General features: G+C 42.4%; 3 protein-coding genes across 4 annotated transcripts; 1 reads left to right on the top strand and 2 right to left on the bottom strand.

The window, feature by feature from the left end:
• Window positions 1-18,574: 18,574 nt before the first annotated feature.
• Window positions 18,575-23,281, bottom strand: LOC132883112 (aquaporin-1-like). The gene is made up of 4 exons (XM_060916323.1): window positions 22,916-23,281; window positions 21,721-21,882; window positions 21,542-21,622; window positions 18,575-18,763 (listed from the first exon to the last, which is right to left on the bottom strand). Exons 1-4 carry the CDS (start codon window positions 23,279-23,281, stop codon window positions 18,575-18,577), a joined length of 798 nt encoding a protein of 265 aa, XP_060772306.1.
• An 8,603-nt stretch (window positions 23,282-31,884) lies between these two features.
• LOC132883106 (zinc finger protein 239-like) lies at window positions 31,885-46,488 on the top strand. Its single transcript, XM_060916310.1, has 2 exons — window positions 31,885-31,954; window positions 44,679-46,488. The coding sequence occupies exon 2, from the start codon at window positions 44,697-44,699 to the stop codon at window positions 45,702-45,704; it is 1,008 nt and encodes a 335-aa protein (XP_060772293.1). The 5' UTR covers window positions 31,885-31,954; window positions 44,679-44,696; the 3' UTR covers window positions 45,705-46,488.
• A 12,700-nt stretch (window positions 46,489-59,188) lies between these two features.
• On the bottom strand, window positions 59,189-68,598 carry LOC132883029 (zinc finger protein 239-like). Of its 2 annotated transcripts, XM_060916163.1 has the most exons (3): window positions 68,515-68,598; window positions 67,602-67,717; window positions 59,189-63,394 (listed from the first exon to the last, which is right to left on the bottom strand). In XM_060916163.1, exon 3 carries the CDS (start codon window positions 63,380-63,382, stop codon window positions 62,462-62,464), a length of 921 nt encoding a protein of 306 aa, XP_060772146.1. In that variant the 5' UTR covers window positions 63,383-63,394; window positions 67,602-67,717; window positions 68,515-68,598; the 3' UTR covers window positions 59,189-62,461. The 2 variants fall into 2 exon arrangements, with proteins under 2 accessions (XP_060772146.1, XP_060772138.1); XM_060916155.1 differs by lacking the exon at window positions 67,602-67,717.
• Between the last annotated feature and the right edge of the window lie 3,491 nt (window positions 68,599-72,089).

Here is a 72,089-nt window from a genome sequence, read left to right as displayed (position 1 = left end):
TGGTGGTGGTTAGCACTGTCGCTTCACAGCAAGAAGGTTCTGGGTTTGAACCCAGTGGCCAATGGGGGCCTTTCTGTGTGGAGTTTGCATGTTCTCCCTGTGTCCATGTGGGTTTCTTCTGGGTGCACAGTCCAAAGACATGCAGTTAGGTTAAATAGCTACTCTAAATTGCCCATTGGTGTGTGTGTGTAGGAGTGTGCAGAAATTGTTGCAATTCTGACCAAATCAACCAAACATGGTTTACCTCAAGCCTTCACTGGATTCAGCAGCGACAGTGATGATCACCTGCATGGTTTTGTTTCGACAGTGTCTGCAGGCCAGTCAGACAGCAGAAGACTGAGAAGACCTCACTCTCTTTTTGGATCAAAACAACCATGTCGTGAGTAAACCAGGGATTGTAGTGGTCTGGAATTTTTCAACACAATGTGTTGATCAATGATCAAGGTAAAGGTGTTCTTGAAATAAGACCAAATCATCATGCCTTGAGGGAATAAGGTTGATTCTTTCCCTGTTCAGGTCAGCAACATTGTGTAAGAAGGCCTAAACCTCAAAATATTTCAGTGACTGCTTGGTCACAATTGTTGGTGGACATTTAACAGAGAGGCATGAGCAAACAAGCAATGGCACAGTGGTCCTGACTGAAAACTCCAAGAAAGAAGAAGACTGACCATTTGAGGGCGTATTAGTGAGAAAGTGAGAATAATATCAATAAGTGTAGCAGAAGAATGTGATTTCAAATTGGATCTGTTTGCCTCAGATACACTTTAAAAGAGGTTGAAAGCATCAAAATGCTTTATGACTCAATCTGGGGGGGGGGGGGGGGGGGGGGGGTTAATCATATCCAAATTTAGATCATCCAGCAAGACAAACTCAGAGGCTATATGAGGGGCCAGTTGTTCACTGAGAGCTGTTAATCTGCATAGTGGAGCAGAATGTGATGTATAATGTACAACAGAAAGAGTGACTTTTTTTTTGCCAGTTTAAGTTTGAACAACAACAATTCAAACTCATTGTGGACTGAACTAGACTGAATTCCAGAACACTGCAAATGGCCTTTTACAAAGATGGCAGGGACGCAGGAACTAGGGGTGCTGAGGGTGCTGCAGCACCCCCCTCCTGGACAACAGATGCAACTACAACATTGGCGTTGTAAATTCAGGCATACGTTTTTCTTTTATTCTAAAATAAAAACAAAATGAAAAAACATTTTTTTTTCTAATTTTTACATGCTTATAAGTAGTTTTAAATGTAATTTAAAAATTTGGTTTGAGGTGAGTGATAAACGTTTAGACCTCAACCAGACCGGAAAGAACAGTGGCGTAGAACAGTGCACTGGTGGCGGGAGAGTTCGTTTAGCTAGTGGTGTGTGTCAATGTAGCAGCAATGAGCCAGAAAAGGATTTCTGATTTCTTTAAAGATGGAGGGGGCCAAAAAGCCAAAGAGAAAAAGTCTTATGACGGAGGGCCCTACTCCACTTGCACCAAGATATCTTGGATACAGTGGACATCCACGCCCTTATGAGGGAGTTCATCAGCGCCACGCCAGAGCGCAAGACAACCTTTGGAATTATTCCATCTGGTAAGCAATGCTTTTAATTAAGGTTGCTTTGGTTAAATTGTTCTCAGCTGGTTGGGTGGTTTTGCTGCTTGATTAATTATTTTTCTAGTTTCCTCTATGTTATCAGGCTATTCTATTTCAGAATAGTAGACCTAATTGGTTCTGTGTATTTCTTTTTTTCATTATTACTTTGCTGTAGTTCATTGAATGGACGCAAGAGGAGAATCAGTGCGGCTGCCTCCGCTGCGTGTGTGAGAGCGGGAGAACACGAACGTGAGTGTGGACTATGAACGATGTCAAAATGCTGCCGTAAATAATTGAATAGGCCCTCTCTTCTTTTAGTATGGTTAATCTTATTAAGATTATGGTTATCTTGTTTTTGTCACCTAAAAATGTATGCCTACGAGTACGACCTATCATAGTTTGGATGTTTGATACCATGGACAGCTACGCGGCGCGCTCTGACTGAGAATGCACTTTGTATTTTTCATCTTTTGTCTAAAAAAATAAATGCACTTATTATTGAATACATGTGAGTGTCTCAGTAAATGTAAGATTATAGCTCTGGCCTGGCTTTTAGTAGCCTACTGTAAGAAATAATACTGAGAATATAGCCTTTGGGCTATATTTGGTGCATCATCCAATGACATAGCCTACAGCACCCTGCACTTCAGATGAGTTCCTGCGTCCCTGAAAGATGGATACGCCCCCTCACAGTCGCTACATGCCCCAATACACAATCCTCCTCAGTCTTCTTTTCCTACAAGTTATGACACAGAAAAATCCCAAAGCTGAGGGTTCCTGGGTTAGAAGCCATGTACAGTGCTCAGTGTAAATGAGTACACCCCCTTTGAAAAGTAATTTCCAAAATGTTGACAAGACAAAGTTTAATATAACATCTGTTTAACTTATAACAGGAAAAAGTAAGGTTAATATAACTTGGATTACACATTTTTCAGTTTTACTCAAATTAGGGTGGTGCAAAAATGAGTACACCCCACAACAAAAACTACTACATCTAGTACTTTGTATGGCCTCCATGATTTTTAATGACAGCACCAAGTCTTCTAGGCATGGAATGAACAAGTTGGTGACATTTTGCAACATCAATCTTTTTCCATTCTTCAACAATGACCTCTGTTAGTAACTGGATGCTGGATGGAGAGTGATCATCCTGGAGGAGCTGCTCAGCACATCAGTGCCTACCTGGATTAACACCCCGACAAAGAGGCAGCAGAGGTGGAGACGGAACAGGAAGCAGAAGTGGGGCAAGAGAGCCGGCATTCATGTTTAGCTAAAGAACGCCCTGAATAAATCTTCTCTACCCAGCCTGTTTATTGCAAACACCCAGTCCATAGTGTACAAGATAGAGGAGCTGAGGATTGCATTGCAAAAGATGAACACCTGTGCTTCACTTTTCACAGAAACTTGGCTAGATGCTAACATCCCCGACTTGACTATTGAGCTACCTGGTTGGATTGTTTACTGGGTGGATGGGACTGCCAAACTCAGAAAGGATAAAAGTGGCGGCATGTGCATTTATGGTGCACTTCCAGTCATTACTGAACAATACCGCTCACCGGACCTGGAATTTATCACACTGAAGTGCAGACCTTTCCATCTACCAAGGGAATTCACTGCAGTGTTTCTCACTGCTGTTTACATACCCCCTCATGCTAATGTTAAGTTAGCACTTGCTAAGTTGCATGATGCTACAACTGGACTGCAAAACACCTAATCAGATGCCGGGTTCATTATTGCTGGAGACTTTAAATCATGCCAACCTTAAAACTGTGCTCCCCAAATTCTATCAGTTTTTTGATTTTCCAACCAGAGGAGATAACATGCTGGACCACATATATTGTAATGTAACAAATGTACAAAGTGTCCCGCTTCCCCCACCTCGGAGCCTCAGCGGTAGCTTTGGCTTTATGCTCATGCCGCAGAGCAGTCACCCATTCGCCCCGCTGTAAGGGCTCTAATGCCGGAGTTGGGGGAATACTAACTCCACCTAGGGCATCCAGACTTTCCCCTACAGAAACTATACTGTTCTCATTCTCACTGGCCTTCTCTAAAGCCTGGATATGCACTTCTAACACTGTAATCTTCTCCGTCAGAGAGCTAACTAATCTGCACTTATCACAAGTAAAGCTATCGCTAGTGACGGAGGAAGAATGACTAAACATCCTGCACTCAGCAACTGAACAGGCTGAAGGTGTGCCATGATGAAAGGATTCATGTACCTTAATCGAAGATCTGTTGATATTAAAGCAGATCCGATGTGGTCAGCCTCCACTCGTGGTCTTTATGCAGGAGGAGAAAAAAAAAGAAAGCTTCCAGTCTTAGCGTTCTTCCAAAAAAAAGAGAAAAAAATGGGAAAGTGAAAAGTACAAAAACAAAAGTACAATAAGAAAATTAAGAGGATACTGGAAAATTAATTGTAGAAAAAAAAAGTGATTAACACCAATACCCGCGGAAAAAAGACTCGTCGCAAACAACTTGGGAACCAGGGAGTGCGTAGCACAGAATGCATGTAAAGTCAAACTGGTTTTTAATGGTGTTTGTTTACATTTGGGAAACACAGGGGAAAAATGTGTTTAGAAAACTGGAAAAAAAGTGTGTGTTTGAAAGTGAGATCACTGCAACTCAGCTGATTGACTGGAACGAGCATTACTAGTTAGCTGATTATCAATTGCAGCTGGGCTCGTTGCAGCTGTGTGAGAGCTGCAAACTGAAGGCTCGTAGGGGTGTTAATCAGCTGATTAGTTGTGGGGTGGTGGGAGACTAGTAAGAATTGCTTTAAAACTGTTGTGCTTCTGACCTACTTGAGCCAACACTGTGCAAATGTGGCATTTGGGAAACTGGAGAGGCAGCCGGTAAGCATTTGCATTTTGTTCTGCTTTACTTAATGTTGAAATTGTTTATTGTGCTGCATCTGTGTTTGGTTGGTATTTGCTTTGACAATGCGTGGCCATGCAACAATTAGGCTTTCTACTTGAATACACGCAGTGTAGTGTTTGTACTCTATTGTTGGCATCTTTTTGTTTGTGTGGTTGTGTGTAATATATATATATATATATAAAAAAATAAATATAAAAAGTGTTATTTGGTTTGTAGTTTAAAATATTTCTCATGTCTATTTTGCATAAGTATTTAAGGCATATTTGCACATTTGCATTTCTACGTGTATTTTACACAAACATTGCATTTTAACTGTTAATAATTGTGTTTTTTCTATCTTTATATTTTCAAAGGTTTTTCCACCTAAAGAGAATTAAAGACAAAGCTAAAGGAAAAGTGCTGAGCTAAAGAGAGAACTAAAGACTTAAAGTGCTAAAGACCTGTTAACTGTTTCTACCATCTATCTGCCATTGCAACTTTTTATGGCTGTGCCTTGAACTTTAAAAAGGAAAAAAGAAAAAGAGGAAATGGAAACAGTTGTCTTGTTGAATCCTTTTGAGTGAAGTCCAGTTACCCTAAACCTCCACCAGATGCCACAATCCTTTATTCAAGTTGGGGAAATTGCACAGAAATAACCAAACAAAACTGACACAACTTGACAGTGAAAAATTGGGAGTCCAGGAACTGGATCCAGAAAGAAGTCCAGATGACATCGCTCAGAGCCCTGACGACTAGAGACCAGCCAATCAAGGGACGTGGAAGACCACTGGACCAGGAGCTGGGAGGAAAGTCGGGAGCCTGACTGCTGGAGCCTGGAAAAAGAAACATGAGTTAAAATCCAACAAGAGAAAAGCAAAAAGAAAGCACTTATCTTGTCACCTGCACGACCTGCAGAGGGGAAGATGTCACAGACCGCTGACGATCTGAAGAAGGACCGGACAGTGGTGAAGAGGGCATTCACCCGCATGGCCAACTCCTTGCTGAGGACCTATCAGGACAAGTCGGTGTCAGACGTGGAAGATGCATTCAACGCCATCACAAAAGCAGCAGAAAGAGTATGGGAGGCCAACAATGATCTGGAAGCCAAACTCCTTGCAGACAAAGAGGAGGAGCTGGGTACTGAAGAGGATGCAGTGTTATCTAAACATCAAAAAGCTGACCTAGAAAAGACTGCTGGTGAGTGCGAAGAAAAAGTGAATGAAATCAAAGGTCTACTCCAAGACGTGCTGTGGTCCAATGCTGCAGAATCTGAGGTGCTCACTGCGCTCCAAGTGGCTGAAGCAGAGAGCAAGCAGGCCGCTGCAGTGGACCTCAATGGTAGGCTGGAGGGCTAAGAGTTCCTGCTTGGTCACCTTCAAGACCTCACAAAAGTGGCGAAAGAGTCCTTTGAGCGGTGGAAGCGGTGGACTCCATCTGAACAGAAGCAAGACATCCAGCACCGATTGAAGGATCTCAATGAGAAAATTCCTGCACTTATATCCAGGAAAGCTGACTTCATTTGTGTGACGCTGAAAGAGGAGCAGCGTCAAGTCGGCACCCCTGTCTCCCAAAATGCATTTGTGCCTGTCATCAGACTGAAGCCAACTGCTCTCCCCAAATTCTCTGGCAACAAGCGTGACTTCCACAGGTGGAGGAAGGACTGGGAAGCCCTGCAAAAGCCCCTCAGGCTCCAAAGAAGTGAAGAAATTCAAACTGCTGGATAGCCTAGAGGAAAGAAATCACCAGGGACCTGAGGCTCATAAGCTACCAGGAAGCAGATGACATCTTCCACATTCTGGACAGCTGCTTCGGGAATCATACTGCCATTGAGATTGTGGAGGAAGTACAGAGAATGCCAGCTGTTAAGAACCACCAACCACGGAAAATAGTGGAGCTGATTCAAACAGTTGAGAAGGCACTGCAGGATTTAAGTGAACTTGGAGACACAGGAGCAATCAAAAATCCACTAGTCACCAAGTCCATTGAAAGTAAGCTCCCTGAAATCCTGAAGGAGTGGCTTGTGCATGCAGCAGAATGCCGTGGAGAATGCCATGGTCTCAAGCAACAGATTTGATAGTCTGTTGGCCTTCATCAAGGAGCAAGAAGCCATCTACGAGCAGCTTGAACACTTGGAGGAGGAGGAGCCAAAGAGGGAAGGGAGACCTGAACCAAGGCATGCAAGGACCAGGGCCACCAAGTCCAATGATGCGCCTGCTGGATGCATCGACGAAAGCTGTACTTCTGCAAACAGTTCTGGGCCCTGAAGCCAGCAGAAAAGAACACCGCTGTCAAGAAGCTAGGGGCATGTGAGAGATGTCTCAAACTTCATGATGGCCAAGCATTCTGTAAACCAACTTACCTGTGCAAGCACCCTGACTGCAAGGATGGATGCCGCCCTGAGCACCACTACTACCTGTGCTTCAATGCCACCATGAGGAATACTGCTGCCCTGAAGAGGAGTGATCACCCCAAAGCAGAAAGGAAGGGATATACTGCTGACCAAGAGGACTTCATCAGCAAGCTCCCTGTAGAACTGGCAAAGCAGTGTTGAGATGTCTTCTCCAATTCTGCCTCAAGGACACTCAATGCAGCCACTGAGCATTCAAGCCTCCTCACACAACATGGCCTGCAAGAGCTTCTGGTCATCATGATGCTTCTTGAAGTGACTGCAAATGCTGGACAAAAGATTGGCACTCTGATTGACCTAGCATCGGATATGAACTATATCACTCACAAGGCAGCAGGGAGACTGAACCTTCGGAGTGAGGAGATGACCATTGTCATTCACGGTGTTGGGAGCATGAAGTTCCATGTGGAGACAAGGAGGTATCTGCTGAAGATCAGAGTGAAGCCCCAAATGGCACCTGCAAATCATACCAGTTGGTCTGCTATGGACTTGACCACATAGCAGACGTCCACAAGGGTGTAACAGCACAGCAACTGCAACACTTCTTCCCTGATGTACCAATAAGAGAACTTGCAAGACCCAAAGAGATTGACCTTCTGATAAGCCACAGAGAGAGCAATCTGGCACCACAGCAGATCAGAGTCATTGGAGATCTTGTGCTCTGGGATGGACCATTGGGGAAGACTGTTGGAGGGACCCACCCTGACCTGTTCGAAGATGTTGCCATGTTAGCCCACACATCAGGCACACACTTTGCCAGGTCAATGAGGACAGCCACCATCAAGTATGAAGAACTCCCTTTCAAGCTTCCTGAGCAGCAGCCACCAGTCACCCAGTCTCACCACGAAGTCCAGGAGTCCACAACTTTGACCACCTGCTGAGACTTCCTGGAGTGGTGGAGGTGGGATAGTATCGGCGCTGTCTGCGAGCCAAGATGTGGAGGCTGCCGCTGTGGAAACTGTCAGCCAGGCGGCAAAGAAATGACCCTTGCAGAGGAGCGGGAGATAGAAGTAGTGAGAGGGGGGCTCACATACGTCACAAGTGACCACCACAGCAAGGACCCACACTGGCATGCCAAATACCCCTGGCTAGAAGACCCAGCTTCACTCCCAAACAGGGCAGCTGTGGAGGCCACATTCCTCAGAACAGAAGGCCATCTTGCCAAGGAGCCCAAATGAAAAACAGCCTATGCCTCTCAGGTGCATGACATGGTCTCCCGAGGAGCTGCAGTCAAGTTGTCTGACATCTCCAGCTGGACTGGGCCAGTGTGGTATGTGGGTCACCTTATAGCACCAAATCCCCACTCCATCACAACCCCAGTAAGGCTCGTCTGGAACAGCAGTCAAAAGTTCAGAGGTGTGAGCCTGAATGATATGCTGATGAAGGGTCCAGATGTCCTCAACCCCATTCGTGCTGTTCTACTGAGATTCAGAAGTGGAGTGTTTGCTGCTTTAGGTGACATCAAAAATATGTACAACTCTGTTTGGCTTGAACGTGAAGTACATCTACACAGGTTCCTTTGGCGAGACTCTGAAGACAAGGAGCTAGGAGTGTACGCCATCACAAGGGTGAACATTGGGGACAAGCCGGCAGGATGCATTGCACAGCTTGCTATGCGGGAGACAACCAACCTTCCTCAGTTCATGCACCTCGAACAAGAGCGATGTGTACTCCAGCAAGACCGCTATGTCAATGACCTGCTTACCTCGGATAATGACCTCAATCGCCTAAAAGCCACTGCCACCAATGTGGAGCACATCCTTAAGGCTGGAGGATTTCAGCTAAAACCATGGGTGTTCTCTGGGCAAAGTAGGAGGCAAGAGTCTCAGGTAGAACAGGATGACCAAGCAAGAGCCAAAGCTGGAATCAAAGTCCTCCCCAATCAGATGGGCGATGATGACAAAGCACTCAGCCTCTGTTACATCGTTGAGGAAGACAAGCTTCATGTCCTCAATCAACTTCTCCAAAAGAAAGATGTGACTTGGTCAGAATCTGCTCCAAGAGGAAATGCGATCTCAGACTCCAAATCCCCTAACAAGAAGGGAACTGCTCAGTCAAGTGGCTGGACTGTATGATCCTGGTGGCCTTGTCACTCCTGCAAAGCAGAAAGGAGCCATCCTGGTATGTAGAGCATTCCAGGAAGCCAAAAGTAACAGTCCTTCCACCAAAGACACATGGGATGCAGCCCTGTCGGATGGCCTGAGGGAAGATGCAATTAAGCTCTTTGAGGAGTATGTCCAGCTCAGCAGTGTCAAGTTCTCCAGAGCCCTAACTCCACCATCTTGTGCAGATCAGCCACTTGCAGTCACATTCTCAGATGGAAGTGAGCATGCGTACGGTGCAGTGATGTACCGGAGGTGGAGTTCTGGCCAAGGTCCCATTGTGAGGCTGGTGGAATCAAAAGCAAAGATGACCCCCTTAGACCAGAAGGGTGACCTGGTGAAGGCAGAAGTCTGTGGAGCCATCTTTGCCTCCCATCTGAGAAGGTACTTTGAGATACACTGCAGGATCAAGGTCAAGAAATGGTTCCATTTCGCTGACAGCCAGACCGTCCTGGGTGCAATCCAGAGGGAGAGCTACGGCTATCAAACCTTCTTTGCGAATCTGATTGGGGAGATCCAAAGCAACTCAAGTCCAGGACTGGCAGTGGGTCCCTGGGCCTCAGAATATTGCAGACCTGATCATGAGAGGTGGAGGCCCAAAAGACCTGGATGAGGACTCAGAGTGGCAGACTGGTCCAAAGTTCCTGAGCCTACCTGTGAGTGAGTGGCCAATAAAATCTGCAAAGGAAATTGTTGCTGCTGCCAGAGAGATCATCAACAGGCTGCAGAAGAAAGCTTTTGTGGCTGCACTAACAAGGGCCCAGGCTATGGAGCAAGCTCCAGATCAAGACCATGACCATACTCCAGCTGGTCGTGGGCCATCAGGGTCTGCAATTCAGAGCCTTGTTGATGTAAGGCGATTCAGTGACCTGTCTAAACTTGTGAAAACCATCGCCTGGGTCTGGAGGGCAGTGAAAAGGTTCCTTGGACCAAGCCGAGCCCTCAAAAGGCCAAAGTGGGAGGAGGTCCCATCAAGCAGCATCATTTCTGTCAGGGAAAGAAAAGAAGCAATGACTGACCTTTTCCTTGCTGCACAAGGGGGCGCCAACTTCCCCAGCACCATGATAGAACGGCTTGTGGTCTTCAAAGATCAGAGCACTGGACTCCTTGTCTGTGGAGGAAGAGTGCAGAGCTCAAAGAAGATCATGCTGCTGTCCCCCTCTTGCCTTGTGACTTGTGGGTGTCTACATTGCTTGCTCGGGAGTCTCATGGTGAGGGACATGATGGAGTGGCTGGGACCCTACTCAAGATGAGAAAGGCCTGGGTCATTAAAGGGAGAAGGGTCGCACAAAGTTGTTGATGCTTGCCTCATCTGTAAAAAAGCAAGATGGTCACTGATTGTGTTTATCTTTGGTTTGACTTCGAAGTAGCGACTTTACCAGTATGTTTACACCTCCCACTCGACCTTGGCAGTAAAGTCAAACTGGTTTTTAATGGTGTTTGTTTACATTTGGGAAACACAGGGAAAATGTGTTTAGAAAACTGGAAAAAAAGTGTGTTTGAAAGTGAGATCACTGCAACTCAGCTGATTGACTGGACCGAGCATTGCTAGTTAGCTGATTATCAATTGCAGCTGGGCTCGTTGCAGCTGAGTGTGAGCTGCAAACTGAAGGCTTGTAGGTGTGTTAATCAGCTGATTAGTTGTGGGGTGGTGGGAGACTAGTAAGAATTGCTTTAAAACTGTTGTGCTTCTGACCTACTTGAGCCAACACTGTGCAAATGTGGCATTTGGGAAACTGGAGAGGCAGCCAGTAAGCATTTGTATTTTGTTCTGCTTTACTTAATGTTGAAGTTGTTTATTGTACTGCATCTGTGTTTTTGGTTGGTATTTGCTTTGACAACGCGTGGCCGTGCAACAGTGTTGGGCTTTCTACTTGAATACACGCAGTGTGTTTGTTTGTGTGGTTAAGTATAAACCTGGGCACAGATTCCTTCATTGCAATATTTATCTGCATTATATGGTATTGGTAGTTGCAGTGGATTTGTGGGCTACTTAAAGCAGCTGTGAATGGCCAAATTGAGCATACTGCTATGGCTTGTGTAGTTGTATTGGCTCATCTGGTAGTTTATTTCCTTGTAATTTTAATGTGTATACTAAGTAGTTGAATCCTATTTTTCTACAGTCATTTGTGTTATTTGGTTTGTAGTTTAAAATATTTCTCATGTCCTATTTTGCATAAGTATCTCATCTCATCTCATTATCTCTAGCTGCTTTATCCTGTTCTACAGGGTCACAGGCAAGCTGGAGCCTATCCCAGCTGACTACGGGCGAAAGGCGGGGTACACCCTGGACAAGTCGCCAGGTCATCACAGGGCTGACACATAGACACAGACAACCATTCACACTCACATTCACACCTACGGTCAATTTAGAGTCGCCAGTTAACCTAACCTGCATGTCTTTGGACTGTGGGGGAAACCGGAGCACCCGGAGGAAACCCACGCGGACACGGGGAGAACATGCAAACTCCACACAGAAAGGCCCTCGCCGGCCCCGGGGCTCGAACCCAGGACCTTCTTGCTGTGAGGCGACAGCGCTAACCACTACACCACCGTGCCGCCCTTGCATAAGTATTTAAGGCATATTTGCATAGTGCATTTCTACATGCGTATTTTGCACAGAAGCACTGCATTTTTGAATTTTAACTGTAATTTTTTCTATTTATATTTTCAAAGGTTTTCCACCTAAAGAGAATTAAAGACAAAGCTAAAGGAAAAGTGCTAAGCTAAAGAGAGAACTAAAGACTTAAAGCACTAAAGACCTGTTAACTGTTTCTACCATCTATCTGCCACTGCAACTTTTTATGGCTGTGCCTTGAACTTTAATAAAAAGGAAAAAAGAGAGGAAATGGAAACAGTTGTCTTGTTGAATCCTTTGAGTGAAGTCCAGTTACCCTAAACCTCCACCAGATGCCACAATCCTTTATTCAAGTTGGGGAAATTGCACAGAAATAACCAAACAAAACTGACACAACTTGACAATGCATCAAAGACAAAGCTCACATGAGGCAAAACTCAGGCCCTGTCCACACAGCAATGGATTCAGGTGAATCTGATAAAATCATTTTGGCCTGGCATCCACATGGCACCGGCGTTTTGGGTGCCCTAAAATGAAATCTTTTGAGAACGGGTTCCAGAGTGGAAAAATCTGGCAACTGTGCCATTGCGAAGTCGTCTGGATGAGTAGAACGGATTTGTTTATGATGACATCACAACCACATGACTGAGTGCTTCACACCAGGTAGAAGTGTAACGAACTCGATGCGAGTTGTCAACAAATCCTATAACTTGATTCATGAAACGCGCTTACAAAATATTCACTGTGAATATTTGTGTAATGGTGCAAAGTGAGAGAATAGCCCTTAGGGCAGAGTCTTTAGTCCAAACACTGCGGAAGCAGTATAACCAAAACCGCGCACCGCCCGTGCACTTTCCAAAAACAAACAATCCCGCCAGCAAAAATAGGGGGGAAAAAAAAAAGCGATCTCACCTCTTCAGATGTTGGTTTAAGTCCAACAATACATTCCTCAAAAAGGGCGTAGAAGAACAAAGTAATCCATCAACGTGTAGCATTCAATTTATTCCGGACCATTAAAGAATTCTGGAGGATATCAGAATGTTGGCGTACCGGCTTCCATCTACCCCCATTCATTCCTCTTTCCGTGTCTCCATTCAAAAGACGAGCATGTGATTTTAAAGGGACTACTGTATATCCATAGGATAGGGAGTGTGTGTGAGAGAGAGAGAGACAGTGACAGGGTGAGTGACGGGGTAGAACCTTATAGAATTCCTAGGCTCATGCTCGCCCTGAATTTCTCTTAAAGTGAAGGCAGAAGAACATTCAGCGCCTGGCCAGGCTTTCTATGTATTAATTTGCATAGACATTTTAATATGAAATATAAGTGTCTTAGACAATAGATACCATTTTATGCTACTGATTAATAATCAAAACTTTGTGGCTGATGCTACAGAAGAAGGGGTTTATGCGCATGCGTCCTACTTCTATTGTTCTGGTGTCTCCGATGGGACCGTCTTACAGCGCACGTAGAGGTGTGGCATGTGTATTGCATCATTTTCAGCAAGCGTTGCCATATGTACCTGATATTTTACTGATCCGTTGCCCATGTGGACGCAATTTTTTTTTTTTTTTTACCGGCTTAAAAAAAAAAAAAAAGTCATGTGGATGTAGCCTCAGAAGATGCAAAAGGAAGTATGCTAGCAGACAAGGCTGCAAAATTAGCTACCAAGGAAGGGGCTAACAAAGCAGACAATCAAACCTGAAGATTCTACAAGCACATACTCTGACAGAGTTACAAGATAATTGTAGCCAAGAGGAAAATAGACCTGGATGGAAAATGGCCACTCGTATTGCAAAAAAAAAAAAGTCAAAGACCTGTATTTTGTTTTCAAAATACAGGTAATAGGCCACAAGTGGGTCACAGTTATTATTCTTACTGTTTGGGTAATGGTATTAATGTGTTTAAAATTCTTACAGAGGGACACATAGATACCTTTACATTAAGTGCATCTAAAGCCACAATCGTGTGGGGCAAGACCAACCAGCCTATAATGGTACTCCGTTTGTGGTAGACGTGGTTATCATGTGCCATTCCAATAAGGAAATGGAGAAAACTGGAATTCATTCAACAGTCCGTGAATGGGGTGGAAAAATTATCCAGTGTCTTATCACCTCTGGTAGGAAAAGTAATGTGCTCGTTATTTTGGGAGGAACTTCTTCATATTGACTTTGTTAAAGTCTCTCAACACAGTAAATACTGCTTCTAGGTATGTGCTCTCTAGTCTGTTAATAATGCCATACAGTTTGTCCAGAGCCAAAGATTTTTCAGCTTGGGGGGGGGGGTATCAACAGGTGAGAGGAGCATGGAGCTGAACTCACTAGGGAGGGAAGAGGGTCTAAATTTAACGGGCTGCAGCTCCACTGCCAGAGAGCAGTGCTTTGCTCAGATGCAAACACCCATGGCCCATGAAGCGTTAACCATAAAGTGTGTGCACACTTAACTTGCCAGAGTCCTTCATTCTATCTTGCTGGTAAACAACGGAACCCTCTGGCATGCAGGGCTCTAGTTACATCACTGTAAATGCCAAAACACAGCAGCTTTTGATGTCCCTCTTGTATTTAATCCATGTGTGCAGCTAATCCATGTCATGAGCGGCACAGAACTCCGGCATGCTTTCTTCTGTTTTTCCTGTGGCAACATGGAAATAAACAAAAGAGCCAAGTGCGGTATCCATGATATCAAAAGTCAGTTTAAAGTCTGAACTGTCTGACGCTTGCAACTCTAGAAGAGTTTGTCGGTCATACAGAATGTATGATAATGCTGTATGTGGAAAAAAGAGCCAGTAATAAAAAGTAAATAAATGCTAATTTGCTGAGATGACTTGGCGCGCTTGTTGGTGTGGCCATCTTACAGCGCAACCAGATATAGAAACCCCCAGGGGCTCAACCATTGAATGGCATGTTGAAAGGAAAAAAAAGGACTCCAAGGGGGGAAAAAAAAAGTGCAGCTGAACAGTGAGCAGATGGAAGCATTCAAGAACCTCAAACAAGCTTTGTGCCAAGCACCAGTTCTCAGAATCCCTGACACCAATCAATCCTTCATTCTGTATGTTAATGAACATGATGGGTACATAACAGCAGTCCTGACCCAAGAACATGGAGGAACAAGCAGACAAGTCTCATATTACTCAGCAAGAATGGATGAAGTGTCACAGGAATGGAGCCCATATCTGAGAACGATTCAAGTCACATGTCTGGCCATGGAGTCTGCTTTGACCATCGTGCAAGACAAGAAGCCTTTATTTGTCACATGTACACTCAAGCACAGAGTTAAGCACAGTGAAATGTCTCCTCTACATTTAACCTATCTAAAAACAGTGAAAAACACAGAGCAGCAGGTGGCTATACTACAGCACCTGGGGAGTAGGTGGGGGTTAGGTGCCTTGTTCAACAGCACTTCAGCCAAACCTTCAGACCATGGCTGCCCAGGGCACCCAGAGGAAACCCATGCAGACATGGGAAGAACATGCAAACTCCACACAGAAAGGCCACTGGGCTTGAACCCAGAATCTTCTTGCTGTGAGGCAACAGTGCTAACCACTACACCACCATGCCACCCACACAATCAACATCATGAGTCACGTCACAAATTGCTGCAGCATGATGGACACAATGGACAGCCATTCTAGAACTGCCCAATGTCATCATTGGGGGGGGGGGGGGAAGGAAAAAAAAAGCATCCCCTGTGAACCTAGCAACACTCTTACCAGAGCTACAAGTCAGTGAAGACCACTCGTCCTGAGTGTGGCACAGGCATGAAGCTCTGAGCACATGTCTACGGTGCTAGAAGTGTACTTCCATGAGACTTTGTTTATAGATTTTGCCATGTGTGTTTGTTTATTTCAGGTCTCTGCCCGTGTTTCCTCATTGGTTATGCTCATCCAATGTCTTTACCCATCTCACCTGTTGCCTGTTACTCCTCTGATTAGTTTGTATTTTTAAGACCCATTTTCCTTTGCTCTATGTGAAGCATTGTTGTCTTTAATTTGATGTTAGTTTGTCCCCCCCCAGTGTTTATTGTAGGTGCTTGTTTCATGCCTAGCCTTGATTCCTTGTGTTTAATCCTTGTTTCATACCTAACTTTAGTTTCCTCATGAATTCTAAGTTATGCTTGTTGACGTAGAGGTGTTTTTCGATGTGTAATAAACCCCATTTTACTGCACTTGAATCTTGCCTCAACCAACTCTTTTTGACAGAATGCTTTGCCTCTAATATGGATGCAGCAGGTGAATAGGGACAGTGCAACATCAGGGTCACCATGCTTAAGCCGAGTTCAATATGGTTTGTTCATCATACATTGATGGATATCCTAGCACCCTATGATGGTATAGACTACACCAAAAATGTGTTCCTCTTTTACGGTGACCTGGTGGAGCCTAAGCCCACAGAAAATCTCAGAGGCATACATGATCAATTGGCTTATTGGACCAGGATGCTATTGGGCCGAGTACCTGATTCTGTTCAAAAAACCCTGTCTCAAGGACTCTTTCATTAGCAATATGCTGAAACAACTTTTTGAAACTGGAGGGAGGGGAAAAACCTCAGAATTTTTTGGGAGGGAGCTTCTGCTTTTGTTGACTTTCCAGTAGCTAGGGCAGAACTTCTTCCAGAGGCAGACAGGACAGCCTGAATGCCAAGTCAGGTCAATTTATTTGGGTGGTGCAATGGTTAGCATGGTCACCTTACAGCAAGAAGGTTCTGGGTTCAAGCCCAGCGTCCGCCAGGGGCCTTTCTGTTTGGAGTTTGCATGTTCTCCCCATGCATGTGTGGGTTCCTCCAGGTGCTCTGGTTTCCCCCATAGTTCAAAAGATATGCGGTTAGGTTAACATAAAGGTAGCCTTAACCTGAAGTGCCCTCGAGCAAGTCACCTAACCACCAACCACTTGTCAGGTGCTGTAGCTTGGCTGCCGACTGGTGGGGGTGTGCATGCCTGTGGGTGTTCACTGCTTCAGATGAGTTAAATGCATAGAGGAATTTCACTGTGCTCGAGTGCAAGTTCTTATTTGTCTAGCACTTTTAACAATAGACAATGTTACAAAGCAGCTTTCCAGAGAAAAATATTTTGAACCTATGAACTAATTTTATCCCTAAAAACATCTCAATGCCAGAGCTCCTTCCAGAGAGACATTGACAGGGCAGCCTCCAATCCACAGCCCCACCCAGTAGCCAAAAGGGAGTCTCTTGCTTCAGAACTCCCTCCAAAGGCTGATTAGGTGGCCTGTTCTCCTGTACTCACGCTTCCACTTGACTTCAAAGATAAGTCTCTCCACTTCCTGAATGTGAGGATATATCTCATGACTTTGGTAAGGAATTCATCGCTACACATCCAGGCTTCAGGAAGATGGTCATCACACCACCTCTAGGCTTCAGGACAGAGGTTATTGCGCCACCTCCGAGCTTTTAATGCTAGGTATGACTAAACTGCAACCAGTGGTTAGGCTCAGGTCCAGGAGGACTTGAGTATTGGGGAAAGTGGAGTTATTCCTTAAATCACCATTGCTCCCAGGTCTGCTCTGAGATGAATTGGTCGCACCTGCCTGGGTTCCAGGTACATCACCAGTGAGGTGCTAGCAGCAGGGCTCTTTTTGGTGCAACATAGCAGATGAACCCAACCAGGTCAATGACACCACCAGATGGCATGCATCTTAAATGACCTGCACCTCAGATGCCACTCAAATGGCCAATGGATGGAATCACCTGGCAAGTCAGTTGTCACTGCAGGACAACTTCCACAACCCTCAGCTCTATGGCACTTTTGTGCACCACTTGGCATCAGGTCTGGAGGTCCAGAAAGACAACACAATGGCAGCACCTCATTATTTGCCTTACCGTGCAAGGTGCTTCATTAGGAGAGGAGAATAGTATGCAAGAGCTCACGAGGCCAGACATTGTGGTGGTTTGACCAGGCCATTTATGCCACTGCTACAGATGGCTCTGTTGCAGCCCATCTGCATATCATAATGAAGCAGTCACCATCACTAGTGATGGACAATCAACAACAATGACCTCCTGGCTTCAGTGAGGGCATCATTGCTACACCTCTGGGCTTTGAAGAGGATGCCATTGCCCTGCCAGCTAAACTGCACAGGAATGACATGCCCATATTCCTGAATCCAAGTCTCTGTCTCAGTTAATATCTGAATTTGTGTCCTTGTATTTAGCCCTGCCCAAACCCAAGTCCCTGCAAATGCTTATGGAATGCATATACTTTCAGCCATATAAATGTATGGTAAGCACCAGGTAACTGTTCTGGCATCTGTTTCTTAAACAGATGAGCACTAAAAACACATGTTAACTGACTTTATTCCAGGCCTAGTAAACATTAAAAATTTGCATATGTTCCTGTTCACTTGTATTTCATACACATCTCAATTATTGGACAAGTAACCATCATTTGTATGAACAATCCATCACTTTAAAATGCTGCTGCTACAAGGATTTGGTGGTTAGCCTTATGACTTTCCAGAAAAGATGGTTCAGTACACCATACATTGAAAGGGGGGGGGGGGGGATCCTTAGCATATCAAAGGATCTCTAATCATGGCTGCCACTTACATGTGGCTTAGATCCCTGAGAGAAACTAAGGTGCCCCCCCCCCCAAAAAAAACCATGACAATCCTATTGTAACACAGCAGGTCTCTCCCACCTACTGCGAACCTGATTGGAAGAGGACTTTATACTAAACTGGAGCATTCAGGTATCTCTGAGCCTTTCAATTTAGCTAATGATCATTTGATTTCAATTGCTTATGGAACCATGACTGCTCAATATATTTGAAGCTAGCCTCAGACAAACTGCCATGTAGCTCACAGGTGAAACAAGGACTGCAGACATGCTTCTTCAAAAATTCAGAATGAGTTTAGATCATACCCATTTGTAAAAGTTACATATTCAAATGTTGGAAAAAAGTTGACTTGACTGAAGTTAACCATTAGGTTAGAGGGTATTTAACCTCAGTGTCCAAAGGAGGGTTATGAATGTACACCATCTTTTGATAAAGAATACCTGGAGTGAAGTTACAGGTTTATTTTCCAGTGTAATAAATATCCATTATGATTTTTCTGACTGAGCTACAGGAGCACCATCCTCAAGCAGGGGTTCAGCCTCTGTATTCAAAGGCTCAGTACCATAACACAAAACCTTGAAGCGGCCAACGAAGTCAGACCCTCTAGGAAACAGGACAAAGTCATAGAGGAGTGCAGCTACACCACCACCACACAGTGGTCCTGCCCAGAACACCTGGTGGGATGGGAGACAGACAACAGATGGGAGAAGAGACACAGGTTTGGTTTTGTACATGTTCTCATTCTGTCTTAATCTTTGGCATCAGTAGGCATACAAGACACCCATCAAACTTGAAACCTTTTGTTGAAAAAGGTTTGAGAAAGCATTAAGCCTTTATTTGATGTTACACCATAGCACTGTTGAGATCTAGATTGTGACTGGTCAGAAAGCATTGATTTTTCTACAAGGCAGCTGACAGTAACACTGCAAGTCATAGCATTATATTAAAGGCACTCCTTGATACAATAGAAATGTAACATCTCAGAAGAACCTGAGAGAAACCACCACGGGCTCCTTAAAGGATACACACAGAACCTTTATTTTTAAGTAAAGGTGAGTGGATAGTATCACCATCCTTGACTCTTGTAGGCTGCATAAATGGAAATTAAAAAAAATATATACATTTGCATTAAAAATTGACCGCAAAGTTGGCATTCAAGCTGCCAGCCAGCCCCCAGTGCATGACGTCACAGCAGTAATCAGTTTTAAGGCTGAAGCCTTTGACAGCTATAGACCAAAGTACTATAACTTATGGTGAAAGTAAGAAATACTGTTACCAACTTGCTCAACTAAGACTGATTTGACTCCATTGTGGGTTGGTTCATTAAAACAGGATAGGTGTTATAACTTGTGTACACTTTCACTGAAAATGTAAAAGGCTAATTAAATCAGTTCATCTGACTTAAATCACATTCTGAAGCAAATTAAATAATCTTATTCTGGTAACTTAAACACAATACAAGTTACATGTATTATCTAAATGCAGGTAAACAAGTGTGTTTTATCCAAATGAGTCAGAGCTTATCTGTGTGTTCTCACTTCTTGAAGGTGATTGTTTTTGAACCAATCTGACTTTCAGTTGGTTCATTCAGTTCTCCATTCACTTCTTCCATGTAAGGGCAAGATAGCAGCAATATCCAGTAGAGAAAATAAATGGCTGCTACACCCACTCTCTCCATACTGTGTACTCTGCCATTACTGCTCAGATCAGGCAATTACTAAACCCAGGACCGAACAGGTGGTCACAAGTTTTAGCAACAACCACAGGGAGGTCACTGCCCAAGCAGTACATCCCGTTTCGGGTTTTACCAACAACCCTTGGCTCACACTCTGGGAGAACTAGTGCAACTGAAGGCACTTAAAAGTGCTTTCCTTTTATTGTTGGTACTACACCCTCTTTCAATATGGGCTTATAGCAAACGCTCAACAGATCAGAGGTCTCATACAAGTCTTCAGTAAGATGTGCAGAGACCAGACCACTTTGTAGCTGCCCAATGTGCCTGTGAACTTCTTGCAAAACATCCAAATCTTTGCAGTTTGAACATTCTTGGGCCATGAATGCAACGCAAGTCCACCTTCTGTCATGTTGCTGCACCAACCAGCAACACATCTACATGGCATGGTGACAAGTTAGCTCAAAATTGAGGACCGGAGTTGCAGTCAGCTCTGCATTTTAGTATAGCGGAAATGGCAAGGAGACCGATAGACTTCTTGTCATGACATTACAGAAGTCATGATCATTCACTCAGACCGCTACCTATATTTAAAAAAAAAAAAAAACTTTAATCATAAAAATTACTATTAGATTTATTGCGATGCTTAAAACTATTCCTGTGCCATTCTTGAGGTCTCAAGGCATTTATAAACAAAAGGGAGGCCATGGTTCTGCACAAGGCTGCTGACAGCTTTGGCTGGGCCCCGAGACAAAATGCTCTGAATGGGGCACCCCATACTGTAACAGAATAAGCAGTTACTGTTATTTTGTATCCTTTAACCAAACACCATTAAATGTATTCCATTATGCCACAAGCCTGCATGTGACAGCCCCCGCAATGCCTTCCTAAACTTGTGGATAGTCTACTATAATCACACGATTGGGGTGCTCTTGAAGGAGCAGCGATGGATGGGTGATTTTGGGCAGGGCTGGGGGCAAACATAGTATACTGTGCATGCGTACTGTCCAGTGTGAAAAGCAGAGAAGAACACACCGCTCGAGAAACGGTGGGATATTGTTGCAGGCTAATGTGAACATTCTTAGCTTCAATCAGATATATGAAAATGTTAAGCCGTTGTGGTTATGAAGTGATTCAATGCCCTGTGCATTTGATATGGTGTTCAGTATGACTTGCTCTCCCCTCATTTGTAACATGAATTGTGTGCCTTGGTTGGGGTTACTTTACAGGGCTGGAAAAAGTTGGCTGTGTCTTACCTGGCTCAGCTGCCCCACTGCCTTTGCTAGTACCTGCTGCATCATCCGAATCTTTAAAATATTTATGCAGTGAGCCCCTGAGTCTCTTGGTTTCTTCCTCTCTTTTCTGTGCTCCTGACTTGTGCATGTTGGCAAATGGCACGCACGCTGATTGTCAAAGCACTATGATTGAACGATGTTTTCCCCTTAATCAAAGAGTCAGACCAAACCATTTTTGCATTAGGGGTGGTAGGGGGTTCTTGATGCCTTTTTCAAAGACAATAAAGGCAAAAGATCTAGAAGTCATTTATTGAATGCAAATATAGCACATTTCTCCCCCAAATCAACACATTTTGAAATGAAATAATCGCAACTTCAGTTCCGGGCCCTCCCCATTCCTGGGCCCGGGACAACATACCCGTTTGTCCCCCCCCCCCATCGGCGGGCCTGGTTCTGCATACGCTTTAAAAGGGAACCATTAAGCATGTGTTAAAACTGTAGCTCACAATCTTAGCTGTAGGTTTTGTACTAGCAAGGTTGCTCACCCAGTGGTGTTCAAACTCCACAGAGACCAGAGCTGGGCCAAAAGATCGAGCAGGGTTGATGCCACATCCAGTGTAACTGATCTGTGGTGACAGAAAATCACATTCAAGTCAAGCAATAATTGTTTGGCCATTAACTGGGATGCTTCAAAGATTAGCATCTTGAGAGCCAACACACTTACCCCTACAAGGTGAGCCAGAACCACAGAGAGCCCACATACAAATGGAGCAGAACCTACAATCTTGTCCTGCCTTTTATCCATTGTTGCTAGGACACACAGCACCAGCTGGAGTGTGAGGAGAAACTCAATTCCAAAGCCTTGTCCTGGGCTGACACCTTTCAGCTGCAGAACAAGTGAAGCCAATATTGTCAACATTTTAAATCCTGGGCTTCTGCTAAATCACAAGACATCTTTCCCACACAGTGGGCTGGATATTTCATGCTAGGTGTCCAATTAACCTTCAAGTGCTGTTCAGCAATTACAAGGAAAGAATCTGCATTTTAAAAATGCAAATCTAAAAAGCAAGCCATTTCGGTGATTTGTTACATTTGGAAAGGGACCACCACAGAGGTAAAAGGCATAACAGAACAGGGGGACCTTCACAGTTAAGATGAAGCAAGATGTGATTAGGGGATGGTTGAACAGTAGAGTTAACCCCTGCTAACACACCAAGTTTGTCCATTTTGACTCTACAGGTCTGTAAAACTTGGGTAGTTTGAACAAAAGCTAGCTAAGGGTTAGCTTATTACTCCAGGAGTGTGGGAAGTTATTGGGGGGGGGGGCCTGGAGGGGGCACTAAAGATAGTGCTCAGAAATCAAACCAAGTGTAGAGTAGTAATGTAAAGGTAACCCCCTTTTTTTTGGGGGGGGGGAAAGAGATGATACCTTAAAAAAAACCCTCAAATTACCACCAGGTTCAGAGACTGGTTGAAAATTAACTTGAAGGGTAAACAAAGATTAGGTTCCAATTGACCACTAAAGTGCCATGATTTTATAGACAACCTAAGGAGTTAACATTTCCACCACCACACCAAAGCTATCAGCTTTTCATTGTTACAACCACTGTCCTGTTCATCTCCTTTCAGCTGAAGGCCTTCCACCATTCAAGACATTAAAGTTTAGACCTAGGGAATAGGTCTATGAAGGGTCAGTCATCCAGGTCATCAAACCATAGGTTTGAAAGGAAGCAACTGGACTTATTCTTGAGTTATTTTCACCACTCATCCAAAAGAGTTCAGTTCTGAAGAAGCCCTTTGGATAGGAGATAAAACAGCTTCAAGAATTTCAAGCAAGTCCAGTTACCTCCTTTAGCACCTACAGTTTACACCTAGTGAAGCTTGTCAAAATTCATTTCTGTATAATCAAGGTTACTCACCTTATTCAGCCCAAGTGAATCTACCATTAATGGTCTCACTCCCAGAACAAAGTCACTAGCAATCACAGCCCCAGTCACTTGAGCTACGATGTACCACAATGCTCTGCACATGCCAATCTGACAACTAACCAACATAGCAAGTGTGACAGCTGGGTTCAGGTGGGCTCCACTTATGTGGCCTAAACTCTGAGCCAAGATAACAATTGCTAGTCCAAATGTTAATGCTACCTTTACTTCTTGGTCTGGGTAACTACTGTTCCCATTTCCAATTGCTGCAGAAACACCACAAAAGACAAGCATGGTTGTCCCTACTAGTTCAGCAAGGGTAGCCCTCCAAAAACCCCAAGTCTGCAGCTCTTTCTTCATTATACACTGACCCAACAACTAATCCAAATCAATTCTTCTACACTAGCTAAGTTACTATAGTACCAGCAACTTCTGTTATTTAAACTATTTCCTGTGACTGCTTTGCTCATTCTTAATTGGTCTCTCAATGTGATTGGCTCAACAACGTCAGTCTCTCAATTTTTTGTCTCAATTAATCAGGGCTTCCTGCAAATTAATTTTGCTCAGAACCACCAAGTGGCTTTAAGTGACTTTTTTTGGTACTCAAAATAAATAACGTGCATTACTTGTATATTTGGAGGTATGGATAAAGCCACATGAATATAAATAAAAAATACTTTATTTAATAATTTGTTTAAACATTTATTACAGGTTAAACAAGTATCTAATGCAATAATAGGAGCAGCAATTTTTTAAAACAGGGTCAAACTCACCAGATCGAGCTGATTTGTTTGAATCTAACTTAAACTTGCCTAAGACTTCTGAAAGCATAACAGATTGCAGGGATAAACCATTAGCGTTGGATGATGAAGTAGGTGTGAAAGAAATGTTCTTATTAGTGACAGCTGCATCACAAATGTGAGAAATCTTTGCAAAGAGGTTATTGAAATGCACGGCTGTGCATTGTTTATCAATAACATCACCACCAAATTTCATAGAGGTGGGGCAATGGGAAATGGCGAGTTTGTTTTCAATTTGCTTGACTTTTCAGAACTTCTTGATGTCAATCACAGGCTAAACTTTCTTTTTTTAATCTAACTAATTTAAGCTTTCTTGATCCTCTGTGGGGTTTTGTTTCTACATTGTCTGAAGGTCAGCCAGGCAGAAGACTGCGAAGATGTAGCTCTCTGCCATAAGGCATTTTTATTTGGATCAAAACAACCAAGTTGTGAGTAAACCAGGGACTGTAACGGTTCTTGGTTCAGAATTATTTTTTATTTGGATGTGTTCATCAACGAGCAAGCTACAGCAGTCCTTGAAATAAGACAAGGCATCATGCCCAGAGGGACTCAGGTTGATTCTTTCCCATGTCACATGAGCAGCATCGTGTAAGAAGGCCTGATCCTCAAAGATTTTCAGTGACTGCTTGGTCACAATTGTTGGTGGATGTTTAACAGGGAGGCATGAGCAAACAAGTAATGGCACAGTGGTCACTCAAGTCCTGACTGAAACCAGATTGACAGTTTGAAGGAGTATTAGTGAGAATAATATCGATCAGTGTATGAAGAATCATTAAGGGATTCTTAAATTTTCATTATTTCAATTCCATCCAAATGTTAGTAATACAAACACACAGTTCTCACAACATACTGTGTTACTGTAGTACAATTATATGACAGATTCTGAATTATATATCTTATGGTTAAGGTTGTTGATACTTTAGAGTCAGGGCCCTCTTCAAGCTATGATGCTGCCAGAGAGGAGGCCAGAGATATTCAAATAGAAGAGGCCAAGGATGACAATGCAAGTAGTTACAGCAGCACAGCTGAGGAGGAGGAAGCAGTGAAGAGCAAGGAACAAACTGAGGCTGAGATGAGGGATATTTCAGACACTGAGTCACATACACTGGTTTCAGAACCAGATGATCTGCTGTCAGTTGACCCAGGCTTGTGGCCCACATGGTAGCATGCAGGCAGCATGTGTAACCGGGGGTGAACTTCTGTGTTGTGGTGGTGTTGTTCTAAATGATGACCCAAAACGAGTGCTGCACTGAAGCTTTATTTTCTGTACATAAGCAAATCAAAACGAAAACATTGGTCCTGCATGCATCTACTCCTCTAACTCCTCTATCCATAGGGATATCAAAACAGGAAAGAGTGCATGCTTTTAAAGAAATAATAAAACATGGCACACCTGGGCCCTGTACTACGAACGGAGGTTAACCTACCCAGAAGTAACCCAGGGTTCCCCCGCTAAACCGGGGTTGACAAAACCTGGTTATCTTGTTTGGGGTTAAACGGTACTACGACGCCAGTTATGAAGTTGATTTGTTGAACCTGTGTTAACCTAATCAGGGTTAATGCGCGTTCACGTTAAAGGGGAGGTTATCAGTGCAAATCACCACTGTTCACAATGGCACGGTTGCCGTACTTCACGGAGGAAGAATGCACTGTCATAATGCAAAGCTACGAGGAGTTCAAAACAACATTAAGAGCAAAATCTAACACAGCGGCTGCCAATAAGGAGCGGCAAGCATGTTGGCAACGAATTGCCGATCGGGTAAATGCGCAAGTACATTCTCCCTTCTACATGTTCCAGAACAGAAGTATAGGATGAGAGAAAGCTTCATGATCAATCACAAGTCACAGAAAATGGTCCTTCGATGTGGCCCCAGTCATATATAGCTTGTTTAATGTCCGAAAAATCCTGAATAAAATTTGGTATGGTAAATTCATGGAGTAGCCTACTTAAGCTGATATGCACAGAGTCACATGAATTAGGATGACTGACTGTTCAGTCCCTTTGACTAAGCTGGTGTATGTCCTGTGAACATTTCAGAGGCAACAGCAGTGTGGGTTAATCGGGAAGTTACGCTGCACGTGATCAAGTTACTCTCGAAGTTACCCTGGTAAGCCAGAAAACCCGCTTCATAGTACAGGGCCCTGTACATAAGCAAATCAAAACAAAAACATTGATCCTCCATGCATTTACTCCTCCAACTCCTAAAACAGCCAAAAACCAGACAAGCATAGTGTCACAGCTAGTTAAGCTAATCTTGCTTATCTAAACATAGCTGGAATCCACTGTGGGGTTAGCCCCCACATGTGGCAAGACAGAAAAACATAAACAGTACTCTTAGAAAAGTCATCTCACAAAAATAACCCAAAAATAAATGTACATAAAATAGATACAGATAAAATGAGTGCAATTAAACTCATAGATGACACTTTTGAATATTAATATTTTATCAGATTGATTATCAACTAATATCACCCAACCTACCTCTATCCATAGGGATATCAAAACAGGAAAGAGGAAGGGGGGGTGGAGACAGGTAAGGCAAGGGGGGGGGGGGGGGGACAGGAGGCGCTATCAGGACCCTGAAAGCAGTGTACCAAGTAAAAGAAAACTATAATACAGACTAGATTTATTGTGCAATTATACATAAAAACATAGGTGATTATTCTAACCCGTTACACTCATCCCCTCAGAATTGCACAAAAATCTGCAAACATCCATTCTGTATATGGGCCATTAGAAACTGTCCAGCTTTAAAAGCTGCCTTCCTTATAAGGCTAAAAGAAAACCAAGGTTGATCAAGTCTTAGAATTCTCTACAGGAAAACAGGGATGCCGTATACACCCCATAGACTAAGGCCTACTGCCTACAGAGATAGAAAGTTACCAAAGAAAATAAGGCACGCTCAAAGGAACCCACTATATTATATAACCCATTTCAAAAACTGGGTCAATAAACAGCAATGAAAAACACTCTCTTTCAAACATAGATGATATGTCTCTCAGGGGCATCATTGTTAAGAACAGACTGAAGCTGAACCATAGATTCTATCAACCTACACACTGGCCTAATAACTCGACCAAACCTAGAAGTGTGAGGTGCGTGTGGTGTGTGTGAAGTGTGTGGAATAGGAGCTTGTGGCTGTGTAGGTATATTGGATGAAGTGTGACTGGAAGCATCAGTCAGACCATGCTCAAGAGGGGACTCAGAGGGAGGGTCAGCCAAGCCAGGATCTTCAGTCACATCTTCTGTCAGCTCTGTAGCAACGTCTGAGTGCTGTGAGACCCATGATGAGGTACGGGCTCCTACAACTGCATCCAGGGAAGAGATAGCGTCATCCAAGGGGAAAACGGACACCACATCACTGAGAACTGCATGCACAGGGTGAGACTCATTCTGGACAGACTCCGCATCCACCTCATCATCATCTGTTGAGCTTCCATCCAACTTTTCACTCAGTTGGAGAAAGCTGACCCCCAACAGCAGATTTCGGTGTACTACTTTCTCATTTCCATGGCTGTCACGAATCCTGTAAACATGGGGCGCTGGCTTGGCAGCAACGACTGTGTAAGATGGCATCTCCCCCACCTGTCTGCTAGTTTACGTTTACCATGGCAGGCCTTGTTCGCCACTAGCACTCGGTCTCCTACTGACAATGGCTGACCTTTGATCTTCTTGTTGTACTGATCTGACTGGTGTTTCTGCTCCGACTCTGTGTGTTTCTGAGCGACAGACATGGCAGACTTGAGATCTTTCAACAGAGAGTCCACAAAGGCGTCATAGTCACTTACTGTGTCGTCCAACAAAACACTGCGGAACATCAAGTCCACTGGGAGCCTTGGGACATGGCCAAACATAAGATAAAAAGGAGCAAAGCCAGTGGTCTCATGGGCTGTGCAGTTGTAAACGAACGTCATTGTCTGGACCATCTGAGGCCACTTGTGTTTCTGTCTAGGTGGCAAAGAGCGGAGTATGCTACCCAGAGTCCTGTTAAATCTCTCGGTCCCACCATTCCCCAAAGGATAAGGGGTGGTGTGAGACTTGGAGACACCAGCAAGTCGAAGAAGTTCTGTAATCAGCTCAATCTCAAAACTAGTTCCCTGGTCAGAATGGATGTGCTCAGGGAATCCATAGACACAAAAAAACTTGTCCCACAGCGTCCTAGCTACTTTTCTTGCTGTCTGGTCCCGACAGGGAAACGCTTGGGCTAGCTTTGTGAAATGGTCCGTGATTACAAGAACATCAACAGACTTGTTGTTGTGATCCTCTCCAGACCAAAATTCAATGAAGACTAATTCCAGTGGAGCAGTGGTTTTTATGCTCTCCAGTGGGGCTCGGGCAGCTGGCTCAGGTGTCTTACTCAGTACACACCTGCCGCACTTCTTTTTTTAATTTATATTTTTATTGCATGACAGGCATATTAAAGTACAGTATCAGTCATATCATTTTCTCTTTCCCCCCTCCTCTTCCTCCCCTTCCCCCCAGTCTTACATACACTATTACATTTATACTGTAAACAAACATCAGAGCAAAAATAAACATCATACATCCGAAAAACAGTCCTTCTTTCTTAATATAATGAGTGAGTCAGTGTTACCATGGAACAACAACCCTGTAGGTAGCTTCTTACAGAATGTTCACAATAAGGTGAGTGCTACAATTGTCCTGTAGTGTCTTTAGTTTAGCTATGTAAGCAGTCATGGGGCCCCATACAGACTCAATTTTTTCTGATGATCCTCTCATGTTATACTTAATTTTCTCCAAATGTATGAATAGCATTAGGTCCTTGAGCCACAGAGATGTGTTGGGGGCATATGGAGATTTCCAGCCCAAAAATATTCTCCTGCGTGCTAATAATGATGCAAAGGCAATACTATCAGTAATGTTCCTCCTAGTAGTTCTTTGATGGTTTGGTTATATTCCAAAAATGGCAGTTTCTGCACACTGTGTTAACACCATATCCAAGGCCTCTGCAAGGTGTTTGAATATATTTGTCCAGTAGTTTCGGGCATGACTAGAACATATGTGTCATGTTTGCTGGTGACATATGGCATCTATTACAGGTATCCATGACCTTAGGATATATTTTAGATGCTTTGGAGTTTGTATAATAAATACGATGGACAATCTTGAATTGTATTAGACTGAGCCTGGCACAGGATGTACTGCCATTCACCCGAGCGATTGCACCATCCCACACATCTCCATCAATACCTTGACCAAGTTTCTCTTCCCAGCCTTGTTTAATTATATCAAGAGAGGATTCTGTGAAAGAGGAGATCAGAGTGTAAATTTTTGATACCAGGCCTTTTCGGTTTGTGGGAATGTCCAGAATTAAGTCAACTATTGAGTTGGGGGGGGGGGGGGTATCGGGGAAGGAAGGATTATTTATTTTGACCCAGTTATGGACCTGGAAGTATCGGAATAGATGTGATTTTGGAAGACTAAATTTTTCACATAGTTGGTTGAAGCTACAAAAGACGTTGTTAATATATAGGTCTTTTAATCTGACAATTCCTGACCTCTGCCATATCGAAAAGGCTATGTCAATGTAGGGAGGAAGGAATTGGTGGTTATTACGGATGGGGCTATGATTAGATAACCCTTGGAATCCATAAGCACGTCTAAATTGGGACCATATTCTTAAGGTGGAAACTACGATTGGGTTTTTTGAAAATTGGGTAGGTCGGATGGGCAGTTGGGATGTAAATAACACCAGCAGAGAAGTAGATGGACAGGATTCAGCTTCAAGTTCACCCCAGCTTAGTGTTGGTTCTTTAAACCATAGAACCATTTTGTGAATATTAGCTGCCCAGTAATAGTTTTGGATGTTAGGGAGTGCCAATCCACCTTCAGATCTATGTCTCTGTAAAAACTCTCTCTTGATCCTGGGAGTCCTACCTTGCCATAGAAAGGAGGAGATTAGTTTGTTAATCGTACAAAAAAAGGATTTGGGTAAGAAAACCGGCAGACATTGGAAAAGGTATGAAAAGTGGGGAAGCACGTTTGTTTTTATGCAATTTACCCTCCCAGCAATAGTAAGGTGCAAATTGTTCCACCTTTCCAGGTCCAATTTAAACTTTTCAACTAAAGATGGGAAGTTGTTTTTGTAAAGATCTGTCAGTTGTCGACAGATATTCACACCTAAATATTTAAAGTTGTTCCTCGACAGCTTAAAGGGCAGATTCCATTTAGTGATCTGAAGGGTTGAGTTGTTCACAGGGAAGCACTCGCTCTTAGAAAAGTTTAGCTTATAACCTGAGAAGGTTTCAAATCTGTTTAACAGTTCAACTGTCTGTGGAATGGATATAGGGTCTGAAAAACAATAATAAATCGTCCGCATATAGCAAGAGTATGTGTTCTGAACCGTGTCTGATAATTCCTCATCTGAAACTGGCAGTTTTGAGTGCGATAGATAGAGGTTTGATTGCTATTGCAAATAATAACAGGCTTAAGGGGCACTCCTGATGGGTACCTTTACCTAGTGTGAAATATTGGGAGATCATCCTGTTGTTCACTGAGGCCTTTGGCGAAGAATATAATAGCGTTATCCAGGACACAAATTTGGGACCAATGGCAAACATCTTAAGTACCTCAAATAAATACCCCCACTCTACCCTATCGAATGCCTTCTCTGCATCCAAGGAGACCACCACCTCCAGTGTCTCATCAAGTGCAGGAGAGAAAATAATATTGAGAAGATGACGAATGTTGGAGAAGGAATGTTGGTCTTTCATAAACCCCATTTGGTCTGGTGATATAATGTTTGGCATGATCGCTTCAAGTTGTGTGACTAATGTTTTGGCGAGGATCTTATAGTCTACATTTAAAAGAGAAATGGGATGATAGGAACTAGAATAGAAGAATAGAATAGAATGCCTTTATTGTCACTATACACATGTACAATGAGATTAAAGCATCTCCAATAACAGTGCAAAACAGTGTGTAGAGAGAGAGAGGAAGAGAGAGAAGAAAAAAAAAGGGGGGGGGGTAAGGTGCACAGTCCTGAGGTGCATGTGTTGTGTTACACATTATGGAGTGAGGTATTGCTCATTGCACATTAGCAACAATTTTCACTTGAAATCACACTGAATTGATATTCGCATATTTTATCGCAATTGTTGTGTCTCCAACTTGTTGCAGGCTTTCGCAGCCCAGTGAGATACTGGCTGAACTTGCACTTCCTGTCTCACGGAAACTGACTTGAGAAGGGTTTGTGACGGCTTTGTGACACCAGTGACGCATTTGCAGCTATTTTGAGAGAAATTTTGTCGCACCAATTTTTTGAACATGTTCAAAATTTCAGCGACGAAGGAGCGACACTTTGCGACTCATGCGAGGAAATTGAGAAGCCCCACGAATGTTTCAAGACACTTTTGAAACTCTCTTGCGAATGACGTTCACAATTTATCGCAAGCTGTCGCAGCCCAGTGAGATACTGGCTGAACTTGCACTTCCTGTCTCACGGAAACTGACTTGAGAAGGGTTTGGGACGGCTTCGCGACACCAATGACGCATTTGCAGCTATTTTGAGAGAAATTTTGTCGCACCAATTTTTTGAACATGTTCAAAATTTCAGCGACGAAGGAGCGACACTTTGTGACTCATTCGAGGAAATTGAGAAGCCCTGCGAATGTTTCAAGACACTTTTGAAACTCTCTCGCGAATGACATTCACAATTTGTCGCAAGCTGTCGCAGCCCAGTGAGATACTGGCTTAAGTGCATTAGTCCACACTTTGCTCTTTGCTGATTGGGCCGTTGCTGTGCGAACTGCATAGTGATACCAAAGGTTTCTGACTGACTGCATGCAATTGACTGGAAGCAGCTGAATATGGGGGGAAAAAGAGAGAGAGAGAGAGAGAGAATGACTCAGTTGTGCTGGTTAACTGGTATGAATGGCTCATTCACAAACTGCACACCACTATTGGAACACAATGGAAGAGTCACCTCAGACAACACCATAGAAAAGCCATACAATTACTTGAAATATACCTTGAACAAATTAAATTATTACTATTATTAGTCAGAGAGAGCAGATGGAGGTAAGATTGAGGGAAATGGAGAACCAACTGCTGGAGAATCGCACAACTCTGTCACTTTAAGCACATTTACTCATCATCCAGTCCAGTAGGTGGCGCTAAAACACCTCACTATAAGGAGAAGGAGAAGAAACCGGAGTGAAAAATAATAATCGCGTTTGGAGAGAATAAATCGGTTTATCTTTAAATCCTGAGGTAAGTTAAAGTGAAACTGGTTCTCTGAGCTGCTCGGTGTTGGTTAACAGTTTACTGACTGGATCATAAATGGAGCTCTACTTCACACTGAATTGGGTTTTGTGAAGATTATTACTGTTTTTAACCTTTAAAAAAAATCTGTACTTATTTTGACTATCAATTCCATTTTTATAATTTGATTCAGTTTTGTATTTTGCAGTTGCTAAGGATTAAACTAAGTTAGTTTACCTCAGATAACATTTAGTATTATTACTACAATAGTGTATTGGACCATTTTAGGTGTAAATTTTTTTTTAATTAATAATAATAATAATAATAATGATGATGATGATTATGATATTATTAATAATAACATACTGAGCTGGCGGCACAGTGGTGTAGTGGTTAGCACTGTCGCCTCACAGTAAGAAGGTCCTGGGTTCGAGCCCCGGGGCCGGCGAGGGTTTCCTCCGGGTGCTCCGGTTTCCCCCACAGTCCAAAGACATGCAGGTTAGGTTAACTGGTGACTCTAAATTGAGCGTAGGTGTGAATGTGAGTGTGAATGGTTGTCTGTGTCTATGTGTCAGCCCTGTGATGACCTGGCGACTTGTCCAGGGTGTACCCCGCCTTTCGCCCATAGTCAGCTGGGATAGGCTCCAGCTTGCCTGTGACCCTGTAGAAGGATAAAGCGGCTAGAGATAATGAGATGAGACATACTGAGCTGGGGGGTAATATTCCAAAAAGGAAACAAAAACTTCCTGAGGTTAAGAAGGAAATGCACAGATACACCAGTTATAATGTCAAAATAGCATTGGAAAGTCCTAGAAGTCTGGGAATGTTCTGGAAAATGGGTAAATTTCAAAATATTTAGGTGAGTAAAAGTATTGGAACACAGTTCCAATACCACTTCGGGTTGGTTCAACATTTTCAACACGTTCACAAGCATACAGACCGTACACTAGGTGGAAGGGGGGTAATGCTCACTGTACACTTTTAAAATCAATTAAAAATGTTGATTGTGTCATCAGGAGTTGAGGCCACAGTGTTCAAAATGAGTGCACACAAGATTTCTTGCCTAGCTTGATATAGCATATGATGACCTCAGGGAATAGCTCCACATGTTCCACAACAGTCACAAACAATGGTGGTGATGACCGTTTTGAAAAGCGCTTTAATTTTGCTAAAAGTAGAACAGTTGCAATATACAAAAAGCCAGTAAACCTATGTAACAACTTCCTGAATGTCTGTGTTCATGCATGGCAGTTTGAAGAGGTCAGATGCTCTGTTTCCACGCTGCCTGGCCTTTTGAACCGGCAAGTTCGAACCGTTTGGAAACAAGCACCATACAACCACACTATAGACAGGCGCGTGGGAACACATTTTAGGTCAGGGGTGCTGCATATTAAGTAGCCTAGTTAATGGGGGTTATATATATATATAATGCCGTTATAATGCACTTTAAGATTTATACCTTGACATCGCTAAAGCGCGGTACCCGACATTCCATAATCTACATGTAACGCATGTAAGCAGAACCAACCTGTGATTTTGGCTGATGTGTCTGAAGACTCCGAAGAAGCTCCATTCCTGAGGCACATTAACTGAATATTTTCCATCATTAACAGGTTGTTTTAACTACATGGTGATGGAAAGATATAAAGACTAACTATTATTTTAACATATCCTGAAGCATTGGTGCTGGAACCAGTTTTAAAGTGATGTAAGAATAAGCGGGGGTTCGGGGGTTTCTCCCCTGAGAAAATTTTTAATGTTGTAGAGGCTAGATAGCGGGTTTTGCGCAATTTTAGACAGAAAGAGAACGGTCTTACTATGCTACCAGAAAGCATGTTCTCATATCAGTTAGGCTGTGAAAACCATACAGGTCCGCATTGGAAGTAGGATGAAGAGATTTAGCCTATCGGGGGGTTAATCTTACAATGTAGCCTACATAAAAACGAATTTTAAATACACATCAGTCATTTTTATGCATTATGTTTATATTCTGATATGAATTTCATTGTGTGATATTTTAAAATTGCTCAGATGGCGAAATTAGTAATGATTTAAAACGTTTCATCCCTGCTCAGTAGGGGTGCGCAGCACCCTCAGTACTCCAGTAGAGGGCGCTGCAGTGCCCTCAGCACCCCACTTCGCGCACCCTTGGCTATAGACCCCTTGCACTGACTTCACATTTACGTTAGCAACCATTGCTACCCTAGACCTGGGGGGACAAGCGAACTTTGTTTACATACTGAAGCCAAGCAATGATGTGTGAAGGAAACTACAGCTAAAAAAGCTCTACTACCAGATTACTTGGATAATCTTAGTCAGAAAGAAGAGAAGGGTGGATATACATGGAAGTTAGAGTTTATTAGTGATTATGATCCCTACAAAATTCCCTGAAGCGATTGGAGTGATGGTGTAGATTTGTGGCCTAGCATTAGCTACATGTTGGAATATGCCTTCTTTTTCCTGAAGAGTCCTGACACAGAAGAACAGTTTAAACAAACAAACAAAAAAACCTACAAAAGCAAGAAAACCTTCTTTGTCTAAAGAATTTTCCTGACACCAGCTTTTGGGAACAGAATGTTGCAAAAGCCAAAGCATTTACTTTCAAAGGACTCCTAGCTGAACTGTTGGCTAGATGGTATTTCTGGCCCTCCCTGTCTCAACAACCGCAAGGACATCTAGTTACAGAGCTATTTGCACTCTGTCATTTATACATTGATACTTATTGTTAATATCTGAAGTGTTATTTGTAAAATAACTATCTTATTCTAGACTTTCAAACAATATTTTAATTTTATCTAATAGTGGATGGTACAATAATTACAGATGCTAGCAATCAGCACATTCCAATTGTAGCTATAGTCATATCAACCTTGTAATAATAATTTCAATAAATGGTTAATGTTTAGTTCCCTCTTCATTTATTCTCTCTTCAGAAGGCATAACGGAGTCACACAGGTTGAAGTGTGCAACGGACAATAACAATTTTATCCAAAAGTTTTCCTACTAGGGCAGCATGGTGGTATAATGGTTAGCACTGTCGCCTCACAGCAAGAAGGTTCTGGGTTCGAGCCCAGTGGCTGACAGGGACCTTTCTGTGTGGTGTTTGCATGTTCTCCCTTGTCTGTGTGGGTTTCCTCTGGGCACTCTGGTTTCCCCCACAGTCCAAAGGCATGCAGGTTAGGTTAATTGGTGGCTCTAAATTGACTGTAGGTGTGAATAGTTTTCTCTGTGTCAGCCCTGTGATGGTTTGGCGACTTGTCCAGGGTGTACCCTGCCTCTTGCCCATAGTCAGCTGGGATAGGCTCCAGCTTGCCTGCACAGGATAAGCAGTTACAGATGAGGGATGGAAATAGTTTTCCTGCCTTAGTTAATTTATTTTCATTTCACATGCATGCAGCTGTTGTAAAGTTCAGTCTGTGTGTTTTTTTTTTCAGGCTTGGCTCCTCTTGTGTCCTCTCGTCTCGTTTTCAGGCTTAGCTCCTCTTGTTGTATTCTCTTTAACTACTTGTTTCTTTGTTGTTCTTGAAGAATTTGCTTCTCTTTGTTAACATTTTTCTTCATAGCTATCCTTCTATCAAGATAAAGTGAAAACACATAAAGCGGCCCAAAACAATGCAAGCGTAGGGCATTTTAACAGCTAGCAAAGCATAGTAACACTTTGTGAACAGTGAGCTTAGCTGACCACCACTTCATGTCTTGCATATCTAATGAGGCGGATGGGACATCGGATGCAACCCACCTTTTGCATGCTAGAGCAGCTGTTAGCCATCCCATGAAGAGTCTATCCTGATGTGGCCAGACCGAAGCTGTGTGTTATGGTAGCTCTGATTTCAAACATGTTTACCATTAATTAGCCTGTGACTGGACACATTCATATCTACACTAGTGTATCTCAAACAATTAAAATATCATGAAAATTTTCAGTATTTTCCATCCATTATTTAAGAAGGTGAAATTTAATATATTCTATAATCATTACATGTAAACAAATGTTTCGAGCATTTTTCTATTTTAATTTTGATAGTTATTGTATGGCCTACAGTGCCAAAAAAAAAAAATCCTCTATTTTGAGTGTTTCATTTCAAGGTTTGGGAAAAAGTATAAATACTGTGCATCTCTGTCTGGTTATGTGTATGTTTGTGTATATATAATGAGAATATGAATAAAATGACCCACTCAGACTTCCTTCGGGTGGTCTTTTTTCCTTCAGGCTTGGGTCCTCTATCAGAGACCTGGGAGTTTGAGGGTCCTGCACAGTATCTTAGTTGTTCCTAGGGCTGTGCTTTTCTGGACCGAGATCTCAGATGATGTTCCTGGGATCTGTTGGAGCCAGGCTCCCTGTTTGGGGGTCATTGCACCAAGGGCTCCTGTCACCATAGGGACCACTGTTGTCTTCATCTTCCACATCTTTTCTAGCTCTTCTTTCAACCCTTGATGCTTCTTGAGCTTCTCAAGTTCCTTTCACCTGATGTTCTTGTCACTTGGTATTGCCACATCTGTCACCACAGCCTTGTTCTCCTGTTTGTAATGGATTAGCCATTACCAGTTTGTCCATCTGTATCTGGAAGTCCCACAGGATCTTAGCTTGGCCATTCTCAACCACCTTGGGAGGTGTGTCCCATTTTGACCTTGGGACTTCCAGTCCATACTTGGCACAGGTGTTTACATATTGTGATAATAGCCTAGCCATATGCCATCAGTAGATCTAATAGAAGACATCTACACAGGAATTAGGACCTATTGCAAAAAAGCAACTACACACTCAGGCTTTCTTAGAGCAATTCTTTTCTCCTCATGATGCTCACTAATATTCACTAGCTCACTAAAATGAATGGGCTAGATACTGTGCATAATTATGCCAGCTACGTCTACACAACAGTTATGTATCACCATCTGGGATTTGTTCAACCTTTTGTGATACAAATATTGTATTTTCTTTCAAAATTTGGTTGATGGACTTTTAAATTTTGCCAGTATTAACAGATTAAGAAAGGAGGTGCGTTTAATGGACTTTAAAGTCAGTAAGAAGTTGAACTCGGGTTAATTTGTGTTAATGTTTATTAATTATTAAAATTGCTCAAATACCAATATTTTGTTTCTTTCCAAACTCTTGGGTCCAGTAGTGAGGTTTAATGGTGCTCTCTGGTGCATTCTAGCACTATTTCAGCCAAAATGTGATGCCTTCCAAACAGCAAAATTTTGGCTGAGATAGCACTAGAATGCACCAGAGAGTACCTAGAAATGCAAAATTTTCTGAGGGACGCTTTTAACCCGCTCCACAGCACTTGATGGAGACACAAAGTTTCAGTCTTGGTTTTTTTTTTTTTTTTGCTCCCACCCCTACATCTTTGCACAGTCTGCACCTGGGGTCCTGCCTCATGTGGTAGATCCCAGCCTCTATCAATCTTGTGCTTAGGGCCTGTTCCTGTGCAGCTATGGTTAGTGCCTCTGTGCCTCCATCTTTCAGTCCAGCTTTATCCAGCCACTGGTAGGATTTTTCAATATCTGCCACTTCCATCTGCCAGTGGTATGTCCCGTGCAGTGGTTTGTCTTTCCATGATAGTTCCTCTTGCACTTCCTTCTCAGGTTTCTGCTGCCTGAGGTATTCACTAAGCACTTCTTAATTTGGGGCCATCTTCCTGATGTACTCATGGATCTTTGTTGCTTCATCCTGGATAGTGGCTCTGACGCTCACTCGTCTTTAGCCTCCTTCATTCCCTCTTAGCGTACAGCCTCAAGGTGCTGGACTTGGGGTGAAACTCTCCATGCATTGTCAGGAGTTTTCTTGTCCTGATGTCGGTAGCCTTTATCTCCTCCTTCCACCTTACTATGCCAGCAGGGTATCTGATGACCGGCAGGGCATAGGTGTTGATAGCCCGGACCTTGTTCTTCCCATTCAGCTGACTTCTCAGGACTTACCCTCTGTAAGTATTTGGCTGTTGCTGCTTTCCTAGTGGCCTCTTCATGGTTGGCATTTGCCTGTGGGATTCCAAGGTATTTGTCACTGTCTTCTATGTCTTCTGTTATGCCATCTGGTAGCACCACCCCCTCAATTCTGACTGCCTTCCCTCTCCTTGTTACCATCCAGGCACACTTATCTAGTCTGAATGACATTCCAATGTTGTTCCTGTAGATCCTGGTGGTGTGAATCAGGGAGTCAATATCTCACTCAGACCTGGCATACAGCTTGATGTCATCCATGTAGAGGAGGTGGCTGATGGTTGCTCCATTTTGTAGTCTGTATCCATAGCCACTCTTGTTGATGATCGGGCTGAGGGGGTTCAGTCCTATGCGGAACAGCAGCGGGAACAGGGCGTCTCCTTGGTATATGCTGCACTTTATGATGACCTGTGTTATTGGCTTGAAGTTGGTTTCTAGGGTTGTTTTCCACAGCCTCATTGAGTTCTTGATGAAAGTTCTTCGAATCCTGTCAATGTTATACAGTTTTTCAAGCATTCCAGGATCCATGTACAGGGCATCGAGTCATGGGCTTTCTTGTAGTCAATCCAGGGGTGCACAGATTGGTATATCTGGTACTCAAGCTACTACATTATCTACTGTTAGCTGATATTTTTCTCCTTTAGTGTTCCTACCAGTTCCTTTCTGGGCCTCACTCATGTATTGAGTCATGTGTCTACTTATTTGCTATGATGCCTGACAGGAGCTTCCATGTTGTGCAGAGGCAGGTTATCGGGCAGTAGATGGATGGGACTGCTCCCTTCTGTGGGTCCTTCAGGATCAGGCTGTCCAACTGTCAGTCAACCATTCCAGGTGAGTCCCATCCATTAGCAGCTAGTTAATCTGTGGTACCAAGTACCCATGTAGTGAGGTTAGCTTATTTAGCCAGTAGGCGTGAACCATAGCTGGGCCTGGTGCTGTCCAGTTCTTCATTTTTGAGACTTACTTGGATGTGTAGAAATAGTTTAAGGTGGGTGGAGCACAGAAGCACGGCAGGCCAGAACTGAGTTCTCACAAACTCTTTTATTGTACTTTTCAGCGTCTTATACAGTTAGGTCCATAAATATTTGGACAGAGGCAATATTTTTCTAATTTTGGTTCTGTACATTACCACAATGAACTGTGAACAAAACAATTCAGATGCAGTTGAAGTTCAGACTTTCAGCTTTAATTCAATGGGTTGAACAAAATGATTGCATAAAAATGTGAGGAACTAAAGCATTTTTTAAACAAAATCCCTTCATTTCAGGGGCTCAAAAGTAATTGGACAAATTAAATAATTGTAAATAAAATGTTCATTTCTAATACTTGGTTGAAAACCCTTTGTTGGCAATGACTGCCTGAAGTCTTGAACTCATGGACATCACCAGACGCTGTGTTTCCTCCTTTTTAATGCTCTGCCAGGCCTTTACTGCAGCGGTTTTCAGTTGCTGTTTGTTTGTGGGCCTTTCTGTCTGAAGTTTAGTCTTTAACAAGTGAAATGCATGCTCAATTGGGTTGAGATCAGGTGACTGACTTGGCCATTCAAGAATATTCCACTTCTTTGCTTTAATAAATTCCTGGGTTGCTTTGGCTTTATGTTTTGGGTCATTGTCCATCTGTATTATGAAACGCCGACCAATCAGTTTGGCTGGATTTGAGCACACAGTATGTCTCTGAATACCTCAGAATTCATCCAGCTGCTTCTGTCCTGTGTCACATCATCAATAAACACTAGTGACCCAGTGCCACTGGCAGCCATGCATGCCCAAGCCATCATACTGCCTCCGCTGTGTTTTACAGATGATGTGGTATGCTTTGGATCATGAGCTGTACCACGCCTTCACCATACTTTTTTTCTTTCCATCATTCTAGTAGAGGTTGATCTTGGTTTCATCTGTCCAAAGAATGTTCTTCCAGAACTGTGCTGGCTTTTTTTAGATGTTTTTTAGCAAAGTCCAATCTAACCTTTTTATTCTTGAGGCTTATGAGTGGCTTGCACCGTGCAATGAACCCTCTGTATTTACTTTCATGCAGTCTTCTCTTTATGGTAGATTTGGATATTGATACGCCTACCTCCTGGAGAGTGTTGTTCACTTGGTTGGCTGTTGTGAAGGGGTTTCTCTTCACCATGGAAATTATTCTGCGATCATCGACTACTGTTGTCTTCTGTGAGTGTCCAGGTCTTTTTGCATTGATGAGTTCACCAGTGCTTTCTTTCTTTCTCAGGATGTACCAACCTGTAGATTTTGCCACTCCTATTATTGTAGCAATTTCTCGGATGGGTTTTTTCTGTTTTCGCAGCTTAAGGATGGCTTGTTTCACCTGCATGGAGAGCTCCTTTGACCGCATGTTTTCTTCACAGCAAAATCTTCCAAATGCAAGAACCACACCTCAAATCAACTCCAGGCCTTTTATCTGCTTAATTGAGAATGACATAACGAAGGAATTGCCCACACCTGCCCATGAAATAGCCTTTGAGTCAATTGTCCAATTACTTTTGGTCCCTTTAAAAACAGGGTGGCACATGTTAAGGAGCTGAAACTCCTAAACCCTTCATCCAATTTTAATGTGGATACCCTCAAATGAAAGCTGAAAGTCTGGACTTTATGCCCATGTCCATTATATAACTATAACTTGAGTATGTTTCAGTAAACAGGTAAAAAAACAAAACAAAATTTGTGTCAGTGTCCAAATATATATGGACCTAACTGTGTTTCTTTCTCTCACACACACACACACACACACACACACACACACACACACACACACACACACACACACCAGTGTCCAGGTTGGGGGAGAGCTCCCTTCCTATGCTCTCCCTCTCCTCTTATAGGGTGCGGTCACTGGGGAAGAGACACAAACACAGGTTAAGTCCCATCAGGTGCAGTGATTTTGCCACTTACCTTCCCTGGCTCTGCCCTCCATTCACAGACAGACGCTTGACCACCCCCCGCTTTCACATACCCCCACCGCCTGACTCAGGCCGGGGAGTCGTCCAACCTGCAGCTGACACCCCCCCGACGGGAGAGGAAATCCGCCACGACCATCTGCGCCCCCGGCCTGTGGACCATCTCGAACTTAAACAGCTGGAATGCCAGATACCAACGAGTGATCCGCGCGTTGGCATCCTTCATGCGGTGAAGCCACTGAAGGGGTGCATGGTCCGAACCCCCAGTATTGATGGCCATGCTTGTGAAAAGTTCAAACAAGTCATTTAGGCCGCTGCTGATGGGTGCTGGAGTAGGAGATGGCGCAAATGTTTTGGGCACTGAAGATGGAATGAAGTTCTGGCCAACTGCAGGACTGCCTTCAACACCACCTCCAAGATCTCTGAGCAGGCTGTCGAGACCACTTCCTAGAAGGTCCACGGCTCCCATTTGCATGGACGAGACCTATGGCACATTGACTGGAGGACCCAGGTCGAGATTGAGAAGGTCACCCAGGAGGTCACCTTGAGATGGAATAACCTGAGGCTGGTCGATAGTGGAAGTCGGGCTGCTGCTAACTGGGCTCTCGCCGGTGTCGATGCTGCCATGCTGGATGGCAAAGTCAGTCATGTGCTGCAGGGCTTTATTAATGAAAGTCATGTCCATGTACATATTTTCCCACTGCCAGGGTCACGTTCCAGAAATTTCCAACCCTTTCGCCTTGACTGCTGGTAACCACACAACTTCAGGTGCAATGTAACCCCCCCCCCCCCCCCTCCGTTTTGGTCTTGGGCCTCGGGCAGACCACAATCCCTGCTGTCTTATTGATTTGGGGACGCACCTGCCCATTGCCCAAGTGGAAGCCCAGATACCGTACTTCCACCCGTCCAATCGCACACTTCTTCGGGTTGGCTGTGAGACCCACTCGCCTCAGCGACCTAAGGATGGCCCTTAGGTGTTCTAACTGCCACGGCCAGTCATCTCCTCATCTCATTATCTCTAGCCGCTTTATCCTGTTCTACAGGGTCACAGGCAAGCTGGTGCCTATCCCAGCTGACTACAGGCGAAAGGCGGGGTACACCCTGGACAAGTCGCCAGGTCATCACAGGGCTGACACATAAACACAGACAACCATTCACATTCACACCTATGGTCAATTTAGAGTCACCAGTTAACCTAACCTGCATGTCTTTGGACTGTGCGGGAAACCGGAGCACCCGGAGGAAACCCGCGCGGACACAGGGAGAACATGCAAACTCCACACAGAAAGGCCCTCGCCGGCCACGGGGCTCGAACCTAGACCTTCTTGCTGTGAGGCAACAGCGTTAACCATTACACCACCGTGCCACCCTGCAGCCAGTCATTACTATAAATAATAATATCATCCAAGTATGCAGCCACGTAGGTGGTGTGGGGGCGGAGGACCCTATCCATAAGCTGCTGGAATGTAGCGGGCGCCCCAAACAGCCCAAACGGAAGCGTGACGAACTCAGGGTTTTTTCTAGAAAAATTTAGTATGAGGGCGCTCACCATGGCGAGGGAGCGAAGCGGGGGGGGGGGAGATGGTGCCGGTTGTCCCCCCCCCGCCGTGCAAAGCCTTTGAAAAATGCTCCAATGGGACATTCTGAGGCTATCTGAGAGGGAAATTGTAACAAATTGTCTGTCAACATTGAAAAAGAAAGAAGTAATCTTCTTCTGCCCCAGACAGTCTTTGGCTTTCTTCCGCTTCGTGCCGCGGGATGACATCTTTAAATGCCCAAGTGTCAACAAAAACAACTCGCGAACTACTTCTGTCAAAAGCTCCTGCGCCGGTGGGTGAAAGGTCATTCAATCTCGAGAAATCTCGCTATACAAGTCTGCTGACCCTAACCCATGTCAAATCTCGTGAGAGCAGCCACGACAAGTAAACAACTAAACAACATGGCGCCTCAGTCTGGAAAACGCCAATTCGGATTGTTTTTGCACCGTCTGGCGGTGTATCTACTATGATTGGAATATTTTTGGAGCAATTATAACGTATTTGATGATCAGACACATTGTCACGTAGTGTTGCTGGGATGTTTTCACGGAGTCGGTAAGGGGGCGCACGCCGAGAGTAAGAGGGCACAGCGCCCCGTTCCCCCGTTTAGATGAAAGCCTGCGAACTGATGTAAGCCAAACAGTGTGGAAAAGGCCATTTTCTCTCGGGATAGTGGAGTCAAGGGGATCTGCCAATATCCCTTTGTCAAATCCAGTGTCGAATAAAAACGAGCCGTGCCTAGTCGATTGAGCAACTCGTCAATACAAGGCATTGGGTACGCATCAAATTTAGACACCGTGTTGACTCTTCTATAGTCCATACAGAACCGGACCGACCCGTCGGCCTTGGGAACCAAGACCACCGGGCTGCTCTAGTCACTGTGGGACTCCTCGACAATGCCCATTTCGAGCATGGCCTCGAGTTCTTCCTGAACCACCTTTTTTTTTTTTGTGTGTTCGGGCAGTCTGTAAGGGCGGCTGTGCACTACTACCCCCGGGGGTGTCTCAATGTGGTGTTCTATGAGGTGGGTGTGGCCGGGCAGGGGCGAGAACAGATCAGAAAATTGTCTGCAGCTGGGCGACCTCCGTGAGTTGGGTCGGGGAGAGGTGGTCTCCACAGGGGACCGGAGCGGTGGGCAATGTCAGTTTTCCTTTTTGAACCTCTGTCCCCAGCTCCGCCTCCTCTGGAACCACCAACACCAATGCCACGGGGACCTCCTCATTCCAAAGTTTTAACAAATTGAGGTGGTAAATCTGTAATGCCCTGTCCGTTCGCCTCACCTCATAGTCGACGTCCCTGACTTGCTGTGTGACCTCAAAGGGTCCTTGCCACCTGGCGATCAATTTGGAGCTCAACGTGGGCAACAACACGAGTACTTTATCTCCTGGTGTGAATTCCCTAAGCCGCGTGCCCCTGTCGTACAGATGGATTTGACGTTCTTGGGCCTGCCGCAAATTCTCGCGGGTTTCAGCACCACTGTAGAAATAGTTTAAGGTGGGTGGAGCACAGAAGCATGGCAAGCCAGAACTGAGTTCTCACAAACTCTTTTATTGTACTTTTCAGCGTCTTATATTTCCCTCGCCCGCACACACCAGTGTCCAGGTTGGGGGAGAGCTCCCTTCCTCTGCTCTCCCTCTCCTCTTATAGGGTGCAGTCACTGGGGAAGACAAACAAACACAGGTTAATTCCCATCAGGTGCAGTGATTCTGCCACTTACCTTCCCTGGCTCTGCCCTCCATTCACAGACCGACGCTTGACCATGCCCCTGCTGCCACAGTCTGCCACAGTGATGGTTACTGGGTCTTGTTCAAGGAGATTGCTGTATTTATCTCTGAGGTCTATTACCCACTGAGCACTGACATTGTGGGTTGTTGTTGTTGTTGTTGTTTTTTTTTTAACACCCCCCCCCCCCCCCCCTCCCATATCCCTTTCCAGTATTGTTCAGTCTCCAGCCTTGGTGGATCTGGAACCATGGTGTTATTACCCTGCCACTGGGAGTATAGTTTTGATGGTTGAGTGGAGAACACCCAATTTATTCTCTTGGCTTCAGCTTTGCTTGTGTACCTCCTTAGATGGGTAGCTAGGACTGAGAGTCTTTGTTTGGCAGTCTCTAGGGCCTTAGGTAGGGACAGCTTGCTTTTATTCCAGACATTGTGAAGGGCACTGTATAATGCACAAGTACAGCATAGCCTCTGTACCTATAGAACAAAAGTAGGCTACTCATGGTATTATCCAAAAAATGGTCAGAAAATGGAAGTGATTTATCCCTTACCCCTTTATTGTGGACCATTGAGACAGTGCTGTTTTATATTTTTGTTAGTAACTTCTATTTTTATCTCCCCAGAGACAAAAAAGAAAAATCATGATGCCCACAAGAGACTCCAGTAACTGTCAAAAGACTTCCAGGGCACCTGATATTTTCACCAGTTCTTCAGAAATGAAGGAAGCGCTTCACCCTTGCTTAGTTTGTGGGAAGAGTTTTACTTCCCAGAATAAACTCCGACGACACCAGCGCATTCACACAGGAGAGAAGCTGCATCATTGTTTACAGTGTGGAAAGAGCTTTGCTCAGTCAAATACTCTCCAATCACACCAGTGTGTTCACACAGGTGAGAAGCTGTATTACTGCTCAGATTGTGGAAAGAGCTTCAATAAAAAATGTAATCTCCGAACACATCAGCGCATTCACACAGGAGAGAAGCCGTATCACTGCTCAGATTGTGGAAAGAGTTTCAGTAAATCAAACGATCTCCGAAAACACCAACGCATTCACACAGGAGAGAAGCCATATCGCTGCTCAGATTGTGGATCGAGTTTCAATGACTCAAGCGCTCTCCGAAAACACCAGCGCATTCACACAGGCGAGAAGCCCTATCACTGTTCAGATTGTGGAAAGAGTTTCAATGAATCGAGTGCTCTCCGAAAACACCAGCGCATTCACACAGGAGAGAAGCCATATTACTGTTTACAGTGTGGAAAGAGCTTTGCTCAGTCAAATACTCTCCAAACACATGAACGCATTCACACAGGAGAGAAGCCGTATTACTGTTTACAATGTGGAAAGAGCTTTGCTCATGCATATACTTTCCAAAAACACCAGCGCATTCACACTGGAGAGAAGCCGTATCGCTGCTCACAGTGTGAAAAGAGCTTTGCTCATGCATATACTCTCCAAATACACCAGCGCATTCACACTGGAGAGAGGCCATATCATTGCTCGCAGTGTGGAAAGACCTTTCCCATGTCAAATGCTCTCCGGAGACATGAGCGGATTCACACGGGAGAGAAGCCATATCACTGCTCAGATTGTGGAAGGAGTTTCAGTGAATCCGGTTCTCTCAGAAAACACCAGCACATTCACGCAAAATAGAAGCCATGTTGCTGTTCATCGTATGGAGTCTGTTTCTCTGACCCCAATAATTTCAACCCGCACCAGTGAATTCACACGAGAAATCATTTATCTGCTTATAGTGAAGGGAGTTTTTACCCTCCAGGGTTTTGTCCAAACACACGAATGCATGCATACAGGAGAGAAGCCATATCCCTGCAGTGGACTAAATTTTGTTCATTTTAGAAAATTCAAAAACATCAACAAATGCACACAAGAGGAACTGTACCAGTGCTGAGGAGTGGTAGGTGAACATGTTCAGTGTGACTACTGAAGACACTGAGGACCTTTTTGTTCGTTCATTTGTTTCTTGGTATTTGTCATGATTTTTTTTTCCTATGGAGACACATGACCTTATGAATTGTACTAAGCCTTCAGAGTTCAACCCATGGATGTTTTTACAGAGTAATGATAAAAAAAAAAACACGATCACAGCACCAAAAAGAACCATAAACAACCAAATCAACCAAGGAAGTCGTTACAGAGAAAAGATGGAAGATGAAAGAAAGGGAAAATTATCATAAATAATAGACCGGCAGCCCAGAGCAATTTGGTTAAATGAACATGGTACCAACATCTGACCACATGAGCATTTAGGTTGTAATCTACCATATACAGAACTGGATGTCTGTGGCGGCACACCTGCTGCATGCTCCCCCTGGGGTCCTTACAAAGAGGCCAAAAATTGCGCTATATCAAATATTCAAGGTACCAACTGAAACCAACTTAAAATGATAGTGTATAACACACAGAGTACTGAATGACCTACAGTAGTGCTCGAAAGTTTGTGAACCCTTTATAATTTTCTATATTTCTGCATAAATATGACAAACATCATCAGATTTTCACACAAGCCCTAAAAGTAGATAAAGAGAACCCAGTTAAACAAATGAGACAAAAATATTGTACTTGGTCATTTATTTATTGAGGGAAATGATCCAATATTACATATGTGTGGCAAAAGTATGTGAACCTCTAGGATTAGCAGTTAATTTGAAGGTGAAATTAGAGTCAGGTGTTTTCAATCAATGGGATGACAATCAGGTGTGAGTGGGCACCCTGTTTTATTTAAAGAACAAGGATCTATCAAAGTCTGAGCTTCACAACACATGTTTGTGGAAGTGTATCATGACACGAACAAAGGAGATTTCTGAGGACCTTAGAAAACACAATGTTGATGCTCATCAGGCTGGAAAAGGTTACAAAACCATCTCTAAAGAGTTTGGACTCCATCAATCCACAGTCAGATTGTGTACAAATGGAGGGATTTTCAAGACCATTGTTACCCTCCCCAGGAGTGGTTGACCAACAAAGATCACTCCAAGGGCAAGGCGTGTAATAGTTGGCAAGGTCACAAAGGACCCCAGGGTAACTTCTAAGCAACTGAAGGCCTCTCTCACATTGGCTAATGTTCATGAGTCTACCATCAGGAGAACACTGAACAACAATGGTGTGCATGGCAGGGTTGCAAGGAGAAAGCCACTGCTCTCCAAAAAGAACATTGCTGCTCATCTGCAGTTTGCTAAAGATCACGTGGACGAGCCAGAAGGCTATTGGAAAAATGTTTTGTGGACGGATGAGACTAAAATAGAACTTTTTGGTTTAAATGAGAAGCGTTATGTTTGGAAGAAGGAAAACACTGCATTCCAGCATAAGAGCCTTATCCCATCTGTGAAACATGGTGGTGGTAGTATCATGGTTTGGGCCTGTTTTGCTGCATCTGGGCCAGGACGGCTTGCCATCATTAATGGAACAATGAATTCTGAATTATACTAGCAAATTCTAAAGGAAAATGTCAGGACATCTGTCCATGAACAGAATCTCAAGAAAAGGTGGGTCATGCAGCAAGACGACGACCCTAAGCACACAAGTTGTTCTACAAAAGAATGGTTAAAGAAGAATAAAGTTAATGTTCTGGAATGGCCAAGTCAAAGTCCTGACCTGAATCCAATTGAAATGTTGTGGAAGGACCTGAAGCAAGCAGTTCATGTGAGGAAACCCACCAACATCCCAGAGTTTAAGCTGTTCTGTACGGAGGAACGGGCTAAAATTCCTCCAAGCCGGTGTGCAGGACTGATCAACAGTTACCGCAAACGTTTAGTTGCAGTTATTGCTGCACAAGGGGGTCACACCAGATACTGAAAGCAAAGGTTCACATACTTTTGCCACTCACAGATATGTAATATTGGCTCATTTTCCTCAATAAATAAATGACCAAGTATAATATTTTTGTCTCATTTGTTTAACTGGGTTCTCTTTATCTACTTTTAGGACTTGTGTGAGAATCTGATGTTGTTTTAGGTAGTATTTATGCAGAAATATAGAAAATTCTAAAGGGTTTACAAATTTTCAAGCACCACTGTATGCCAAACAAATTGCCTGCTGCAAATGACGTGTGTGTGTGTGTGTGTGTGTGTGTGTACACACCACACACACACAGACTGTTTGTTTGATCTAGGTCAAATCTAAGGGGTCCTTTTAGGGCCTCTGGTGGGTCCATTGCAGCATACAGTTTGTCTGGCATAGGTCATTTCATGCTCTAGGGGATGTACATGATCATTTGAAATTGATTTTATGTGGTACCTTCAGTGTTCTCCACTACCTGAGCTTGGCAGTAGTATTGAGCGACCATCACCAGGGGGTTTGCGAGGGGGGTGTCCCCCCTCGCACCAGAAAATTTTGAAATGAGAAACCCCTCAGATGTCATTTCCTGGCATCTAAGTTGCATCTGTTCTTTAAATTCGTTTCTTAAGACAAGGATTTTTTAAGATGTTACCTTGACAGTTTCGGCGATAAACTTCCGCCTTCTTCAAAACAGTCACCAGATCGAGTGGTGACGTGCCTTATCAGCTGATGTTACTCTAAGGAGGCGTGAACGTCCCGCCCAATTTGACAGGTAGTTCACGCCTCCTGCTGTCAGGTCGCTCCTCCAGGACGGCGCTCCAGGTGTGTGACAGCGCGTACGCTCCCTCATCCCGGTTCATCGTTCTCTGCGCACGCTTTCGTATCTCCACTGCCTCTAAAATCCAACGCTGATATCTATTCTCTTCAGCGTGAATGACTCTGGCCTCTTCCCAATTCATTATATGATTTTGCCGTTTACAGTAGTCTGAAATGGCTGATTTTAAGTTTTCTTTGTGTACTTTTTCTTTTTCGGATCTTGTGAGTCTTTTTGTTGTTTCTTTTTCACATTCTATTTGGTGTTCTTTTTTGCGAGTATGGAAGCATCTGCCCGTTTCGCCAATATAAACTTTATTACATGAACGGCAAGGGATTTCATATATGACGTTGCATTTATTGTCCAGTTGTATTTTATCTTTGGGGTGAACTAGCAGCTGTCGGAGGTTTTTGTATGGTTTGACCGGGGTGTTGATGTGGTATTTCTTCATGGATCGTTGGATGCGACCTGACAGCAGGAGGCGTGAACTACCTGTCAAATTGGGCGGGACGTTCACGCCTCCTTAGAGTAACATCAGCTGATAAGGCACGTCACCACTCGACATCTGGTGACTGTTTTGAAGAAGGCGGAAGTTTATCGCTGAAACTGTCAAGGTAACATCTTAAAAAATCCTTGTCTTAAGAAACGAATTTAAAGAATAGTTTCAATAGGTAGACATAATGAACTTTCACTACATATCTAAGTTGCATGTTATTTATTTCGCAAGTAGCTGCTTTTGTGCAAAATCTTCTGACACTGGGAGCCGACTTTACATTTATTTTGTCACTCCATTACTGAAATGTTTATTGAATAGAATATCTTTGTTTTTAGTTGAATTCTACACAAAATTACTTTTCATTTGATGTGCAGTATGTGTCTTCTTTCCACCGTACTCCTCTCGGAGGTCTGAGGCAATCGGAGCCACTTAACTGACACGCACTCCTCTGTCGCCGCACTACACATGCGTAGTGACAAGTGAGCGAGCGAGCGTTAAGGGCCTCTGTTGAACCTATTGTAAAGTAAAGCGCATCAACGATCTGTGATCAGAGAATTACTTTGGTGTTTGTATTTGGTGTTTGTATTGGCGTGGTTTTTTTTACTTTTCTTTGAAGTAAACATTTTATTTTTTTTGACTGGGAGGCCAAAAATTAAGGCTCGGCGGCGCATTTGTGAGTCGGCGGTAATAGCTCTTCTAGCCGTTATGACTCGGTGGGCCGCCGAGTCATTCACGATAGTGGAGAATACTGTACCTTGAAACGTTTGATCTCTTTTGCAGCAGGCAGTTTGTCTGGCATAATTCATTCGGTACTCTGTATGGTATACCCCATCATTTATTTATATATATATATATATATATATATATATATATATATATATATATATATATATATATATATAAAATAAATACACACGCACACATTTTGTGTGTGAGATAAATATATATTTATATTACACATTTATTACACACACACGTGTGTGTGTGTGTGTGTGTGTGTGTGTGTGTGTGTATTATTATGTATATATGATTTATTTTATTTATAAACTTTGACGTTAAAAACGGCAGGGAGTCCTCAACAGAGCAATAAGCTCCAATGCCTGAGGTCCCACAAAATTAAATAATACAATAAATAAATCAACAGTAAATAATACTAGTTGGAAAATTTTTTTTTAAAAAGTTAAAACGGCCCAGGAGTATACAGACAGCAGCACAAGCTGGTGCCAAGGGTGGAGATTGGGCGATATGTATGACATTTTACACACACACATTTAAGAGTCTGTGGTCTGTCAATATCAAAATAAAGCCTAGTTAAATTACTACAATATGAAAAAAGGTGGGGCGGCACAGTGGTGTAGTGGTTAGCGCTGTCGCCTCACAGCAAGAAGGTCCAGGTTCGAGCCCCATGGCCGGTGAGGGCCTTTCTGTGTGGAGTTTGCATGTTCTCCCCGTGTCCGCGTGGGTTTCCTCCGGGTGCTCCGGTTTCCCCCACAGTCCAAAGACATGCAGGTTAGGTTAACTGGTGACTCTAAATTGAGCGTAGGTGTGAATGTGAGTGTGAATGGTTGTCTGTGTCTATGTGTCAGCCCTGTGATGACCTGGCGACTTGTCCAGGGTGTACCCCGCCTTTCGCCCGTAGTCAGCTGGGATAGGCTCCAGCTTGCCTGCGGCCCTGTAGAACAGGATAAAGCGGCTAGAGATGATGAGATGAGATGAAAAAAAGGTCCTTCTTAAATTGTGAAAGTGATTGATTGATTGATTCATATTCCCTAAGTGCAGGGGCAAAATGTTCCAGATTCTAGGGCCAGGAATATAAAAACTGGTCTGAAAAGTTACAGTCTTAGCCTTGGGCACATTTAACATGGTTCCCCTAGACCAGGGGTCACCAAACTTTTTTTCTCTGGGGGCCACATTGTCATTCCTGACTGTGATGGGGGCCAGGGTCGGGTCAGCTATATAACAGAATTGTATGACCCAGACAAATATGACCACCAGCAGGCCTCATTGTGTAGTAGAGATTACTAGCCTGGCATAGCCATCCACACTACTATATCAACACTTGATTCCTGGCACATATTTGTTTATCTTTACTACTTTTGCAAACCACTAGTAATCATGTCTTCACACTTTGTTTTAATTTGAAATACCACAGATATTTCATTCATTTTCTAATAAAAATAACATCAAAGCTGTCAAGGTAAGAAACATCTGCCTAGCATACCTCTCAACTTTGAGGTTTGAAAAAAAGGGATATTTCCCAGATTTTTAACTCAAAATAAGGGACAATTTCGGAAAGTCATACCCTTCACCAAAAGTGGGTGTGTAGTTGAATGGGGGGCAATTTTCTATCTAGTATTTGTGATTTCCTGTACTCTGGTGCATGCTGGTGATAGCCAAGACCCAAACTCAATATGCTTATGGTTTATAGAGTGCATTTGTGAATAAACTATACATTTATTTTTATTTGCTTTCAGTGGTACCAGTTATTTCCCAAATTAAGGGCTAAAATACGTATCTTATGTTAAAATAAGAAAGGTCATTATATAACCAGTCAATAAATTCAATTCCATTGCAATTTATTATGGTTTTACCATAGTCATGGCCTCGGAACGCTAGATAGATAGATAGATAGATAGATAGATAGATAGATAGATAGATAGATAGCGTAATAAAGAGATAAAGAGTAATATAAGATATTAAACCAAGAGTGATTTAAAATGGGTAAGTTTCAGACAGAAAATAAAATAGACAATGAGTGGATAAAACAGTTAATACACCAATTAGTTTACACTCGGCTATTTATGAGGTCTTAGCCAGGACATACTTAATGTAAACATGTGTAGATTACCTTTGATTATTTGGGAGGCTTTCGTTTTCCCCATGGAAAATTTCTTTGCGATGGAAGAGTCTGGGAACATTCCAGCTACACACTTGTTGAAATCATCAAAGAAAGAGAGGCTGATGTTTTTCTTAGCTATTAGCATCAATGTTCTTTTTGGAGAGCAGTGGCTTTCTCCTTGCAACCCTGCCATGCACACCATTGTTGTTCAGTGTTCTCCTGATGGTGGACTTATGAACATTAACATTAGCCAATGTGAGAGAAGCCTTCAGTTGCTTAGAAGTTACCCTGAGGTCCTTTGTGACCTCGCTGACTATTACACGCCTTGCTCTTGGAGTGATCTTTGTTGGTCGACCACTCCTGGGGAGGGTAACAATGGTCTTGAATTTCCTTCATTTGTACACAATCTGTCTGACTGTGGATTGGTGGATTTCAAACTTTTTAGAGATGGTTTTATAACCTTTTCCAGCCTGATGAGCATCAACAACAATTTTTCTAAGGTCCTCAGAAATCTCCTTTGTTCGTGCCATGATACACTTCCACAAACATGTGTTGTGAAGATCAGACTTTGATAGATCCCTGTTCTTTAAATAAAACAGGGTGCCCACTCACAACTGATTGTCATCCCATTGATTGAAAACACCTGACTCTAATTTCACCTTCAAATTAACTGCTAATCATAGAGGTTCACATACTTTTGCCACTCACAGATATGTAATCTCATCTCATTATCTCTAGCCGCTTTATCCTGTTCTACAGGGTCGCAGGCAAGCTGGAGCCTATCCCAGCTGACTACGGGCGAAAGGCAGGGTACACCCTGGACAAGTTGCCAGGTCATCACAGGGCTGACACATAGACACAGACAACCATTCACACTTACATTCACACCTACGGTCAATTTAGAGTCACCAGTTAACCTAACCTGCATGTCTTTGGACTGTGGGGGAAACCAGAGCACCCGCAGGAAACCCACGCGGACACGGGGAGAACATGCAAACTCCGCACAGAAAGGCCCTCGCCGGCCACGGGGCTCGAACCCAGACCTTCTTGCTGTGAGGCGACAGCGCTAACCACTATACCACCGTGCCGCCACAGATATGTAATATTGGATCATTTTCCTCAATAAATAAATGACCAAGTATAATATTTTTGTCTCATTTATTTAACTGGGTTCTCTTTATCTACTTTTAGGACTTGTGTGAAAATCTGATGTTGTTTTAGGTCATATTTATGCAGAAATGTAGAAAATTATAAAGGCTTCACAAACTTTCAAGCACCACTGTATGGTGACCTTGGTAGAACTTTGGTTGCAATGTCAGGCGACATTAAAAATCTTGGGGGAGAGTGTGGCATTGTGCGTTTTCAGAGACATTAACATTAAAGAGACTTGATTAAAATATCTTGCCCCCCCCTCATTTAAAATTTGGACTCACTGAAAACAGCTAAGGACTTTAAAACATGTTAAAAGACTGTATTGATATTTTTTGTGTGATTTCATTCATATTCTAGCATCTCTGATTGTTTTACATGGTCGGAGCACCTAGTCAGCAGAGGGTGGTCAGGGCTCTACATTAACTTTTGAAACCACTTGTCCTGTCGGGCAAGTTGAAAGGAAATTTACTTGTCCGAATGTGAAGTTGACTTGTCCGAAGAAAAATTTGAGAAAAAAACCCCCACAAAAACTATTTGTAATAAACTAATTTCACCAGAATTACTTTAACACAATCTATTCACTGCAGAAAAAAATTGGACTCCATCAATCATTAATTTATTTATGAGAAATTGAAAACCAGAAAATTAAAATTATACAGTATATTTTCATTTTTAAATTATTAACTTTGAATATATATCCTCCACTGATTAATTGTTGTTGTCTAATTATTCATTGTGGCTCCTGTATGGTATTTAATGGTTGCGATGAAAGTTGCAGTGTTTTTTAGGTTTTTGTTGCGATTACATTGCGGGAGGAAGTGAAAGTTGCGAGAAATTGTTGCGATTTTCTCTTTTTGTGATTAAAATTGAGTGATATGTTAAATATTAAGTTATTACTGAAAAACTATTGATTAAAAAAACAAAGACACTGAGAAATGATCCTATAAACAACTTTACCAATATAAAAGATTACCAGGACTACAAAAATGCAGAAAAATAGGCTTTACTTATCCAAATGCTCCTGTTGGTTCAAAAGTTAAAGTGCAGAGAACCTCACAGCACAACATGAAGTTACCTTAAAATATAATATAAATGCCTCAGCTTTCATGTAAGAAAAAAACCTATTAATACTAGTACTGTGTGCAGGCAGTCTCTCCTGAAGACTAAATTAAACAATAATTATAAACTAATAAAATAAATGGCTCAGGCTTCATAGAAGAAAAAAAACAATTTGAATAGAATCTCACAGTATGATGCTGAAGCTGCCTAAACAATGGAAAATAAAATACCATTTTGGCAAAAATGTTGGCATCCATTAATTTCTTGTATTAAGTAAAAAATAATGTAAAGTGCACACAGTCCTTCATATAACACACTTTCAGTAACAGAATTTAAGCCTATATAAACACTGACTCGCACATGCTGCTTCTCTTGAACGTATACACGAAAGTAAGGCGGAAGGTCGTTTGTCGATGTCACCTCAAGACGATGCCAACGATTGGTCAAATTTGCGGGAAAGTTGCGGTAATTGGATATAATTGCAACACTGCCCTGAATTCGCGGGAATTGGTTGAATTTGCGTTGAAGTTGCAAATCGCAACATTGCGAAATCCTGGAGGGTCTGGTAAACGACCGTTTACTTTTCAGCTCAAATACACGAAGCGGTATTGGCTGGTTTCGCAAGCAGAATATTGCGCATGTGCACATCGCTCTTTCCGAAGAGAAACATCCGGCGATTCATCAAAACAATATGTCGAGTGAGATGCTTCGGAAATCATGTGAATAAACTGATAAATTTGATATGTAACCCGAATATCGGTGTATTTTGGCACTTGTCCGATCGGACAAGTAACTGAGACGATGAGCTTGTCCGACATAAAGGATCACTTGTCCCGGACAAGCGGACAACCGTTAATGTCGAGCCCTGGTGGTATGTCCATAAGGTATCAATAGCTGATGCCAGTCACTGGTAGAGTGAGACATCAGACAGTACAAGTAATGCAGAGCAACACAGATGCTAAGGACAAATAATGTGTTTTTGTTACTGTTCCTACAGGAATAACATGTAATGTGCTACACAAAGGATTGGCCACAGTGTCGCTCTTAAGTGTAACACAACACAGTGGTAAACAAGCCCCTGTTCCAACTTTTTTGAAACGTGTTGCTGACATCAAATTCAAAACGAGCATATATTTTTCAAAAAAACAATAAAATGTGTTTCAACATTTGATACATTGTCTTTGTACCATTTTCAATTAAATATAAGGTTTCCATGATTTGCAAATTATCGCATTCTGTTTTTATTTCCAGTTTACACAGCGTCCCAACTTTTTTGGAATTGGGGTTGTACTTTTTGTGAGGAATCACAAAGTATGCATGAAGGGTCATGTGGAGTAAGGACACTATATCCATGGATATTTATAGGCATAACATTCATTAAAATTACAAAAAGCACAACACTCATATATACAGATAAAGATACACATTACTTTAGAACAATTTTATTTAAAAAAATGTAAAAACATTTAGGCCTATTTGTTTCAGCAAACTGGATACTCCTGTTGAACTCAAGGGAACAATGAAATGTACAGTTGAAAAATCAACAGCCTTATGAGTTACAATTCAATTTAATTATTTAAATCTCAAAACACCTTGTTTTACTAACCTTATAAGTATTAATTGTGCTCATCAGCACAACAGAAATACATGTACAAGTATAAAGGTCAGTTGGGGTATGGATACTACATTCAATGTATTAGCACAACATTCAAAAATCCAACCACAACGGCTTCACAGTTACATTACAATCATCTTATCTCATTATCTCTAGCCGCTTTATCCTTCTACAGGGTTGCAGGCAAGCTGGAGCCTATCCCAGCTGACTATGGGCGAAAGGCGGGGTACACCCTGGACAAGTCGCCAGGTCATCACAGGGCTGACACATAGACACAGACAACCATTCACACTCACATTCACACCTACGGTCAATTTAGAGTCACCAGTTAACCTAACTGCATGTCTTTGGACTGTGGGGGAAACCGGAGCACCCGGAGGAAACCCACGTGGACACGGGGAGAACATGCAAACTCCACACAGAAAGGCCCTCGCCGGCCCCGGGGCTCGAACCCAGGACCTTCTTGCTGTGAGGCGACAGCGCTAACCACTACACCACCGTGCCGCCCATTACAATCATAGTCACCAAAAAATGTAAATTCAGCAAACTTGTCAAGAGCAATTCCAGCGTTATGGACGTGACACTTGAACTCAAAATGGCAACAAATGACCCAGTGCATATTTTATTGTCCCCCAGTATTTAAACAGGTGTTGCATATTTTAAGGCTGTACCATACTGGAGAAGTGATAGAACAAGAACAATTCCCATAGTACATCTAGGGCATGCCAGAAAATGCCAATAAAAGATGCGTTATGGATGTGACAGAAAAAGTATCACTTTTCTTGGGTGGCTGCACATTTTTATCAAACTCTGTGAAATTGTAAACCTAATGTCGAAATGGAGATATCCGTTTGATAGAGGGGTCCAAGGTGAATATTAAAAAATCTTTGTTTAAAATATTTTGTATTTCATGCAGAGTTTCGGAAGGAAAAGTCAGCGTTATGGATGTGACGAAATTCCGTTATGGATGTGACGCGTCTGAAATAGACATGGCATATGTTTAGAAAATCAGCAATTTAACCACCATAACCCTTTGAAAAACTCTCTAAATATCAGCTAAAACTATCAAAGTTCTTAAATAATATTTAGGATGGCTATTGTTTTGCTGTCTTGTGGATTTTAGCATACATTTCTGTGGCTTGTGGCAATAATATAGAATTGTACATGATCAAAGTTGATTTTAGCTTGGGGTTTACATTATAAGAAAGAAAGACTGACATAAGGCGAAGGGAACAATTCTTGTGACAAATTGGTTCAACTTATTCACATCTGTAAAATACAGGCCTAGGTGATATCTCTGGGAGTGGTTTTGATGTATTACATGTTGCTTTATTTTTGCATGGTGAGGTTGACATTTACATGGAATTGCCCTCAACAAAACCAAACTTGAAAAGGCAACTCAGCCTTCTTTTTATCTTTCTGCCTGTGAAGCTGCCTTTTTTCACATTGCTTCTTCACCTGCATGCTTTTTTTTTGTTAGCAGCACTTCGTGCATTCAGGAGTATTTCTGTTGTAGGTGTGACTGCTGCCATTTTCTTTCTCTTTTCTTCACATTTTTTCCAGTAACTCAAGTTTTTGTTGCTTTTTCACAAAGGATTTTATACTGTTTTTCTTTTCCATTCCTTTTCCTTAACTTTGTCTTTCTTTGCTCTCTCATGTTTTGTCTATACCTTTGTTTTTCTTTTCCACTGTTCTTTTCTTTATTATACATCTTTTAAATGAACTGTGCACTCTTTTCTGTCAAACTTTATTCTGGAAAATAAAGCAAGAATTTATTAGTATTTGAATTATCCAGAACACAGATCCATAAGAACTTCTCACATAGAGGGTCTATGTCCCGATTCAGCTGACAAAAGTGAATGTAGTCTCCATACCCCAATACATTCAGAATTATTTGTTCCAGTATTGTACAGTGTCTTGCAAAAGTATTTATCCCCCTTACTGTTTGTCCTGTTTTGTCGCATTACAAGCTGGAATTAAAATGGATTTGTGGGGGGTTAGCACCATTTCATTTATACAACATGCCTACTATTTTAAAGGTGAAAATTCTTGTTTTATTTTGACACAAACAATAATTAATATGAAAAAACAAATCTGGAGTGTGCATGGATATTCACCCCCTTTCATATGAAACCCCTAAATAAGAGCTGGTCCAACCAATTCACTTCATAAGTCACATAAGATCCACCTGTAGGCAAACAAAGTGTTACATGATGTCTGGATAAATCAACCGGTTCTGGAAGGACCCTGACTCTACAACACTACTAAGCAAGCAAGATGAAAACCAAGGAGCACACCAAAAATGTCAGAGACAAAGTTGTGAAGAAGTATGGATCAGAGTTGGGTTATAAAAATATCCCAGGAAGCACCATTAAATCCATTATAGAAAAATGGAAAGAACATGGAACCACTACAAACCTGACAAGAGAAGACCGCCCACCAAAACTCAAAGACCAGGCAAGAAGGGCATCACTCAGAGACGCAACAAAGACACCAAAGATCTACAGCAGAGATGGGAGCATCTGTCCGTAAGACCATTTTAAGCCATACACTCCACAGAGTGGGGCTTTATGGAAGAGTGGCCAGAAAAAAAGTCATTGCTTAAGAAAACACGTTTAAGAGTTTGCCCAACAGCATGTGGTAAACACATGGAACTCCGCAAACACATGGAAGAAGATCCTCTGATCAAATGAGACTAAAATTGATCATTCTGGCCATCATGGAAAATGGCATGTGTGGTACAAACCCAACACCCTGAGAACACCATTCCTACAGTGAAGCATGGTGGTGGGGTTATTTTTCATCTGCAGGGACAGGAAAGCTGGTCAGGACTGAAGAAAAGATGGATGGCACTAAATGCAGGGCAATTCTGGAGGAAAACCTGTTTGAGTCAGCCAGAGGTTTGAGACTGGGATGAAGGTTCATGTTCCAGCAGGATAATGACCCTACTGCTAAAGCTACACTGGAGTGGTTTAAAGGGAAACATTTCAATGTCTTGGAATGGCCTAGTCAAAGCCCAGTCCTCAATCCAATTGAGAATCTGTGGCCTAACTTGAAGATTGCTGTACACCAATGCAACCCATCAAACTTGGAGTTGGAGCAGTTTTGCCTTGAGGAATGGGCAAAAATCCCAGTGGCTAGATGTGCTAAGCTAATAGAGACATACCCCAAGAGATTTGCAGCTGTAATTGCAGCAAAAGGTGGCTCTACAGAGTATTGACTTGGGGGTGAATACCTATGCACACTCCAGATTTCTGTTTTTCTCATCTTAATTATTGTTTGTGTCAAAATAAAACAATACTTTTCACCTTTAAAGTGGTCAGCATGTTGTGTAAATCAAATGGTGCTAACCAATTCAAACCCAACCCAAAATCCATTTTAATTCCAGCTTGTAATGTGACAAAACAGGACAAACACCAACGGGGATGAATACTTTTGCAAAACACTGTATGTCCACCACTGTTAAACAAATCTCTGAAATCACTAAATTTACATTGTTTTTAGATCTTGATTAGTAGTGGTCTGAAAATGAGTTATATTACATTTACATATATACACCGATCAGCCATAACATTATGACCACTGATGGGTGAAGTGAATAACATTGATTATCTCATTACAATGGCACCTGTCAAGGGGTGGGATGCATTAGGTAGCAAGAGAACAGTTAGTTCTTGAAGTCGATGCGTTCTTGATGGAAGCAGGAAAAAAAAAGCATAAGGATCAGAGCGACTTTGACAAGGGCCAAATTGTAACGGCTAAATGACTAGGTCTGAGCATCTCCAAAATGACGCATCTTGTGGGGCGTTCCTGGTGTGTAGTGGTTAGTACCTACCAAAAGGTGTCCAAGGAAGGACAACCGTGGCTAGCGACAGGGTCATGGGTGTCAAAGGCTCACTGATTTGCATGGGGCGCGAAGGCTAGCCCATATGGTCCAAATATACAGAAGAGCTACTGTAGAACAACTACAGGCCAATATCAAATCTACCATTCATCGGGAAAGTCCTTGAAAAAAATGTCTTCAATCAATTAACTGCGTTCTTGATATCAAACAGCTGTTTTGATAACTTTCAGTCAGGATTTCGTGCCAATCATAGCACTGAAACAGCGCTGATTAAAGTTATAAATGACATGCGTCTTAATACTGATGCAGGCAAAACATCGGTCCTGGTGTTACTGGACTTCAGTGCAGCTTTTGATACTGTTGATCACAACATACTGCTATATCGACTTGAACACTGGGTTGGGTTGACTGGTAAAGTTATCAATTGGTTAAAATCATACTTAAAAGACAGAAGCTTCTTTGTTATCATGGGAAATTGTACCTCAACATCAATGTCCTTGACCTGTGGTGTCCCCCAGGGGTCGATCCTTGGACCATTACTATTCAACCTTTATATGCTCCCACTCGGACAAATTATCAAGAACAACTCAATTTTGTATCACTGCTATGCAGATGACACCCAAATTTATTTTGCTCTATCACCTAATGATTATGGCCCCCTTGAATGTCTCTACCAGTGTATCGACCAAATCAACAACTGGATGTCACAAAATTTTCTTCAGCTGAACACAGATAAAACAGAAGTAATTCTATTTGGGAAAAAAGATGAAAGACTCAGGATTACCACTATTCTTGACACAAAGGGGATTAAAACAAAAGATATGGTTAAAAATCTCAGTGTTTTCATTGACAGCGAGCTAAACTTTGACAGTCACATGAAAGCAATCACTAAATCGGCATTTTATCACCTAAAAAACATTTCCAAACTAAGAGGACTTATGTCAAAAAATGATCTGGAAAAACTTATACATGCCTTCATCTCTAGTAGGGTTGATTACTGCAATGGCCTTTTCACAGGCCTGCCAAAAAAGACCATCAAACGACTTCAGCTGGTTCAAAATGCAGCGGCTAGGGTTTTCACACGAACAAAAAGAACAAAGCACATTACTCCAATTCTAAGGTCCCTTCACTGGCTTTCAGTAAGCTACAGAATTGACTTTAAAGCATTGCTGCTGGTGTACAAATCTCTAAATGGTACAGGGCCCAATTACCTCTGATATGTTGCAGCGGCCTAACCCAATCAGATCTACCAGATCGCAGCAGCAAAATTTACTGGTAAAACCTGTTGTTAAAACAAAGTGTGATGAAGCAGCTTTTAGCTACTATGCAGTACAGCTATGGAACCAACTGCCAGAGGACATCAAAAATGCTCCTGCTGTTGGCAGCTTCAAATCTAGACTACCAAGCTGTTTTCAGATGCTTTCTGCTAACTGATAAATATCATCTTTACATGTTTCAAACTTTACTTAACTTTTACAGTCTCTGCATGTTTTAAACTTTACTTAACTTTTATTCTATTTTATTCTGCTGTTTTTTTTTACTGAACTTTTACTTCATTTAATTTTATTTCTACTATTGTTTAATTCTTATTTTTTCTCTCTTCTTCCCCTTTAATTTTGTAATTTTATTTTCTATTGTTTACTGTTTTGCTTTTACCTCTGTAAAGCACATTGAACTGTCACTGTGTATGAAATGCGCTATATAAATAAACTTGCCTTGCCTTGAACAAACCACTGAATATGTTAATGCTAACACTTTTCTGTTTTTGCCAGCATTAACTCTTTTTCAGCAGTTGTGCTACAGTAGCTCTTCTGTGGGATCTGTTCTGCATATTCAATTTGGCTTTGCACCAGATGCCCTTCCTGACACAACCCTCCCCAATCTATCTAGGCTTGGGACCAGCACCAAGTATGCACTGGCTTGTGCAACCCCAGTGGCTGGGTATTTTACCTAATCTGCGTGTCTTTGAAACTAAGCACCCGGAGGAAACCGACACAGACATGAGGAGAACACGCAAACTCCACACAGAAAGACCCCTGTTGGCCGTGAGGTTCGAACTCGGAATCTTCTTGCTGTGAGGTGACAGTGCTAATCACTGCACCAGTATGATGCCCATCCTGATCATTGACTGTCCATTCTCTTTTCCATGCTTTAAGCTGCTGTATTTTTCCCCCACGCTATTTGTGATCATATTGTATTTCAATAAATCATCTGTCTCTTATCCGCAATGACTTCACTGGATGATTTGTTTGTTTTTGGTTATTTCTGTTAGTGTGGTAGTGTTTTTTTAATCTGTTTACTCTGTAAAGCATCTATGGGGTGGTGAAAGGTGCAATATAAATGTAACTTTTTGTTGTTGAATTAATTAGCCTAATTCAGACTGAATTCTGAAGGCGTGGCACAATTTGCAACAATATTCACAAGCCATGTGTCTCTTTGGGAAGAAAAAAAATCCCACACATCACACATAACAAGAAACAAACAAAAAGGCCCTCAGTGTCTTCAGTTGTAACGATGAACATGTTCTCCTTCCACTCCTCAGCACTGGTATAGTTTCTCTCGTGTGGGGAATTTATTGAGGTTTTGGAATTTTTTAATAAGAGCAAAATTTATTCCCTATTGCATGCAGGGATATGGCTTCTCTCCTGTATGGATGCATTGATGTTTTGAGATGTAGGTAAAAACTCCCTCACTGTCAGCAGATAAATGGTTTCTCATGTGTGAATTTGTTGGAATGGGTTGACATTACTAGAGGTCAGAGAAACAGATTCCACAATCTGAGCAGTGATACAGCTTCTATTTTGTGTGAATGCACCGGTGTCTTTGGAGAGAACTTTGACTGAAACTCTTTCCACAATCTGAGCAACGATATAGCCTCACTCCAGTGTGAATGCGCTGGTGTCTTTGGAGAGTACCCAAGTGAGCAAAGCTCTTCCCACACTGTGAACAGCGATACGGCTTCTCTCCTGTGTGAATGCGCTTGTGTGTTCGGAGATTACTTTTTTGACTGAAACTCTTTCCACAATTGAAGCAGTGATATGGCTTCTCTCCAGTGTGAATGCGCTGGTGTATCTGGAGAGTACTCAACAGAGCAAAGCTCTTCCCACACTGTGAACAGTGATAGGACTTCTCTCCTGTGTGACTGCGCTGGTGTATCTGAAGAGTAGTTGCACGAGCAAAGCTCTTTCCACACTGTGAACATTGATATGGTGCCTCTCCAGTGTGAATGCGCTCATGCGTTTGAAGAGTATTTGCATAAGCAAAGGTCTTTCCACACCGTAAACAGTGATACGGCTTCTCTCCCGTGTGAATGCGCTGGTGTGTTAGGAGATTACTTTTTTGACTGAAACTCTTTCCACAATTGGAGCAATGATATGGCTTCTCTCCAGTGTGAATGCGCTGGTGTTGTTCAAGAGTACTCAACTGTGCAAAGCTCTTCCCACACTGTGAACAGTGATACGGCTTCTCTCCTGTGTGAATGCGCTGGTGTACTTGAAGAGTATTTGCGCGAGCAAAGGTCTTTCCACACTGTGAGCATTGATATGGCACCTCTGCAGCATGAATGCACTGGTGGATTTGGAGTTTCCTCTGGGAAATTAAACTCTTCCCACAAACTGAGCAAGGGTGAAGATCTTTCTTGATTTCTGAAGAACTGGTGAAAGTATCAGGTGCCCTGGAAATCTTTTGATGGCTACTGGAGTCTCTTGTGGGCATCATTTTTTTTGGTCTCTGGAGAGATAAAAATAGTAGTTGTTAATAACAAACAATATAAAGCAGCATTGTCCCAATTGCCCACAACGAATTTAAAAAAATAAATTGCTAAGAAATAGCCATACACTAGAGCAGAAGTGATTTGAGGGATGTCCTCATATGAGCAATATTTTAAGCATTAATTCAGAGAGCATAATTCCATTACCATTTTGTAATTCCATTACCGTTGACATTTTTTGTTCAGAGACTGTTTGAGAGTTGATGAGAAGTGATTTGGAAAAGATGATGCTTACAGATTGAAGACAATACATACAGCTTGCAGAAAAAGGAAGAACTGTTAAGATATATTTGACCAATTTCATAGAAACATTTTTTGAATTTCTGTGAAAATAAAGTTAATTTTTTCTGACATAATTCCATTACCAACCTTCTTTTGTTCATAAATTTTCCATGTACTGATTTAGACTAACATGCCCCCCCAAGATAGTCAGGAGTTAGCAGCACCCCATACTCCATATCATTCAATTATTGCCATCTTCTAGTCCACAACAACTAAAAATATTGGCTAATTTTGATGCAAATGTAATTCCGTTAGCAAAGAATATGGACAGGGAAATACACTACTCATATTTTTCATACAAGCTACATCTGGGACATGGAGAACCAAAACCGGTGACATAAATCTCAATGTCATCTAGATTCGCTAAACTTAGAACATGACACATTTGGTGGCAGACCACCCAGTTTTTCGGTAAGTAAAATTATTGGGACAGACAATTTTAAAGTAAATATCACTTAATATTATATGGACACGAGTGTTTACTGGGAGATATGCCACTTGTATTTTTCATACGAGCTCCATCCAGGACATAGAGAACCAAAACAGTGACATAAATCTCTATATGTCACTCATAAGGAAATTGATGAATTGTTTTGATAAATTTGGGTACTTTTTTGCTTGTGAATGTCTCTGTATAATAAGAAAATCACACATTGGCTTCAAGATATGAAGTTTATCTTCTCATGTTGAAAAACTTACATTTTTCATACGAAATACATCATAGCTCTGAGTGACGTTTAAATATTGGCTGTTTTTTTTTCCATGGCATATCGGATATATTCCATTCAGCTAGCATGATATTGAACAAGCCGAAGACAACATGGCCCCTTTTGTTTGAACCAATGACAGCAAAAAAACATGGACAGTGTGGCCCATGGCCTTCCATTCTACAGAAATGAAACCAGTATTCCTCCACCATGTTGGCAAATTTGGAGCCAGATTCTGCACAGTAGAGCTGAGAATCGAAGTCAGGTTCATGTACTCATTTTCATAAATTTCTTCGGGATCAAGTCCAGTGCATCGCAGAGGCTGTCAGTTGCTTCATTCCCATGTGTATCCACACCTTCTCATGATATACAAGAATAATGATTTAAAAATCAATTTCATTGAAGTTCACCGCTTCAATGATCAGCCTTATTTTTACACCCAAATGCTTGACACTTGTGCATCTTCAGGATTGTTTACAAACAATCTGAAGCAATGTTTCCACTAGCCTTGGTAAGTCATGTTGGGTGCAAGTGATATCACGATCTTGGATTCTCTTGTGTAATTTGTCCTCAGAGCGTGATATTTGAATCTTGGAAAAAGTGAGAGTCAGCACCCAGGGACATGGCTTTTCTTTTAAAATAAATTCTGTGCAGAGTATACAGGTACAAGTGAATACTTGAACATGTCTTGTATGGATATTATCTGTCAGTATAAAGGAGGAGTTTATTTTTGGGTTTTATTAATCTTTAACCCTACTGAGGAGCACTGCACCTCCTGAAGAGGAGACTGAAGGCAGAAACCCCCCAAAACACTTAAACAACTGAAAGACAGCATGGTACAAGCCTGGGAAAGAATCATAAAATAAGAATGCAACAGTTTTAGTGATGCCAGTGTGTTACTGGCTTGATGCAGTTATTACAAACAAGGGATATGCAACCAAATAGTCACTGGTATTCACTTTAAGACCCCGTTTACACGTAGCCGGGTATCTATAAAAACGGATATTTATTTATGCGGTTGCACCCATCATTTACACGTAAACGGAGGTTTCAGTCACTGAAAACGTCAGCTTTCGAAAACTCCGGGCAAAGTGGAGATTTGCGAAAACTCCGTTTTCATGCCTGCGTGTAAATAGTGGAAAACTGAGTTTTAGCATTGTGATCTCACAGTCCCTCCTCCTTGGCTTTCAGATCTCTGGTTGGCTTTCTATTTGTTTAACATGTTTTTGACAGCCTTCCCTGGCTGTTTTTGAGCATTGTGTAAACGGAATTATTTTCTAGTACGGGGAGGAGAAGATACCCGTTTTCATAAATACCCGGCTACGTGTAAACGAAGTATAATACCCTGTCCACACTAGGGATTTTGTACCGATACGAAACTACTTTCGTACCGCAACACCTGTCCACACTAGCAACTAAACCGGTACTGTAGCGGTATAACTGTATCAGTATGAAACCCACAAATGTATGGGTTTCGTACCGGTACAGTAGCGCTTCGCTGTAGTGTGGACAGATGAAGCGGTTCTGTATCGATACAAATATTATGCGCATGCGCAATGAACCATTCCTACTTCTTCCAGCAATACGCCCGCGCTTTTCCAGCTGTAAATAAAACGTCAAAATGGCTCAAAACGACCGTGGAGCTACATGGAGCAAAGAAAGGGGGGAAAAAGGAGGGAGGAAGAGGGGAAAAGGGAGAGAAAGGGAGGGGAAGAGAAGGGAAGAGGGAGAAAGGGAGAGGGGAGAAAGGGAGATTTATTTTCTTTGTTTCTTTCTCAACTGCCTCGCATGTTTTATACGATTCGACTGAATAAATGACCACCAGAAATACAGACTGTACATTGACAACAAAAAGCACACGCACGTTGTTTCATCCGCCATATTCTCGGAAGGAAGTTACTCGGTAACCACGGAAGCATTTCGCGCACGTGCATTTCAACTACCGTGAAAGAAAATCGCAAACATTTCTCGCTAGTGTGGACAGATGCACTAAACTGTACCGGTATACTTTGTATCGATACAGTTATACCACTTTCATACCGGTAGAGACCCTTTTCAGTCACGTGACCTTCGTAAACGCGACCACCATTTTGGACATGTAGCGGACTTCGGCTCGAATTGGTTTGAATGCGAGGAAGGCGACAAACGGAGAACATACAAGAAAAAGGAGCAAGATGCAGAAAACACCTTCGCTATCCAGCGACGTAGGGCATTTACAGGGTGAGCAGAGGGAGAAATAACAACAGTAACGACACATTAGCAACGCCGTACAGAAATAACGGTTTATGGCACAGACCCTTTTGGTTCTCGCTCATCTAGCTGCTACAATGACTGCTTAGACTGCAACAATAATACCTAACACACATTTAAGTATCCGTCGTAAAGACGTGAAACTCGTCGAGTGACGAGTGTGTTCATTGATAAGCTAACACAATCTAAAAGTAGACATACCATCACACTGCCCTGGCGCTGTGTACAGTTTCCCTTCTATGGTTTGTGCACTCACTATTTGCCATTACTTTCTCCAACCGTTGTTACAGATTACAGGGAACGGCCTGGATTTAAGAGACAAATACATGTTCCTCTTATTTTGAACACTTATTTGTAGGCAGTGCTTAATTTGTAAAGTGGGAGGTCCCGGAGCGCAGAGGATGAGCGGCTCCGGTGCAGAAAAAAGAGGGGGGCGCGGCGCGGCGCTTCTGGGCATGTTTTGTAATAACACTGCAAATTAAGTTCATCTGCAGATATTTTGTGGATGTCGTTTCATGAGAGAAATCACCAACAAGACAGATATCAAAATCAGACATTAACACTAAATAAACTTGCATTTTTTTATTTAATTATTTGTTTGTTTGTTTTTTGTTACATAGTCAAAAGAGGTGTCGGATCACCGGATCCAGTGTAAATAGCTGCCGGAGCCAACGCCCGAGGTTCCGGAGTGCGCTCCGGCTTGCTCCCCCTCAAATTAAGCGCTGTTTGTAGGACACTGCCTCTGATCTGTCCTACAGTCTACCAACAGCAAAGGAACACAACGCTAGCTAATGTTGTTAGCTAATAGCTACTACAGAAGAACAAAGCGGTTACAATGGGTTATTTTAGCCTATTTGGTTACACACTCGCCGCCACAGAATGTTAACAGCAATGTAATTCCTTTTCTGGCTAATTTTATTCGTCTTACCTCCAACAAAGTGGTCACTACACAAGCGTTGGTATGCCGCTATCCATCTTCTCCGTCGGTCAGCATCTACCGGGATCCGATAAAATGATAACCCTTGCCTTGTTTGTTGATGGTTACTACATCCAGGTGCACAACAATATAGTGGCATGATGGAAGTCTTGCTGAAAATAAACACTTTCTTTGCTGCCGTTCCTCAATGTTGGCTGTGGTAAACTACTGGTAGTACATGTCCAAAATGGCGGCCGCGTTTGTCGTGACGTCACGTGAAAAGGGTCCATAAGTGTGAACGCAGCATAAGACTGTCTGTTCCAATACTTTTGCTCACCTAAAAATTGGTTGGTCTGTCACCAAAGGTGTCATGTTCTAAGTTTAACACATCTAAATGTACAGTGGTGGAAATAAATATTCAACAATTTATGTTCTGGGGAAAAATACCCATATTTTGAAATTTACTCATTTTCCAGACTTCTAGAACTTTCTAGTACTAGTTTGACATTATGTCAAAGGTGTATTTGCACCTTTTCTTCTTAATCTTGAAACTAAAACTTTCCTTTCTTGGAAACATTACCCCCCCTCCCAGCCCAATATTTTATTTTTACACCTAAACTGGTCCTAATACACAGTCATAAAAAATAAATAAAAAAACCTAAATGTTATCTGAGGTAAACTTAGTTTAATCCTTAGCAACTGCAAAAGACAACACTGAAGCAAATTATAAAAATGGAATTACTAGCATTCAAAATCGTTACTGATTTATGTAAAAAGATATAATAATAATAATAATAATAATAATAATAATAATAAATCTTCACAAAACCCAATTCAGTGTGAAGTAGAGCTCCATTTATGATCCAGTCAGTAAACTGTTAACCAACACCGAGCAGCTCAGAGAACCAGTTTCACTTTAACTTACCTCAGGATTTAAAGATAAACCGATTTATTCTCTCCAAATTCGCTTTTTATTTTTAACTACCAAACGGAAACGCTTCAGCTCTTCTTCTCCTTATAGTGAGGTGTTTTAGCGCCACCTATTGGACTGGATGATGTGTAAAGGCGTTAAAGATCTCCTCACATTGCTCTAGATTCTGTTCAGGAACCTAAAAATGACAATTGTGCGAGTCCCCAGCAATAGGTTCTCTATTTCTCTAAATCTTACCTCCATCTGCCTAATCTAGTGATCTAGCACCCACAGTGTTCTCCCCAGGATTAAAATAAACCTCTAACTTTTTGGTAGCTGCAGCCCCCAGCGTAGAGAGTACGTAGATGGGTTACCCCCTCCCCTTGGGGGGATCCTGGGGGCCTCCACCAGAAAATCTTTTTAAAAAGGGAGCCCATTTGGTGGCTGTTAGAAGTATTTTATAGTGGTACTGACATTGTCACTTTTTACTGTTAACATGGTTGGTATCAAAGTGTTTATTGTCATATGCACAGTAAGGAACTCCTGCACAATGAAATTCTTAATTTGCTGTCCACCATGACTGCCAATTACAAATATAAATAGGTGGAAGAAATAATACAAAGTAAAGGCAATATAGTGCAAAATAAAAAAAAATAAAAAAAAACTAGAAAAGCACTTGGAGAGGGCAGACCTCCACCAAGCACCTCATTTCACCACATACTGAGACTTACACCAAAAATGAGATACTAATTCTCACGTATGAGATATTGTGTCATATGTGTGAGATTAAAAAAAAAGTCATAGAAAAATGAAAAAATCAAAAAAGTTATTCGCAAGAAAATGATATTTCCATAATGGCGGTTTTCTTCTGGATCTAGCTCCGTAGCTATTGAAGATACATCAAAGCCGTTGACATACTACTGATTCAGCAGAGTCTTGGCTACAATTTGGTGTTGGGTGCATGTCTGTATCTTCATTTGTTGCCTTACAGCGTTAAATTCTAACCACCCCCTTATTTTTGTGTGTTCTGGATCATAGTATCCAGAATTTTGTCTGGATCTGGATCAAACTTTGATACTTTATAGAAGTCATGGAGATACTTGTGTGTATTTTTTTTTTTTTACCAAACACTCTGGTCATTTGTTATGGAGTTATATGCAAAAATTCCAAAAATGGGCCTCTCTCACACTGATAAAGAATCCTTTAAAAAAATACTGGATCCAGAAGGAGATCCGGATCACCGCCAAAATTTAATGGATTGTTACTTGTGTCCAGTCACACCTCTGGAAAAAAAATTCAGAGCAATCCGTTCATAACTTTTTCCGTAATGTTGCTAACAGACAAACCAACAAATAAACCAACGCTACCGAAAACATAACCTCCTTGGCGGAGGTTAAAAAAAAAAAAAAACCAGTATAATACAAAATAAAAGGTAATATAGTGCAAAATAGGCAATATAATACAAAAATAAGGCAACGATAGAACATAGCAGCAAAAAAGGGCAGTAGTGTGCAAACAAATGTAAATAGTCAAGGTCAGTTTACAGGGAGGTAGTCTATGTTTATAGACTCCTGTCAGCTCTTCCGGAGTCTGATGGCGATGGGAAAGAGAGAGTTCTTTAATCTGACAGTCCTGCAAGTCACACTTCTGTACCTCCAGCCTGAGGGTAGAAGTCTGAACAATCCATGCTGGGGGTGGGTGGAGTCTTTGAGGACGGAGGCAGCTTGCCTGTGGACTCTGCGGTGGTAGATGCTCTGCAGAGAGAGCAGTGGAGTTCTGGTGATCCTCTCAGCAGTCTTCACCATTCTCTGCAGGCGTTTGCGGTCCATAGCCATAGTGCTACCGTACCACATAGTGATGCAGTTGGTCAGGATGCTCTCAATCACGCAGCTGTAGAAGTTGCTGAGGATCTTGGGTGACATGCCAAACTTCCTCAGCCTCCACAGAAAGTACAGCCTTCCTAACCAGCTGTGTGGTCATATTTATGCAGAAATACAGAAAATTCTAAAGGGTTCACAAACTTTCAAGCACCACTGTTAATGCAGTCTGCAGGGGGTATTATAATTTTTTTCTAACTGCAATAGAACTCATTTAAACTTTTGGTTAGTGGTATTCTGGCAGTGGTTGAAGTAATAAAACAGCATTATTACCTCATTAAAAAAAGGTTGCTACAACAAGTGGAGGTCAGTGATGCTGTGGTTTGCAGCGTGGGGTTCACATGAGCAATAATCATCTGACAACAATATAAAACAGCATTATTATATTACCTCAACAACTGCCAGAACACCACTAACCAAAAGTTGAAAAGAGTTCTGTTGCAGTTAGAAAAAAAATATTATAATAGCCCCTGCAGACTGCATTTACAATGGTGCTTGAAAGTTTGTGAATCCTTTAGAATTTTCTATATTTCTGCATAAATATGACCTAAAACAACATCAGATTTTCACACAAGTCCTAAAAGTAGATAAAGAGAACCCAGTTAAACAAATGAGACAAAAATATTATACTTGGTCATTTATTTATTGAGGAAAATGATCCAATATTACACATCTGTGAGTGGCAAAAGTATGTGAACCTTTGCTTTCAGTATCTGGTGTGACCCCCTTGTGCAGCGATAACTGCAACTAAACGTTTACGGTAACTGTTGATCAGTCCTGCACACCGGCTTGGAGGAATTTTAGCCCATTCCTCCGTACAGAACAGCTTCAACTCTGTGTAAAGACTTTTATCCCAACATCAGCTTTTGGGATAAAAGTCTTTACACAAAAAGTTCTTGCTTTTGTAGTTTTTTTTTTTTTTTTAAACTGTTCTTCCGTGTCGGGACTCTTGGAGGAAAAAGGTCTATTCCAACATGTAGCTAACGCTAGGCCACAAATCTGCACCCTTACTCCAGTCATTTCGAGGAATTTTGTACGGATCATAACTGCTAACGAACTCTAATTTCTGCATATACCTATCCTTTGCTTCTTTCTGACTAAGATTATCCAAGTAATCCAGTAGTAGAGCTTGTTTAGCTGTAGTTTTCTTCGGGCAACAGATGCTGGACATCTTTGCTTGGCTTCAGTATGTGAACAAAGTTCGCTTGTCCCCCAAGCATAGAGTAGCAACAGTTGCTAAGGTAAATGTGACGTCAGTGCAAGGGTGCTCATATGCGCACTGAAGCGTCATGGTAGCAGTGTAGCAGAAAAGTGATTGAGGGTGTTTGCTGTGATGAGGAATTTTCCGGGGTATTTCCGGTCTGCCTGAGTGCATCATGGCAACAAACCAGCCCAAAACACTGATTTTCCTTCAAAATATGCTCCAAACAAACATCGCAAGGTAGAAATCCGACATGATATTTCAGCAAGTGTCAGAGCAAAAAATAGCACGTCGGCAAATTTAAAGCGTGTCGGCATGAAAAAGCATGTCGGTTCTGACATGCAAAAGCGCTCTGGGGAGAACACGGACCTAGACAATCTACTTTACTCCACAGTAATTTTTTATTCATACTGTGAACAGACTAATGCCAGAGAAAGTTGACAGCGTCAATGCAGCACTGTGTGCAGAACTATTAAATGTATAAACCATAACAAAAATAATCTGCAGCTAAC

The sequence above is a fragment of the Neoarius graeffei genome, chromosome 1, assembly GCF_027579695.1.
Source record: "Neoarius graeffei isolate fNeoGra1 chromosome 1, fNeoGra1.pri, whole genome shotgun sequence".
Taxonomy (NCBI): Eukaryota; Metazoa; Chordata; class Actinopteri; order Siluriformes; family Ariidae; genus Neoarius; species Neoarius graeffei.
This window is presented reverse-complemented; position numbering and strand designations above follow the sequence as displayed.

Coding starts and splice junctions, on each gene's coding strand:
- LOC132883112 (XM_060916323.1), bottom strand. CDS start 23,281: ATGAAGAAAGAGCTGCAGACTTGGGGTTTTTGGAGGGCTACCCTTGCT. Junction 21,883..22,915: donor ATTCACTTGGGCTGAATAAG/GTGAGTAACCTT, acceptor CTTGTTCTGCAG/CTGAAAGGTGTCAGCCCAGG. Junction 21,623..21,720: donor TTCTGGCTCACCTTGTAGGG/GTAAGTGTGTTG, acceptor CTGTCACCACAG/ATCAGTTACACTGGATGTGG.
- LOC132883106 (XM_060916310.1), top strand. CDS start 44,697: ATGATGCCCACAAGAGACTCCAGTAACTGTCAAAAGACTTCCAGGGCA.
- LOC132883029 (XM_060916163.1), bottom strand. CDS start 63,382: ATGATGCCCACAAGAGACTCCAGTAGCCATCAAAAGATTTCCAGGGCA.